The 70,436-nt window shown below is 46.9% G+C and overlaps 3 protein-coding genes and 1 pseudogene across 5 annotated transcripts; 1 reads left to right on the plus strand and 3 right to left on the minus strand.

Moving 5' to 3' along the window:
* Positions 1-6,420: 6,420 nt before the first annotated feature.
* CHURC1 (churchill domain containing 1) lies at positions 6,421-25,250 on the plus strand. Of its 2 annotated transcripts, none has more exons than XM_036254990.1 (4): positions 6,421-6,519; positions 13,644-13,779; positions 16,164-16,234; positions 22,888-25,250. In XM_036254990.1, the coding sequence occupies exons 1-4, from the start codon at positions 6,481-6,483 to the stop codon at positions 22,978-22,980; spliced, it is 339 nt and encodes a 112-aa protein (XP_036110883.1). In that variant the 5' UTR covers positions 6,421-6,480; the 3' UTR covers positions 22,981-25,250. The 2 variants fall into 2 exon arrangements, with proteins under 2 accessions (XP_036110883.1, XP_036110873.1); XM_036254980.1 differs by lacking the exon at positions 6,421-6,519 and adding an exon at positions 11,740-11,939.
* A 4,767-nt stretch (positions 25,251-30,017) lies between these two features.
* On the minus strand, positions 30,018-34,068 carry GPX2 (glutathione peroxidase 2). Its single transcript, XM_036254970.1, has 2 exons — positions 33,756-34,068; positions 30,018-30,703 (listed from the first exon to the last, which is right to left on the minus strand). Exons 1-2 carry the CDS (start codon positions 33,975-33,977, stop codon positions 30,353-30,355), a joined length of 573 nt encoding a protein of 190 aa, XP_036110863.1. The 5' UTR covers positions 33,978-34,068; the 3' UTR covers positions 30,018-30,352.
* Positions 34,069-36,947: 2,879 nt separating this feature from the next.
* On the minus strand, positions 36,948-38,492 carry LOC118623490 (annotated as a pseudogene).
* RAB15 (RAB15, member RAS oncogene family) lies at positions 38,033-59,532 on the minus strand. 2 transcript variants are annotated; one of them, XM_036254961.1, is made up of 7 exons: positions 59,334-59,516; positions 43,896-43,956; positions 43,066-43,126; positions 42,531-42,608; positions 41,823-41,912; positions 40,591-40,656; positions 38,033-40,416 (listed from the first exon to the last, which is right to left on the minus strand). In XM_036254961.1, the coding sequence occupies exons 1-7, from the start codon at positions 59,455-59,457 to the stop codon at positions 40,258-40,260; spliced, it is 639 nt and encodes a 212-aa protein (XP_036110854.1). In that variant the 5' UTR covers positions 59,458-59,516; the 3' UTR covers positions 38,033-40,257. The 2 variants fall into 2 exon arrangements, with proteins under 2 accessions (XP_036110854.1, XP_036110848.1); XM_036254955.1 differs by having other exon boundaries at positions 40,340-40,416; positions 42,379-42,608; positions 59,334-59,532.
* Positions 59,533-70,436: the final 10,904 nt, after the last annotated feature.

Here is a 70,436-nt window from a genome sequence, read left to right on the forward strand (position 1 = left end):
AGCGTGGCATAGTAAGATTTATTATAACTGTTACATTCCTAGCTCTGCCTTTTGTAGGTGTTTAATAACATACCTCAGTTCTCTCAAACTGTAGTATGTACTTTTGTATTAGGAGCCTGGTTTGTTACTCTCTCTCTATCTTCTGTGGTTTCCCTCCCTGGAACACGCTTCCCCCACAGTGTCCTCTCTAACAACATGCTCGCTCAGTCTTTTCAAGTGCACACAAACCACCTTGTACAAATTAAAGTACACAGTCTCATATTACCCAATTCAGCTAGACACAGATCCACAATTGGGCTGGCTGTTAGTCATTACCAATCCCCTCTTCCTAATTTATTACCTTCCCTTCTACCTTAGACCGTATGCTTATGACCGGAGTTATTTTTCTTAGCACCCTTGAGTCATGTGTATAACTCATGTATGTAAAACATTGTGTATCATTTTATAAAACAACCTTGTGAAATAGATATATTTAGTATTGTCATTATTTTACAGATCAGAAAATTGAAGTCCAGCCAATAAGTAACTTGCTTAAGGTACTACTGTTATTAAGATACAACTAGGACCAGAATAAAAAATCTTAGCTTTCAACTACGATGTTATTTCCCAAATGTTCCTTGTCGCTTCTATGTACCCCTTCTCCATTCCAAGTCAAAATTACTCTTCAAAATTACCCAACCTCCTTGATTCCTATGGATTTTGTGCCTGAACTATTGTGAAGTAAACCCTCTATCTGCTGATCATTCTCCAGGACAAAGGAGGAGCCTCTTGACTTCCTTTTCCTCATTTCCTTGGCTTCTCAAAAAAAATCCAGATTCCTTCACCTCTTTGGGTCATTACAGGTGGCAAAGAACAAAAGTCTGCTCTGAGGCTTCCTATATCCTTTGGGCACACATTAGAAATGGAATAAAATAAAATCATATTTAAAACCCAGTTGCATTTTGATTATTAAATCCATCCCAACCTATGCAAGATTTGAAAGCTATTTCTCTGAAGGCCACCACGTCAGAGATTTTGACATATATCACGCATGTTGTATATGGAAGTGATCATCTGTATGTGAAAGAAAGTGAGGATTGAAGAAAACAAAGAGAAACTGTAGCTATTCCCTTGCTTTTAAATGCCATGTGCTTGAACTGGAGTTTATAATCTGAATAGCTATGAGAACCACAAAGGGAAGAAAGTCTAATTTGGCTACTGAACTAAAAAAAAAAAAAAGCTGTTTCTGACCCTTTTGGCCAGGTTCACTAATGCGGAATTGCTGCTAATTCATTCATGCCAGGCAGGTGATACCAGATAAGACAACTGCTCCTATTTCACTCTTCCCTTGAGACAATGGAAAGAATGACACATACCTTCACCAAGCAGTTGAACTCCTGCTTGGAGATGAGCTTCCTTCCATCTGTGTACTTGGTCTGACAGTGGTACCATAAAAGCTCTGGGGTGCTTCCTCACCTCTTTAAATGAAGGGTAAAGAGGATAGGTATGCTCAGCACTGCATCCTTTTAGCCTCTAGGCTTCAGGCATCATAAAAGGGAAAAGGGAAAACTTTAATCTTGTCCCAGGGATGTAGTTTAGCATACATAATTGAACCATTCAGGGGCAGGGAAACTTTTTTCAACCAAGGACCATTTGGATATTTATAACATCATTCAAAGGCCATACAAAATAATCATCTTAAAAATTAGCCTGCTATATTTGGTCAGGCTAATTTGGGGAGGCATATGATGTTAGCTGGTATTGATTTCAAGGGCCTTATATGGCCCGAGGGCCAGATGTTCCCCATCCCCGACGAGCTAGCTTCCTAAATGGATTCCTTTACCAAGAAATAATTTCATGCATAAACTGAAATATATGAGTATATTTGATGTACATTATTGAATCACAAGTTTATTAAAGAAAACATTCTATTAGAAGGTAATCCTTAAATGGTTCCTATAAACCATTTGTTTTACATAATTACCTAGAAAATAGATTTTTGTTAGTAACTTTCTAAAACTTATTTTTATACCACGACTTGATCATTCCTTTCTGGTGCTAATGTCCTTCTGTTCTGCAGCCTTTATTTTCCTTTTTTCCACCTGTCAACCTCCAAGACTTTCATATGCCTATTACTGTAATCTCACTTTAATTTCTGGTCCTGTCCACCTCCTCCTGCCAGTCTCATTTGCTGACTCTCTTTCCTGAAAATGGCTATATTTAAATAGGGAATTTTGTTGGGGGGATAGCCATTAGCTCTTGAAATGTTGTGCTTATGAATAAGATGACCTTTTCATTCACTTGCTCATTTTAATAATAAGATCACTCGGGAAAGGTAAAAAGATGTTGGTAAATAAGTAGATTGTTTTTCATGCCTCAGAACATAAAATCAGTTCATACCAAAGAACTTAGTCATTGAGATCTTTGCAGTGTAATTAAAAACCTTTTTTTTTTTTTATATGAATTTATTTATTTATTTTTTTGTTACAGATATTTTACCTTTTTACCCCATTGGCACCCCCCACCCCACCCCACCTCCGCCCCGTCCCCGGCTTAGTTGTCCATGTCCATTGGTCATGCATATATGCATATAAGTTCTGTGGTTTATCTCTTCCCACCCCCCCCCCCCCCCCCCACCCCCTCTTCTGAGGGATGAGAGTCTGTGCCCTACTTCCATGTTTCTTTTTTTTTTTTTTTAAATCATGAATGTTCTATATTAGGGATGAGGCAGAAAGCTATACATCTCCCCCTTGTGGTCCATGTTCATGTTTGCCTTTTGCATATCCAATTTCTTCCCGTTTCTATCAGTCCCAATAAAATGCTGCTAAAATAATCTTCCTAAACCACATCTCTGATATCCTTCTCTTGCTCAGTCTTTCAGTGGCTTCCTATCACCTGCAGGATAACTTCCAAACTCTTGGTTATGGTCCACCTGAAATTCCTATACTAAACTCTCTGCTTTTTGAAATCCTATACATTCTCCAAGGCCCAATTTCCAAATTCCTCGTTTGCAATCCTCCATATGCCAGAAGTCTCTCCATTCTGTGGTCTAAAAATCACAAGCTTCCAGTAATTACTATAGGCATTTGTGCTCATTTTCTCTCTCAGACTCTATTGTGAATATCTGGAGACTAGGAAAGGACAATGTCTTATTTTGTTTTGTTAATCTTCACCCAAGGATATTTTTTCATTGATTTTTGGATGAAGTGGAAGGAAGGGAGGGAGGAAGAGGGAGAGAGAAAGAGAAAGAGAGAGAGAGAGAGAAACATCCATGTGAGAAAAACACATCAATTGGTTGCCTCTGAGTATCAGAACCTGCAATCCAGCTACGTACCCTTTACCAGGAATCGAACCTGTAACCTTTTGATCCATGGACCAACGCTCTAACCGCTAAGCCAAACCAGCCAGGGCAAGGACAATGTCTTTTTTATCTTCCTGTTGTTCATACAGTTCCTTGTACAGCAATGGCACTCAACAAATATCTATAGAATTGATTAAAATAGATACAGAGGTTAGTAATGTTAAAAGTTACCATCAGGATTTAAAATCAGAGGATGCATTTAAAAATCAATCAAGAAAGGGAATTGCATAGACCTGCCTTGTGCAGTAGAAATCTAATTCAAACTACATTTGTAATTTTAAATTTTCTAGTAGCCAGGTTAAAAAAGAAACAGGTGAAATTAATTTTTAAAATTATTTTTCTTTATTGATTTTTAGAGAGAGAGGAAGGGAGAGGGAGAGAGAGGCAGAAACATTGATGAGAGAGAACATCAACAGGCCACCTCTTGCATGCCTCTCACTGGTGGTTGGGCCCACAACCTGGGCATGTGCCCTGACTGGGAATCGAATCATCAGCCTCTTGGTGCATGGGTCGATGCTCAACCACTGAGCCAGCTGGGCCCGGTGAAATTAATTTTAATAATTTATTTGTATTTAGTCCAATTATTTCAATGTTATCAATATAAAAATTATTAATGATTGCCTGGCTGGTGTGGCTCAGTGGTTGAGCGTCAACCCATACACCAAGAGGTCACTGGTTCAATTCCCAGTCAGGTTACATGCCCAAGGCTGTGGGCCAAATGCCCAGTTGGAGGGCATGCATGAAGCAACCAATCGATGTTCTTTCTCATCGGTGCTTCTCTCTCTCTCTCCTTCTCCCTTCTTCTCTCTCTAAAATCAATAAAGAAAAAAAAATTTTTTAATTACTAATGAAATATTTTACTTTATTTTCATACTAAGTTTTCTAAATCTAGTGTCCAAGATGTACTTACAAGACATTTCAGTTCAAATTTGCCACATTAAAAATGCTTTATAGCCACATGTGGCTACTAGCTACTGTATTTAAAAGAAGTTGAGTCCTGGCCAGTTTTGCTCAGTGGTTAGAGCGACGGCCTGGGGTCCAGAGAGACCTGGGTTTAGTTCCCGCTAAAGGCACGTGCCTCGGTTGCAGTTTTCCCCAGCCCTGGTTGGTCGTGCGGGTGGCAGCCACTCGATGTGTCCCTTTCACATCCATGTTTCTCTCTCTCTCTCTCTCTCTCTCTCTCTCTCTTCCTCTCTCCCCCTCCCACTCTATCTGAACAAATAATGGAAAAATGTCCTCGGGTGAGGATAAAAAAAAAAAAAAGAAGTTGAGCCCTGGCCCATGTGGCTCAGTTGGTTGGAGTGTGGACCCATATGCCAAAAAGTTGTGGGTTTGATTCCTGGTCAGGGCACATACCTAGGTTGTGGGTTCGATCCCTCTCAGGGCACATACTGAAGGCAACCAATCAATATTCTGATGTTTCTCTCTCTATCTAAAGTCAATAAGCATATCCTCAGGTGAGGATTGAAAAAAAAAAAAAGTTGAGCCCAGGGTAGGAACTGTGTCCTAGTCCTGACAGACTACTGAGTAGTTTTGTTACTGTAGACAAGACCTTTAACCACTTATTTTCTTGGTTTCCTCATCTGAAAAGGGAAGACATACTTTTCTCATTGTCATCAAAAGTTCCCAGTTTGACCGCAGAAAAGGAGAAGCTTTATTTCTGTGAACAGTTTGCAATTGGGAAAACATAGTTTCCCCTGGAAACCAAAAGTGTGCTCCACTTAGAATAAGGGCAGGCCACCTTTTATAGAGAAAGTTCTGGCCCTGGTTCCTGATTGGTCCATTTTCATGCAAACAGGAATCCAGGTTTACAGTTCTGATTGATCCAAATGGCACTGTCCTGATTGGTTGGAATTCTGCATTCTGATTGGTCTTGTCATAGAACAGCTCTGATTGGTCAGCATAGATACAAATGAGGATATAGCGGTACATTTCCAATTGGTCAGGGTCCTGCCTATTGATTAAAAGAGGATACCAGGAACTCCCTTATCAGGTGGCAGGAGCACAGTGCAGGAGGCTGACGGCTCAGAGTCTGTGGCTTTTTCCTGGAACGCAGTGTGTGAGAGGCCTCTGTCAGCAATGGCTGCTAGATTCTAGTTATGAATTTGGGCCAAGCTAACCATGAGGAATCCTTCTTGGCAGATGTATTTCTTCCGGGAGTTCACATTACTAACCTTATAGGGTTGTAAAAGCATAAAATTAGAAACTGAAATGTTGAAAATGTCGTACAAATGGAAGGCATTATAATTATTCCAATAATAGGGTGAACTCCATTGCACTAGTTCCTGCAATGCTTCTTAGCACACAGACTTTTAGTAACTGTTGCAGATCCTTACCAGAAGCTGAAATACCAAAGTTAAAATTTCAACACTTCAGTGGATACAGAATTCCCATATTAGCAAAACCAATTAAACTGGCTTGTTTGGAAATGGTTATTAAAAAAGAACCAGGGCAGCAATCACAAGCATTTGAGCTCCACAGAATTGGGAAATAATTGCCTGCCACTGAGGTGCTTCTGTGATACAGAGAGAAACAAGTTTCCCATCACTATGTTCTCCAGAGGATTCTGGGATGGTCATTTATTAACATTTTACATGTTATTTTTTTTAGGAGATTTTCTGCAAAGCTTTAAATGCCTCTTCCCAAACACTGCAGTTATCGCTTATTCACCTGCCAAGATCTGATTTATCATTCTCACTGCCCCAAGAAATGCTTAAGGAAAACTAAATTATAATTTCAGCTTTATATATGGAGTAAACCATGGCAGCTGAAAGGTTGAAAGAAAGCTGAACGTGAAAACAATTACCTTTCTTGTGCATTGTGACTTGCCTTTCTGTCAGCCTAGACTTAGGAAGGCGCCTATTAGAACTTTGCTCAGTCCAAGATCCCTTTCCCGTTCCGCCACAAGGCGCTCTTTCTCTGGCAGGTTCAGAATTCCTACCGGTTGCTCACCGTTGTTACATAAGAGCCTTGGACGTTACCTAACAACAGTTGCTAAGGGACGGAGACTTTGATTCGGTGCCAAGACTAAAGACTACAGGGTCGAGTACTTAGGGCGCATGCGTCAACCTTCTGTTGGCTCTCGCGAGGTTTCGCCTTCCCGGAAGTACTGGAGTACCTTCTCTGCTCACGGCGTCGCAATGTGTGGGGACTGTGTGGAGAAGGAATATCCCAATCGGGTGAGCGAAGTGAACGCCGAGAACTTCCCGTTCCTGTGGCCCTTGCCAGGCCCCTGAGGCTTCTCATAGTCCCGGCCGGTCTTCCCCGTGGGACCGGGCGCGAGCCGGACTCAGCGGCTCTGCCCGTTCCAATGACATGGTAGCTGTATTTAGGCACTTGACAGCTGTGGCGGCCTGTAGCGGTCCTTTCCCTCCGGACCCCGCCCTCATGGCTGACACCAGCCGTCACCCCGCTTCTCTTTAGCTCTAGGGTTGTTATAACCCAGGAGATCGACCAAACTCAGACGCCGAGATGGGCTTTAATAAAAGGAGTTTATTAAGCTAAGTCCGCAGGCACCAGCAGTATGTCCCACACAGGAGTAACCGCGCCTGGGAGAGCTAAAATGGCTCCTTTTTATAGGATTTTGTAAGGGGGTTGCTACGTGTAACATGTTACAGAAGCGGAATTTAGCAGTTAGTTAATTACCTGTTACTCAGTTTCCCAGACATCTCAAAGGTCAAGATGTTTTCAATAGATTATCCCTGGTGCCGCCCAGGATTACTCAAAGGTTAGTTATTACCCCAGGGTTAGCAATTACTTAGGGATTAGTTAGTGAAGAATGTTCTTCAGTAAAAGGGTAAACTGACAACCCCTTTGGTTGTCGTGAAGGCCTCTGGGAATTTAGGTCAATGGCACTGAGTTATAACAGGGTCAGCAAAGGAAACCCCACCACCATCAACCCAGTCGACAACAGACACCCCCACCCCTACCTCTGGTCTCATCCTCGAGCTTGATTGGATGAAATTCCATTTTTCTTACTGAGTTCTAGATCTCGAATGGACCTCTGAGGTCATCTGTTTTAACCCAGTTTTGCAGATGAAGAAACTAATGCCCAGAAAGGGGAAATCATTTGTCCAAGTTCACACTGTAGTTAGTATGAGAGTCAACGCTAGAATTTAGGTTTCCTGGCAGTTACTTTCTTTCTTTTTTTTTAATCCTCACCCGAGGACATTTTTGCATTTTTTGTTCAGACAGAGCGGGAGAGAGAGAGAGAGAAACATCGACGTGAAGGGACACATCGAGTGGTTGCCACCCGCACGACCAACCAGGGCCGGGGACAAACTGCAACCGAGGTACACGCCCTTAGCGGGAACCGAACCCAGGTCTCTCTGTACCGCAGGTCGACGCTCTAACCGCTGAGCCAAACTGGCCAGGGCGGCAGTTACTTTCTTTTACATCTGTTCCTGTCAAGCTCAGGAGGTTGCAAAGCTTGTTTACTCTTATTAACTATTCAAGGTATACTTACTGAGCATTTATATATGTGTGGCTAGATTACAAAACGATGCCTGAGAATAAGAGACAGCTTAATTGTTGCCTAAGATCTTGCATTTTAGGGGAGTATGTGATTAACAAGAAATGAGTAGTACGGTCCATTAATGCTATTCGAGTTTAGAGAAAGGGGAGAGCAACAGGGGATAGTGCTGTTCTCCCCAAAGAAAGGGCTTAAGTTGGGACTTGAAAGTTGGTTGTGTCTGGGGTAGAAAAGAAGGAAAGGAGGAGCTGAGTGCTGGAGGAAAATCAAAAGAACAGTGATTCTTGTATTGGGTGGGAGGTAAAAATCTGTATAGTTTCTTCTGTCTCTTAGTCTTTTGGGAAGGATATATAACAACATGAAAACTCATATGGGACAACCTCTTTGAAAAGAGGTTTAGCATTATCAAGTAAAGTTAAAGATGTGCATACTGAATGACCCAGCAATTCCCATTCTAGAGAAAGAAATGCATGTGCATATGTTCCTGGAGACCTGTATAAGAATGTTTATAACAGCATTGTTTGTACTAGTGGACTGAAAAAGAATGACACAGTCATAGAATGGAACACCGTGAATGAATGAGTAATGAAAGTGAATGAATTGGAGCAGTGGTTCTGAACTAGGAGCAGTTTTGCCTCCCAGGGGGATATTTGGCAATATCTGGAGATGTTTTTGGTTGTCATATCTGGGAGTACTACTGCACCTAGTAGGTAGAGGCATTATGCTATACATTTACATTTCCCATACTTGACTGTGTTCTAGTTCATATATATCTATATGTAGATATAGATATATATTAAAGCTTAAAAAGAGACTTTTATGAATCCAGTAACAAACACTGCACATTACAGGGACCAAGAGGGAGATATATTGAAGAGATTAGGTTGGATTCTTAAGATTTGAGCTAATCACAAGACTTAAAAATTATATTGAGAAGTTCAGATTTTATACTTTAGGCATTGGGCAATCATTGAACAAAATTGAATAGGGAAATTCTTCTGAAATCTGTTATTTAGGAAAAGGAATCTTATGGCTTTATATTGAAATGATGGGATGGGGGAAATGTAAAAGGAGAGTCCCACAGAGCATTTGGGGAGCCATGACAACATTAGTGTAGGCATGAAATAATGAAGACCTCAATTCAAAAAAAGGATTAACAGGACAAACTATTTAACGTAGGATGGAAGAAGGAAAGAGCTATAGATGATGTCTGGGTTTTCAGTCTAGGCAACTGTGAAAATTAGAATTATCATTATCAAAATTGAGGATCAGATGGTCAGATTGTTTTTATCATTCAAGGTTGAGAATGTAAAATCCAAGCAGTCTAGTGAAAAAAGGGAAAGAATTGAAGTGATTACACCCTGACCAATTTGGCTAAGCCGTTAGAGCGTCAGCCCGCGGACCAAAGGGTCACAGATTCGATTCCCAGTCAAGGGCCCATATATAGGTTGTAGGTTCTATCTCAGGCCTCTGTAGGAGTCATGTGAAAGGTAACCAATTATGTGTCTCTCTCACATCGATGTTTCTTTCTCTCTCTCCCTCCCTTCTATTCTACCAAAAACTCAATGGAAAAATATCCTCGAGTGAGGATTAACAAAAAACAAAACAAAGAATTGAGGTGATTGGAAAACTAGGAAAGTGCCTTTTATAAGCATTTTTCTCCAATTTTATTATACTCTAAAATAAATAAAGGGCTGTTGTGAGGAAGAATTACACTTTTCTGTCGAAATTTCAGAAGGCAGATTTAGAAATAATTGATGGGTGGTGTTATGGGATTATAGGCTTTGAATCAGAATAAAAAACTTTAACAGACTTTCAGAAATGGACTAAGTAACCCTTAGAAGAATTGAACTGTCTTCTTGTTAAGTAGAGACTGACTATTTTTTGTTTTTCATCCTCACCCAAGGACATTTTTGCATTTATCTTCAGATAGAGTGGGAGGGAGAGAGGGAGGAAGAGAGAGAGAGAAACATTGATGTAGACACACATCGACTGGTTGCCACCCACACGACCCCAACCGGGGCCAGGGACAAACTGCAACCAAGGTACATGCCCTTAGCGGGAATCAAACCCGGGACTCTCTGGTCCACAGGCCAATGCTCTAACTGTTGAGCCAAACCAACCAGGGCCTAACTGACTATTTGAAATCTCAAGGATCCTTCCTTGAGATTTTATTGAATTGAGATTTATTTATGTATTTATTTATTTTGGTATGTGCCCCTAGTGGGAACCGAACCCAGGACTCTCTGGTTCGCAGGCAGACGCTCCAGCTGCTGAGCCAAACTGGCCAAGGCAAGTTGAGATATTTTTAAGGGCAGTAAGAGCAGCCACTGCTTGAGCTTAGCAAAGGAAAGAGCAATAAGATGGTGGTAGTAAGTATAGTCCACTCATTCAAATAATTTGGCAGAGAAAAATAATAGATTAGTATGCTGGGAAGTTCTAAGTGTAGAGTGGGTAGGTAATATCTAATTATCCTAAAAAAATTTTTCTTTATTGATTTTAGAGAGAGAGGAAAGAAGAGGGGGAGAGAGAGAGAGAAACATTGATGAGAGAGAACATCGATTGACCGCCTTCTGCATGACTCCCACTGGGGATTTGGCCCACAGCCTGGGCATATGCCCTGACCAGGAATCGAACCAGCGACCTCTTGGTGCATGGATTGACGCTCAACCACTGAGCCACACCGGCTGGACTAACTATTTACCTTTGTTTTCGTGAAGTTTTCTGGAGTTTTTTGATAGGTGTTTTTAACAGAGCTCTGGCCTACTTGCTTGTTGTGTTACACTGTGAACTTGAACTTAAGTCAGTGTTTCCTTAAGAGTTTACATTCTGCATACTTATAAGGTCCAATTACAGAAGTTAGGCCATATTGTATATAAGATGCCTGTGTTTATGGGTGCAATACTGTTCAGAGCTCTGTTTACTTGAAACTGGTATTTAGAGCTTTATTCTCTTAAGACTGTTTCTCATTCCTTAATTTCTTGGAGTCCTTGGCAGTTAGCTTTTATATATTCAAAGTAATCCTGATTCATATTCAATCAGGACTACCTGATTTAAAGACTTACCATAAAGCTGCAGTAATCAAGAGAGTGTGATATTAGTGTAAAGATACACATGGAAATCAAGGGAACAGAACAGTCAGAAGTAGCCCCACATATATGTGGTCATTTCAGTTTTCCACAAAGGTGCCAATGTTGTTCAATGTGGAAAGGATAGTCTTTTTAATGGATGTTGCTGGAACAACTGAATATCCATATGGAAATAAATGAAACTTGATTATTACTTCATATCATATAAAATTACTTCAATATGGATCATAAACCTAAACCAACAAGCTGAAACTATAAAATTTCTGGAAGAAAACAGGAAAGCCCTGGCCGGTTGCTCAGTGGTTGGAGCCTTGGCTTGTGGATCAAAGGGTTGAAGGTTTGATTCCTGGTGAAGGGTACTACCTGGGTTGCAGGTCTGATCCCTGGCCTCTGTCAGGGTCATGTGGGAGGCAACCAATCGGTGTGTCTCTCTCACAGTAATGTTTTTTTCTCTCTCTCTCTCCTCCTCCCCCTTCTCTTCCTCCTTTCCACTCTATCTAAAAATCAATGGAAAAAATATATCCTTGGGTGAAGATTAACTAAAAAAGGGGGGACACAAGACTTGAATAGATAGGTCACAAAAGAAGACATGAATAGGCGCCATGAAAAGATGTTCATCTTCATTAGTCATCAGGGAAATACAAATTACAGCTATAGTGAGATCCATTTTACATCATTAGAATGGCTAAAAAAAAAAAACCCTCACTTTTAATATCTAGTGTTGGTGAGAATGTGGAGCAACTGGAACTCACGCATTGCTGGTGGGAATAGAAAATGGAAAACGAAAACCATGTGGCAGTTTCTCATAATGTTTACATATATTATGTTTTTACTGTATGACAGCAATTCCACTTTTGTAATTCACCCAAGAGAAAGGTATGTGTCCACAGAAGACTTATACATGAATCTTCGCTGCTGCTTTATTCATAATAGCCGAAACCTGAAAAGAACCCAAATGTCTATCAACGGACAAATCCATGCAATGGTATACCACTTGGCAATAAAAAGCAACAGACTACCAATCCATATAACAGCAGAGGTGATTAACATGGACAGTATGCTGAGCCAAAGGAGTCGAATGCAAATGAGTATACTGTATGATTCTGTTCATATAAAATTTTCGGGCAGGCAAAACTAATCTTTAGAGATAACAAATGAGATTAGTGGGTGCCTGAGGTGAGAGAAGGGTTAGAGATAAACTGCAAAGCTTTAAGGAACTTCCTGGGAAGACAGAAATGTTTATATCTCGATTGGGGTAGTGTTTGCATTGGCATATATGTTTATTAGAAGTCATTTACCAATACCCTTACAATATGTAGATTTTATTATATGTAAGATACACCTTGTCATTTTTTCTTTAATCAAAGCAAAACACTTGTTCTTAATAACTGGAAATTTATACTTTAATCTCAAGGCTTCCCCACCCCCCTTTAGTAGTTAAGTCCATGTGTCTATAATTTAGTATCTTCAAACAATACTGATTTCCCCTTCATCAGAATTAATCTCTTCCTTAGTAAATAATACTGAGCCACTCAGAAGGGAGAGGTTAGTTGCAGGGAATCCAGGAAAGCTTCACTGTGACACCACTTCAGCTGGGCCTTAATTCCCCTGATGCTTCACTAGCTCTTTGAAGGCAAAAACATGTGACGTTCTCAAATTCTTCACTGTGTTTTGCACAGTATAAGGCACATAGCTACACTGGAGAAATGTTTATTTGAATGTTTTTAGTCACGTTAACTATTAAAAATGTTGATCAGAGTTGAAATTAAAGTAGATTATTTATCAAAAGACTTTTAGTTATGAACAATTATTAGTAAGCCTTTAGCAAAGACCTCGCTTGAGCCAGGAGCATGTATTGTTTAATTTCTTAGTGATGAAGCAAAACCCTTTCTTTTTGGATGCCATGGTGTCAGTCTGATGAATTGCAGAGTTCACCTTCTCTGCATGAATCACACATATCCTTAAGGACCGACAGCTATAGAGCTGAGAGTCTTCTTTGTTCATTTTATGGTATTTTTAAGGCTTCAGAAAATGCTCTTTCAACAATCAACTGAGCATAGCACTGTATAAGATTATTTTTATCGTTAGCTCAGTGTTTACATTTTGATTAAATTTTAATTCTAGTTTTATGAGATGATACCTCATCTAATATTGTTGGCTATTAGGTTTTTAAATTTTTTTCTTTTCGTATATTATGAAAGTTTCATTAAATTGTTTCTAAATATCGCCCTGGCCGGTTTGGCTCAGCGGTTAGAGCGTCCGCCTGCGGTCCGGAGAGACCCGGGTTTGGTTCCCGCTAAGGGCATGTACCTCAGTTGCAGTTTGTCCCCAGCCCTGGTTGGTCGTGCGGGTGGCAGCCACTCGATGTGTCCCTTTCACATCGATGTTTCCCTCTCTCTCTTTCTCTCCCTCCCACTCTGTCTGTACAAAAAATGGAAAAATGTCCTCGGATGAGGATTAAAAAAAAAAAAAAAAATTGTTTCTAAATATTCATTTGCATTTAGTTCTCTGAACCGTAGTTGCAGACCTCAGAGACTTACAGTTCTAACACCATTTCAGTTTTATTTGCCATGAATAGCACATCTAGAGGAAAGATAATTCATTTAAAAAATTGGTGTTGCCTTCAAGCAAGTAAATTTTGCCATGTTCTTTTTTTTGCCTTTAGATATTTTAAATCTATTGATCAGTTTCACCAAGGATTTTGAAATATACAAACATTAAATTACTATTTTTAATATTTTAGGGTAACATCTGCCTGGAGAATGGATCTTTCTTGCTGAACTTTACAGGCTGTGCAGTGTGCGGTAAGCGGGATTTTATGCTGATCACAAACAAATCTTTGAAAGAGGAAGATGGAGAAGAAATAGTTACCTATGATCGTAAGTAGACCTTTTCTTTTCACACAGGTCTGTTAGCAGGTATTGAATTTTGGAAGTTAATATGTTATGCAAAGTATGATGAGGCCTGTTTTAATATCGTATTATTGCACATAGTTACTAGTTAGGTTTTTTTTTTTATCCTCACCCAAGGACATTTTTCCACTTTTTGTTCAGATAGAGTGGCAGGGAGAGAGAGGAAGAGAGAGAGAGAGAAACATCGATGTGAAAGGAACACATCGAGTGGCTGCCACCCGTACGACCAGCCAGGGCCGGGGACAAACCACAACCGAGGTACGCGCCCTTAGTGGGAACCGCACCCGGGTCTCTCTGGACCACAGGCCGACGCTCTAACTGCTGAGCCAAACTGACCAGGACTAGTTAGTTAAGTTTTTAAGAGAAGATTATAAAACCTCATTTATCTAGCATCAGATAGTCTACTTAAATGACTTTTGGAGATAACTGAAGTTTATGATTCAGGCACCATTTTTGGTTTTGTTTCTATTTATTTATTTATTTTTGTTGTTGTTCATCTTCACCTGAGGATATTTTTCTCCACTGATTTTAGATAGAGTGGAAGGGAGGGAGGAAAAGAGAGAGAGAGGAATGTTGATGTGAGAGAGACACATCGATTGGTTGCCTCCCACATGACCCTGACCTGGGCTGGGGAATCAAATCTGCAACTGAGGTACGTGCCCTTGCTCAGGAATCAACTCCAAGACCCTTTGGTCTAAGGGCTGATGCTCTAACCGCTGAGCAAAACTGGCCAGGGCTGTTTTTGTTTATTTTTAAAGCCTTTATGCCTTCTGAAACAAGACATAGAGACTTTTTTTAACCTTAGGGTCATCCATGTGAGTTTTCATTTTCTACTATAATATAATACAGTGATGTCCTCCCACAGCTATTACATTGTATAGGACTGTTTGCCCCTACTTTTTTTTTTTTTTATCCTACTCGACATTTTTCCATTTTTTGTTCAGGTAGAGTGGGAGGGAGATAGAGGAAGAGAGAGAGAGAGAGAGAGAGAGAGAGAGAGAGAGAAACATCGATGTGAAAGGGACACACAGAGTGGCTGCCACCCGCACGACCAACCAGGGCCAGGGACAAACTGCAACCGAGGTACTCGCCCTTAGAGGGAACTGAACCTGGGTCTCTCTGGACAGCAGGCCGACGCTCTAACCGCTGAGCCAAACCGGCCAGAGCTGTTTGCCCCTACTTTTAATGTCCCTGAGTGCTATGCTTTTTTTTCAGTCTTGTTTCTGGTTTCATAGCTTTTTTTTTTGTCTTCTATCTCACTGGTGTTCCTTTTGCTGCTGTAAATATGCTACCTTTATATGCTGTTCCACCTCCTCAATACTGGGAAGCCAAACAAATACACTGTGTGTAATAAAATAAATCAATTCTGAGATTGGCACTATGAAGTTCTATGAATAAATTAAGTATATGTACACTTTTGTGCCCAGATATTGTGACAAGTAGTTAAACTGTTCACATATCCTTTTGGCTTATCTCTTGGTTCTTTGATATGTTCTGAACATGTAAGGAGTAAGTGCATAAATAATAATATTTTGCAAGAGGGGTATGAAAAACACTAAGCCTTTAGAATAGAGTCAGACTATCAAAAAAAAAAAAAACGTTCTATATTAGAAGAATCTTTTTCTTTCTTTTAAATATAACCCTTGAAACTCAATTTCATTCCAGGTAGTAAGTCATAGTGGTTGAGAGCAAGGGTTCTGGAGCCAGAATGCCTGGGTTTCAATTCTGATTCCAACACTTCCTAACTCGTAGTCTTCCTAGTTACGTAACCACAGTACGCATTTGTTTCCTTGTCCCTAAAAATTGTATCTACCTCTTTGGGTTTTTGAGAAGATTAAGTGAATAAACAGATTAAAAAAATATTTTTAAAAGTATCTGACACACTGTAAACACTCAATAAATCATAGTTATTATTATCATATTGTTTTTACTAAAGTGTTTTGTTACCATTAAATTCACTTTAATGTCTAGCATTGGTTGTTTATTTATGATTGGTTGTAGTAGCATAGTTTCTATCGTTCCTGAGAATCGAAACTTTTACATAGTTAGATAGGTCTAGCTAGTTTAAAAAACACCGTTACATACCTGTTAATTGATTACCTTAGAGAGCGCTCGGTGGGGATTAACATATGCACATTGAGTGTCTGAATTTAGGCCTTTAATTATGTGGTGTTGCTATGTCACAGATTCTGGATTTCTTATCAAGGTAGATGTTATAATGGGTTTCCTCTGTGTTAAATATGGCAGTTAAGATTCTTTTGAAGCAATATCATTGCTGAGACTAAAAATTTTACTGTCTTAAAACACCTTCCATGACTTAATTATTTAAATCTCTCTCTTTGTTTCGGCAGATCTGTGTAAGAATTGTCATCACGTAGTAGCCAGGCATGAATATACATTCAGTATCATGGATGAATTTCAGGTAAATTAAAATAAATATGAGTATGTTATTGGTGGGGGGGAATAATAAAAGTACCCTTGAAAATCTAGATACAGTTTTCATAAATGAAGTACTAGCGAATTTTTGTTTGTTTGTTTTTACCCCCCTTAGGGTATTTTTTCCATTGATTTTTAGAGAGAGTAGAGGGAGGAAGGGAGAGGGGGAGAGGAAAGAGAAAAAGAGAGAGAGACATCAGTGTGAGAGAGACATAGCAATTGGTTGCTTCCCGCACGACCCTGACTTGGGCCTGGGATAGAACCTGTAATCCAGGTACTTGCCCTTGACCGAGAATCGAACCTGTGACCCTTCGGTGCAAGGGCTGACCCTCTAACCACTGAGCCACACTGGCCAGAGCAAAGCACTAGTAAATATTAAAGGAGACCATCCCTCTCTTCTACCTGTATAAGTTGAGAGAGAAACTTTTTATGTGGGTGAATCTGCTCAAATCTGTCTTCACAAGAATCAGAAATCAAGAGTGTGCCTTACAAGTGATTTCTCAGTCCTGTCACTTTTGTTTATGAAGAGCAGCACATAACTTCTTATGAGATTACTATTGTTCCTCCTTTTCCTCGATCTATTTATTTGATTGCACAATTATTGGCTTTAAGTGATGGCTTATCTACTGCCATCATACTTGTTGGGCATGGAAATTGTGATGAGGAGGTTATCTTTTGTTTTCCCTAATAACATGTAGAGTTGAACAATTCTTTAGTCTCAATTGCAGAAAGACATTCGAATATTATTTGTTAAGTAAAATAACAAAATGGATGTATCAAGGTTAGAGGAGAGAGGCTGAACCACTATAAGGATAGAGAATAGGGATTTATTATAAGGATTAGTCCTTAGACAATTGTGAGAGCATATGAAGAACACAACAGTCTCGTGTAGGCCTGAAGAAGGTCTAATGGTCGGGAAGAAAAGCTGGATAAGGTGGGAGAGCCAAGGACACACCTTAATCACGAGGACACATTGCAGCCTGAGTCTGCCCCTCCCAACCTCCATTCTCTGTCTTTTTAAAAAATACATGTTTTTATTGATTTTTTAGAGAGAGAGGAAGGGAGAGAGAAAAACATTAATATGAGAGAGAAATATCAATTGGCTGCCTCCTGCACATCCCCTACTGGGGATTGAGCCTACAACCCAGGCATGTGTCCTGACCAGGAATCGAACGAGGACCTCTCAGTCCACGGGAGGATGCTCAATCCACTTAGCCACACTGGCCAGGCTCCCTGCCTCCATTTTCAAGCCTTCAGCTTGAGTTACTTATTTAGTTTGAACTAAATGTTCATCCATGGTATATAAATATTAGGTTAGAGCTTTTGATAGGCAAAGCATTTTTTTTTAAGTCCTTCAGATTTGTATAGTACTATAATTAGGCAAAATAAAGTCGTTCATAACAGAATCTTATAAAATAGCATAACCACTCTTGCTCATTCTTATTTTAGTGTGGAAGAAAGCACTTAGTTACCTATCATAATCTTTTCTAATATGTTGTGCTTAATCAAAATAGCATCTTGACCATATCTCCTCAGTGTCCAGAGATTATGCCTCAAAAAGAAATTTTTTTTAAAAATCCTCACATGAGGATATATTTTTTCCATTTATCTTCAGGTAGAGTGGGAGAAAGAGAGGGAGAGAGGAGAGAGAAACATTGATGTGAGAGAGACACATCAACTGGTTGTCTGCTGGACAACTCCAGCCATGGCTGCAGTTCGAACAGCAACCAAGGTTTGTACCCGTGACTGGAATTGAACCCATGGCTCTTTGGCCTTCAAGTCGATGCTCTAACCCCTGAGCAAAACTGGCCAGGGCTCAAAAAATATTTATATGATATATGTAACCTAGGCCAAAATCTTGATCTCGGTGAAATGAGTAGTGGCTAAATAGGGTAATGAGCATGTCACGGGCTTAAAGGAGCAGCTCTGTCCTTTCATGGGAGGAAAGGAATGCTTATAGCTAGTTTCCAGAAGCTCCTGAAGGTCCTGTGAGCTTTAAAGTCCCTAAATGGATATTGAGATTGCTTGTTTATGCCCTAATTGAGCCATTGTATAATACTGCCATGACATCAAAGTCTAGCTGATTTTCCTTTATGACTGACCACAACTATTTTCAGAGCTGCCTCAGAAATGACTGTGATGGGAAGAAGACTGTAAAGGAAGGTGGTTTGTATGTCCAGATAGTGTGAAATTCTCTTGAAAACAAATCTCTTAAACTGGGCTCTCTACTTCGGTGTTCTCTCTCCCAGCATTCACTTTCCCTCTCTCATATGATGAATTCTGCCATCAGATTATTTTTCTTAAAATGATGCTTTCAGACTACCTCATTGGCCTTTCCATAGCACACCTTTAGGTAATATCCAAAGTCCTCATTCCAGAATTCTCATGGGCTGCCGCTCCACTCTCCCTTGTTCCCACTCCCCATGTACTCCCCATGTAGCACTGGCCTCACACTTCCCTCCTTCCCTCCTGCTTCAGAGGGAGTTTCACTTCTCCTGGATGCTTACCGCTGCTGCGTTTCCTCTGAATCTCCAGCTCCCTGCTCTCTGTCATCCTTTCTCTCTCCATGGGAGTTAAAATTTTACATTCAATATACTCTGTTCTTCTTCATTTGTGAAAAATGAATTAAACTCTTTATTTCACTTATCTACCTCTTTGATTCAGCCTCTCATCATCTCTGTCCTTCCTTTTGCTTTTTTACTTGAATAGCTTTTTATCCTGTTTCTCTTATTTCTCTATGTTCCTTTTAACCACTTACAAACTGGTTTTCATTTTTACTTTTCTAAAATTATTCTCTCATAGGTTTTCTATAATGGTTCTTACCTCTTTTAACATCTCTTCTGAATCTGGTTTTGTTAACCAATGTTGTCTTTTTAATGCATTTTTTTCCCCTTGTGGTCTGTAGTACTAGACGTTTTTTCTTTTTAAGTCATTTGACTGCTCATTTGCTTTTTGTCTGGTTTTCTTTCCTATTTTCCCCTAAGCTTTGGTGTCTGGCCTAGAACTTTTGGTATACTCCCTCGAATAGTGAGCACATGCACACTCAGCCTCAGTTAAAGCCTATCAGGAATCTTCCAGCTCTCCTCGAAGCCTAGCATCCCGCCTGCCCTCTTTTCTTCCTTTGTTTCTCTTGCTTATTTTTGGCTCCATTGCACACCTGTGTCAAGGACCATGCCCCCTCACTCTGAGTCACTGCAGCAGCCCCAGAATGTAGTTCTGCACTAGGCCCTCAGTTAATCTTCCTTAAGCACATCACCCCGTCTCTCCTCTGCTGCTCCACAGGCATTCACCTGCTCTTTTCCACATCCCTGTCCTCGTTCAGGCTTTTTCCTTGACTTGTCGCTTTCTCTACCTGCCATCTTACCTCTTTCAAGCTGAGCTTAATTTTTATCTCCTTGATAGTTTAGCCCATACTCCCTTCTCCCTTTTCTGAGCATATCTTGTACCTCCAGCAGGCCCTGGCTTCTGTGAAGAGCTACTTGGGAACATCTGTCTCAGCCTGATGACCACAGGAAGTCTTCATTCTCAGCTGCTGTGACTTACTTTCTCTTCCCCACCCTATTCCAGCCTCATCTTATTCTAGCAGTAGTTCAGGTTCAAAGTGGAATTTCCACCATTGATAATGTTGTGTTTTAAATGTCTTATGGGAATTTTAAACATAATTAAAAATAGGCAGACTAGTGTATTAACCTCCACTACCCAGCCTCAGTTTATTTGTACCTCACCATTCCGTGTCTCCCCACAGGATTGTTTTGAAACAAATTCCAAACATATCACTACTTCTGTAAATATTTCAGTATGTATTCCTAAAAGATAAGGATTCTTTTTATAAACTACCTCTGTTAAGTAAGATTTTCTGATGGCAAGAATAGAGGGGAAAGTAGAGACAGTACAGTGTTTAAATGGAAACTACATTATAAATGATTACAGATATTCTTTATTTTTTATATCACCCTAAAGGCCTTTAAAATGACTATGTGTTTGCCCCAGGAAACAAGAGGGGATCTCTGAGACTGCTTTCTGTCCCTCTGTGGACAGAGACGGAGAGGACTTGGGGTCAGAATGAACAGACAGTGATGGAGGAAGAGGGCCACGGTTCTCTCAGAATAAAACAAAGGATCTGGTCTTACCCAAAGGAGATTCTACCCACTCCGCCCTTCCTTCTAAATCTGTGCCATGTGGAGCCTTTGAGGGTCTCCATGAGCGACTGGTAGGGGGCTGGGGGCATAGTTTTGGTAAAAGGTTTCCTAACCCACCATATTCCTGGCAGCACACGGAGATATGTTTCTGGCATTCCAAGGTAGAATTCTAGACATTTTTCCCACAGAAGTGCTGCTGTATGTGGTTAGATTCTATAGAACTTGTATGATAAAAATTAAAAAAAGACTCCCTGGATGGTTTGGCTCAGCAGTTAGAGTGTCGGCCTGTGGACCAGAGTCACGGGTTTGATTCCAGTCAAGGGCACCTACCCCGGTGCTGTACGATTCCCCAGGCCTGGTCAGGGACGTGCAGGAGGCACCAGTCAGTGTGTCTCTCTCACATCAATGTTTTTTTTTTTTCTCTCTCTCCCTCCCTCCTTCCCACTCTGTCTGGAAATCAATGGAAAAATATCCTTGGTTGTTTATTTAAAAAAAAAAAAAAGGCTCCCTGGATTTTCCTGGGAACGTAACTGTCGGGTACAACTACTTCTGTGGGAAACTGCTTTTGAATTCCTAGCGGTTGACCTTCAATGAAATTTGAAATACAGACTACCTGTAAATTAAAGATTACAGGTGTAATCAGTCTTACTGATTTAATAATCTTTCCAGATTATACTACATGTTAGGTTTTTCTTCTCCCAAGTTAGGTTGTAAGTGTAAGGGTCAGACCTTGTCCTGGCCTTCTCCCCAGTCGGCCAGTGTACCTAGCACGGTGCAGAGTATTTAGACACTTAATAAAAACTTGTCAATGGACAGATTGGTTAAAAACTCAGATATTGGCCTAGCTTCACACATTTTCCCATTTTGACTTTATTTCTTTTTTCTTCTTCATTTCCAGTGATTGATTGACATCCTACTAGTAATGCCTGATGGGTAAAAGCAGAAGTGTTTGAGAATAGTAAAAGACCTCGGAGAGAGCGGATTTTTTTTTAAATTCATGAGACTTGCATTTGTTTGCCAAAGTGTAGCCTCTCTTTATTTCTACTGTGTGTGTACCTGTAGACTTTAAAATTAAATGTGGTCTTTAAGAAACAATCTTTCCACTGCCACAACTAAGCTCCCCTGTTGAACTCACTAGAAGAAAATGGAAAGGCAGTTGCCTGGTTCCTAGTCTTTGTACTGTAGTCATTGTTGATCTCTCTGAGCCTCTCTCTAGTGACTCATTAAACACAAACTGCTTTGACTTGTCAATTTCCAGACAGCTAGCAATCTCAATGTCAGGTGCAGAAATACTAATAGATTTGACATACATGTTTGTTTTCCTAAAGAAGGTAAAAGGGCCCGCCCAGTGTGCCTTAGTGGTTGAGTGTCGACCCATGCACCAAGAGGTCTCCAGTTTGAATCCTGGTCAGGGCACATGCCCAGGTTGTGGGCCCAATCCCTGGTGGGAGGCGTATAGGAGGAGGCGGCCAATCGATGTTCTCTCTCATTGATGTTTCTGTCTCTCTCCCTCTCTCTAAAAGCAATAAAAAAATAAAAATAAAAATAAGGTAAAAGATTTTTAAGAAAAAGGTTTAAAATAAATGTTTTTATAGTTTATGACCAAGTTAAATATTCTAGAAAGGAACCTCTATAAGAACAGGACTTTGCCCTAAGGATTTTTACTTAAAATAAAATCCCTTCTGTTACCCGTTTGAACAGTGGCTAAAAGAAATATAAAACTCCTTAAATAGATCAAATTTCAGACAACTAGCTATCTAAATATGAGGCATGCTTGACATACTAGTGTATTTAACATAATTTTTTTATTTTCTTGGGGTAGGTAAAATAGCCTTTTTGGGTTTGGAAATGTTCTCTCCTTTTTGTTGTTTCAAAAAATCATTTCTGTTGCATATTAGTGCTAAATATCCTAGAAAGGAATAGCTCTAAGATCAGGAATTTGTCCTTAGGGACTTACACTCAAATTGGTCTCAAAAAAAAAATTTTTTTTAAATTGATTTTAGAGACCGAGGAAGGGAGAGGGAGAAAGATAGAAACATCGATGAGAGAGAACATCAATCGGCCACCTCCTGCATGCCCCCCACTGGGGATTTGGCCCACAACCTGGGCATGTGCCCTGACTGGGAACCGAACCAGTGACTTCCTGAGGCATGAGTCAGTGCTCAACCACTGAGCCACACTGGCTGGGCTCAAGTTGCTTTTATTACTTCAGATAGCACTAAGTCCATTATGTGTGTTTTTTAAGTCCAAGAAATGGCCATGCATTCCCAAGATGATATTTTTGTATACTTAGTAAATAGAGCATCAGCATATATTCAGTTTATATAAACAAAAGGCTCTGGAATACACAGAATAAATCTTTGGCATTGCTATAGGTATTGAAATTGTTCTAATATACAGAAAGAATGTCCATGACAATGTGAACAGTTTTACCTCAGTAAGTTAGGAAGCCTCTTCCTCCCTGTTCCACACGGTAATTATGAACTTTCTCTTGTTCTAGGAGTACACCATGCTGTGTTTGTTATGTGGCAAAGCTGAAGATACTATCAGTATTCTTCCTGATGACCCTCGACAGATGACTCTGTTATTCTAAGGATCCTTCTACAGGTCTATTGTAACTAGGTTGTGTTGGTTTACAATCCTGCAAGCCTGATGATTTGTCTAACTTAGTTTATAATGGAAATTATTTGCTTATTTTTTTCTGCTTAGACTTACCTATTCTTTGAAAGAAAAGAAGTAATCTGGGGGATCACTGTTCTCTAGAGCTGAGCTTTTCTGCTAGAGTTCCTGGTTCACATTGGTGCAGCCGGAATGAAGCATCCTTGTTAGTATTATGTGGCTAAAAAATAACTAGGATAGGAGCTCCTAGTGCCCAGATCTTGGTTCTAGTAAAAGGAACCAGGACTCCTTGGAGTAATGACTTACTCTAGAACTGGGGCTATAAATGTACAAGATGGGCTTGGAGCATCTTGTGCCACAAAAAAGAAAGTGCTCAGAAAAAAACCACAGTGGTTGGGTATGTCAGAAGGACCGAAGAGCCGACTGAAGGAGCTCCCAGTGACCAAAGCTGGAACAGTTTGAATAAAAAATTAAGTAGTATTGGATTATAACCCAAACTATAAAATGAGTATTCATGAGTCCATCCTGATATAAATAAATGATTGAATAAATAAATACATAAATTAGAATAGGCAAATCTCCCATGCAAAAGATTTGTAAATAATGTATGTAGATACTCCCCACTCCTTAAATGTCAGTGTGGTGGTGACTTCCTTCCAGAGTATGGTTTAGAAAGGGGGTACAGACGCTAGTCAGGATCAAGTTAACATCATCGGTGATAGGCCATGTGATAACATGTGTCCTTGATAGGATGTGATGAAAGTGGCACTTGACCTTTATAGTGTTCTTTCAGTCTAGTCATGAAAAATACATCAGACAAATCCCAATTAAGGGACATTCTACAAAATACCTGACCAGTTCTCCTTAGAACTGACAGGTCATCAAAGACAAGGAAGTCTTACAGCCAAAAAGAACCTAAGGAGACATGACTACTCAATATAATGTGGTATTCGGAATGGGATCTTGCACCAGAAAAAGGACATTTGGTGAAAACTGGGGAAACATGGATAAAGTGTGAACTTTAGTCAATATAAATAAATAGAGTGGTTTCAGTTCTCCAAAGGGATCATAGACTGTCTTACCTTGCACAGTGAAATAACACTGACTGGGTGTCATAAACCCTGGCATTTAGGCCTCTCTGCCATTTGGTAGCAGTATAACCATTAAACAAAGTATTACTCTGGACTTTATTGTCCTCTTTTTAAAAATTGGGTGAATGAGAATTGATATTATACTTCCTTTGTAGTACTGTTGAGAGATCCAAATGAATAATGAATGTAAAATGCTTTGGAAGACATAGAAAGTACTAGATACAATGAAATGACTTCAGTTAGTTCTTCTCATTGTGAGACCAAACTTATAACAGTCAGGCATTAGAAACAAAATCATTTCCTCTTCAGATCTAAGAGACTTGGGCATTCTGAAGTAAGGCTTTGCTTATAAGAAAAAAAGGTGAGCAAAATGTTCATTATTGATACCAGGGAAGAGCTTTGTTGTATAACAGGAATAATAATGACTGAGGTTTATTGTGTACTTACTTTGTGCCAGGGTCTTTTTAAGCATTATTTAATCTTCATTCACAACTGCATGAGTTAGGCACTATTATTATTATTCTGATTTTAGAGCCAAAGAAACTAAGGCACTAGAAGTTAAGTAGCTTACTTAGGGTCACAAGTTAGTACAGTGACTCCCTCTCAACGAGAGTGTTCAGCACACACGACGAATAGTGTCTGGCTAGGTCAGGAAGAAGTTGAGAGCATCAGTGACTGCCCTTTGAGAAATCCAGCCATGTCAGACCAAGACTTACTATTTGGAAAAGTTAAATCAGCTGCTCCTTAGGAATCAGTTGTTTTATTCCTGGAAAATGTTTCCCACTTATTGCAAATCTATATCTGACCTGCTAAGGAAATCATTTGGTGAAATGAATCCAGAAAGCCAAGAAAATGCTTCATCACTTTAAATAGCAGCACTAAGCCCGTTATAGCCTCTAAATTGTCCCTTCTTGGAGTTTGAATGCTTCCAACTTAGTCATTTGGATCAAGAGTACAGTTTCATATGCCCCTACTAATATCTTCATCTACTGCAGAATGTATAATTATTATCTATTTTGAACTATTTATACTACAAAAATTTAAAACAAGTTCCTATCCATATATGTTGTTATTATTTTACCAACATTGTGCTATGTTTTATGATACTTTCTTTTTTCATCTTCTAGAGTTTTTCTCAATTAAAACCTTTTGAACCCAGTTCTCCTGAGTCTATTTTTCTGTTTAAATATAGAGGAACTAGACAAAAAGCATCAGTCGTTTTTACCTTCCTACCCTGAGATACAAGAAGGAGAAGACTTCACCTATGGGTATAATTGGGGACCTGGGCTTGTCCTGCCATCTCATCCTTTCTCTACTTGCTCCACGAGGTGCAGATCTGGGTCTACCTACTTCAGATCTTGAGTTCAAAGCCCAAGCATGTTTGTTGTGTTTTAGCTAACTCAGTCTTTCTCAAATGGTTCTGGGCTCTCCCGGTACTAATTAATTAACATATGATATAGTCTGGGCATAACCAGATATGGATTGTTACTTGTAAGTTATCACTAAAAAGTACACGTGCTCTATTGCCTTGGCCGGTGGGGCTCAGTTAGTTGGTGTTGCCCTGTGCACCAAGAGGTTGCTGGTTTGATTCAAGTCAGGGCACAAGCCCAGGTTGTGGGCCCGATCCCCAGTGTGGGGTATGCAGGAGGTGGCCAGTCAATGTTCTTTCTCATCAATGTTTTTTTATCTCTCCCTCCTTCTCCCTTCCTCTCTCTCTAAAATCAATAACGAAAAAAAAACTGTTTTTTAAAAGTAGATGTTCACTGTTCTTTATTTCAGTGTATCAAGAATCCTTTCAGTTTTGTTCTTTTGTGGACAAGGTTAAGTTATTAACCTTACTTTGAGGCTCTAAGTTTTCAAATGTGTATTTCTTGACTGTGGTACAAGTCTCTATTGCGAGACACACCATGGCTGGGAGAAAGGAACTCGAGGGACCTGGGTCTAGAAATAGCTTTGCCACCTGCTCATGGTGGGAAGGAATCAAGCAAGTCGCTTGTTTTATCTGTACCTCAATTTCCTCAATGGAAAAATAGAAGTAATCATGCCTCCTTTGTGGAGTTTTTAAATCAAACGATGTAAGTGAAAGGTTTTAGGTTGTACAGTGTGGTGCATAGGCAGCTGTCAATTGTGTTTTTGAAGAAAGTGAGAGAGAAGGAGGCAGTGTGATCATGGGTAAGAGTAGGGGCTTTGGAGTCAGGCCGACCTGGGTTTAATGTTCAGTTCTGCTACTCATAGCCCTTTGTCCTGGGCAGGTGTCTTACTCAATTACCTTCTCTATATTTATTTATTGTACTTACTTTATTTTTATTGTTGACACCATTAATTACCTTCTCTTTAAACAGAGATAAAAATTCTTCACAGGGTCAGTATGAAGATTAACTAAACCTATTTAAAGTACCTAGCGTAACCCTGGATGCGTGGCTCAGTTGAGCATCATCCTGTGCATCAGAAGGTCGGGAGTTCCATTCCTGGTCAGGGCACTATCCGAGTTGCAGGTTAAATCCCCTGATCAGGATGTCAGTAGTAAGGAACTGATCAATGTATGTCTCTCACATCAGTGTTTCTCTTTCTCTCCCTTTATTTATTTGTTTGTTTGTTTGTTTGTTTATTTATTTATTTATTTATTTATTTATTTATTTATTTTTATCCTCACCTGAGGACATTTTTGCATTTATCTTCAGATGAGTGGGAGGGAGAGAGGAAGGAAGAGAGAGAGAAACATCGATGTGAGAGAGACACATCGACTGGCTGCCACCCACACAACCCCAACTGGGCCGGGAACAAACTGCAACCCAGGTACGTGCCCTTAGCGGGAACCAAACCCAGGACTCTCTTGTCCACGGGCCGACGCTCTAACCGCTGAGCCAAACCAGCCAGGGCTCCCTTCCTCGCTTTTTTAAAAAAAGAAAAATTGCCCTGGCCGGTTTGGCTCAGTGATTAGAGCGTTGGCCCATGGATCAAAGAGTTGCGGGTTCGATATTCTGGTCAAGGACACGTACCTCTGTTGCAGTTTGGTCCCTGGCCCTCCCTGGTCAGGGTCCTGCGGGAGGCAATCAATGTTTTTTTCTCATATCGATGTTCTCTCACTCCCTCTCTCTCTCTTTCCACCCATTCTCTCTGAAGATAAATGGGGGGGGGGGTCAATAAATAAAGTACTTAGCACAGTATATGAGTATACTAAATGGCAGTTTGGATGATGGTTGTGATGGTAATTATAAGAAATCACCAAATGAGCCCTGGCTGGTTTGGCTCAGTGGTTGGAGCATCGGCCTGTGGACCTCAGGGTCTCAGGTTCGATTCCTGGTCAAGGGCACATACCTGGGTTGCTGTTCGCTCCCCAGCCCTGGTCAGGGCGGTGCAGGAGGCAATCAGTCAATGTATCTCTCTCACATTGATGTTTTTCTCATTCTCTCCCGTCACCCACCCTCCCTCCAACTCTCTCTAAAAAGAAATCAGTGGAGAAAAATATCCTTGGGTGAGGATTAATAAAAAAGAGAGAGAGAGAGAGAGAGAGAAATCACCAGATATGAAATCACCAGTTCAAGTTTGGCTGTTTCTTAAACTAAGGACAAATAGCTGTAGGAACATAGTCATGGAAATAACCACCAGTTTCAGTCTGTATCTTGGTCCTCAAAAATCACTTTTTCCATGTTATATTAATATTTTTTAATAGCTCTCAGAGAAGTAATTGTCTCTGTCCCTCCTCTAAATCAAGTAGCATTACCTCAACACTTCTGGGAAAGCTTATTTATGAGACTTCTCCCTACTTCCTGAGCGCCCCTAGGGAAATTTGATTAAAATATTTTGTTGATCTAGGAAAATGGGTGATTATATAGTAAGCTTCGCTTTGTGTGTTTATGACCATGAACTGATACTTCTGAGTATGTAAAGGGTGACAAACAAGATGAGGAATTAAGGGGGGAAAACAACAATGTCTCATTTCTCTTCATTTTAACAAGAGTGCAACTAAAGATTTCGTAAAACAAAGTGTCCTTGGCCCTGGCCGGTTTGGCTCAGCGGTTAGAGCGTCGGCCTGCGGTCCGGAGAGACCCGGGTTCGGTTCCCGCTAAGGGCACGTACCTCGGTTGCAGTTTGTCCCCGGCCCTGGTTGGTCGTGCGGGTGGCAGCCACTCGATGTGTTCCTTTCACATCGATGTTTCTCTCTCTCTCTCTCTTCCTCTCTCTCCCTCCCACTCTATCTGTACAAAAAAAATGGAAAGGTATCCTCGGGTGAGGATAAAAAAAAACAAAGTGTCCTTGTAAAAACAAGTTCCTCTAGTCCTGCCTTCCCTGTTCCTTCCTGAGCCAAACTGGTCAGATCCCTTCTGAAGCAAACAGCCTTTCCCCTGCAAAAATGAGGAGCCCTCTTCGCACCATTAGGGTCCTTTCTGACTCTGCAAAATCCCAATTCCCATTCCTTTGGGATCTCTCATTCTTTCAGCGTGAGCCTCGTGGGCCAGACCCAGCACATCGTGCTGTCATGTCAGGCCCCAAATTGCCTGTGGATAATGCCAACATCCAGGAGAGCTGACTCTTACTGGATGTAACTATAGGCTTTAGCACTATCAAGATGATGAACAAATCATTCTAGCATCCAACATAAATTCTATATTTCATTTCTTCAGGGAAGCAATTTGTCTCTCCAGTTATTGCTCTAAAATCAGTGCTGCCCCCAGAACCCACACCCCCATGTTGGCTTTATGAGCGTGAATCTTGAAAGGCTTGAGTTTTCAAGAGTCAAGGGCAACCTTAATGTAGCAGGAGACCCCACAGAAGGGTGCCTGGGGATTCCTGTTATAATGCTCAGTTACCCTTTTGAAATAAAGCACCATCGCTGACATCACTTTAGTTGAAGGTCAGACAGTGAGGGTCCTTAACCTCTGTTCCACACTTGCTTTTCAGATGATACAAGTGCTTAGAAAATCGGTATGGGAACATCACAGGAGAAGTATTCCCCCTCAGCTTTGGGGTTCTCAAGCAGTGTTCAGTTTGGAGAACTGTCCCTTCAGAGCTTCAATAAACAGAAGTGAAATACTCCATCTTAGCAGTCAAAGAAGGAAAGGTGAAATGAGAAGTTTCCAGGGAGAGGTTTGTGGGGCAAAGTGACAGGGCATTGGCCTTTCGGCAGGTGTCTTTGCCAGAACATGCCGGGACCTGGCGGCGGCGGCGGTGTTCTTGGAGCATGCCTGGACTAGAGGAGGAATCGGCACCGTCCTCACAAAGCCATTTCAGCAGAACTCCGGTCACAGAGAACAGCTCTCACGCTGGCAGGCTGGCAGTCAGACAGTGGAGAGAGGCCCTCGCCCATCCCCACCCTCGGAAGAAAAAAAGTGAAACCAATTGTTCGTGTCTAAACCAGTTCGTCTTGTGCCCAACTTGGTAAATATGTGAGCCTGAGAAAGACAAAGGTGCCATGTGAACTTTATAAAGGAGGCAGAGTCAGCCCAGCAAAGGATCAAAAACAAGTGCTGCTCAGCCAGGTGACCAGGAAACAGACAAAGTGCCCTTTGCGTACCAGTAACTGTACCCTCCACGCCCTTGCTGTAGTGAGTGTTCACGGGATTGGCTTCCCAGGAAATTCATGGGGTGGGTAATATTTAATTGCCCAGTATCCACAGTGATAGTGACGTCTTCCTGCCGGGAATCATTACCTACCTTCCTAGTACTCCCAACCAAATGGCCCATTGTGTCCCTTCTCTTTACCCCCTGTTATCGCCTCCTTTCCACAGTTCTGGAGAAGAGCAATAGAATAATAACACAATTTACTTTCCTGCAACTCCACTGACTCCACAGACCTTGACCCGAGCCTGTCCCCTCAGTCAGAGCCTCCTTCTCCTAAGCCTTTGTGTGTCACCAGCTCCTCAGACCCACCTGCAGTTTGCACCATCCCTGCCCCCGTCAAGGAAGGAGACACAGAGCCTGGCCGTTTCACACCTGCCCTTTATTGGACTCAGCTAGCAGGCTGGCTCGGAGCTCTTCACACGTCTCAGACACCGCCCGTCCAGGTTTAGGGAGGTGCCGTCATTCTGTGAAGGCCCAGAGCCCACCCAGGAGTTGGAGGCCCAAGTTGAATCACCAACCAGAAGGTTGGGAGAGAAAAAGGAGCAGGCAGATAGGAAAGGCAAGGCTCTTCAAAAAGGAGACAGGTCTCAAGGGAAAGCTTGGGTTCAGCAGCATTTCCTGAGGACACACTGCATCCGAAGGAAAGATGCTCGGGGCTTTATGGAGCAGAGATCTGAGCGGAGCAGCCCATAGCTATATGGCAACTTTGAGAAGGCGCTTGATGTCGGGCTCAATGTTGGCCGTGGGGAAGGTGCGGCTGTAGCGGCGGAAGGGCTCCCCCTCCGGCCCGATGAGGAACTTCTCAAAGTTCCAGGCCACATCTGAGCGGCGCACAGGGCTCCAAATGATGAACTTGGGATCGGTCATGAGAGAAAATGGGTCATCGTAAGGGTAGGGGAGCTTGTCCTTCAGGTAGGCGAAGACCGGATGCTCGTTCTGACCATTCACCTCACACTTCTGGACAAGGGTAAAGGTGGGCTGGAATCCACCCCCGGGGCGGACATGCTTGAGACTGTTGAGGATCTCCTCATTCTGACAGTTCTCCTGGGGGAGGAAGAACACAAAGAGCATGGGAAAAGGAAGGAGGAAACGCAGGGTCACAACATGCAGCCCTTTCACTGTCCACACTGTTCCCAGGGCCATCCTTTTCCATGTATCTTCCCCCTCTGGTCCTTTTCTCCCTTCTTCGTTTGTTTTGTCCTGCTCTCGACTCGGACTGTCCCCGCTCAGCCATGGATGTTTTGCTGGGCCTTTCCTGAAGGTTTTTGCAGTTTCGAGCTGTGCTGTTCTTATGCTGACAGATTTCACATTTTTGAACTGTTGCTTCTGTCTCCAGTCTACCCTGAGCAGTTCTTAGGGCATCGGTCTGAAGCTTCAAGGAAACAGGTTCCGGGCAGTAGGAAGGGGAAGGAGGCTGGGGTCCTACTGCCTAGGTCCCTCCTCCCACCTGCCTCCCACACATGGCTACACACATCCTGCCACCACCTCGCCCTGCCTCTGCCCTGGTTTTGCCTCTGTTGCTTCTAATTATATGTGAGTGTTGAGGCCTTTTCTGCCCTACTCAGCTCCTCAAGCTAAGGGTGACATTGAGGACTAGGGGAATGGGACTCACAGCTTCTCGCTTTCTTTCTTTTTTTTCTTTTTTTTAAATCCTCACCCGAGGACATTTTTCCATTTTTTGTTCAGATAGAGCGGGAGGGAGAGAGAGGAAGAGAGAGAGAGAGAAACATCGACGTGAAGGGACACATCGAGTGGCTGCTACCCGCACGACCAACCAGGGCCGGGGACAAACTGCAACCGAGGTACGTGCCCTTAACGGGAACCGAACCTGGGGCTCTCCGGACCACAGGCCGACGCTCCAACCACTGAGCCAAACCGGCCAGGGCAACTTCTCGCTTTCATCTTGCCCCGTCCTGTATCTGAAGTGTCAGTAGGAGGAAGCTTTGATGAAGGAAGATGCCACCCAAGGAAGTCTAGTTTTCAGGTGCCACAAAGGCAGAGTGAGTTACAGACATCAGTGAATGTATTCTAAATGTAATTACTCCGTGACTAACAGGGATGAATGAAATGGGATGGAGGGTTTAGGGTTCTGGAGTAGGCCGGGGAATGGCGGCGTTAAGTGCTTGAGGGCTAAAGGTTGGCAATGTGTGATTATCATTCCTTTCGCTTCTTGACTGCTCTCCCAAGACTCCTGCCCCTTGCACTCACGCACTCTGCTCAGCTATGAATGCTGTAGTCTGAACCCGTTACCCGTCTTCTCTCCCTGCTGCCATCACTGTTCTGTCCCCACTCCTCATTCCCCACCCGTGAGCCCCCAAAGGCCCATGGAAACCCGTATTTTCCACTCCCTCCAAGTCTAAGAGTCAGATATCTCCCTCTGGGAGAAAGTCCCTGCTTCTGACCTACTAGAACCAATTAGTCCAGTCAGTTCTAGGCCGTCATGACACCGTGAGCCGGAGTTGATCTCTATTAGACTTCTTATCTCTAATGCAAATGGCTGTCTGGCTCCAGGTAGGTTATGGACTCCCTCCAGCAACTAGCTGGCCTGAAGTGATGGTATGAGGCTGGAGGCACCTCTAGGGCCAGACAGACACCTCCAAAGAGGCTTTGTTTTGTCCTTTCTATCTCTCCTGCTTTGGCCAAGCCTAAAAACAGACTGAAATGGGGAAGGAACAGTCAGAGCAGTAATGGTTTGGGCTCAGATTTGTCACAGCCAATGGCATTTCAGCCTTCCTGCATATAGTCTGCTAATCTCTTCCTTATCTTCGTGCCACTAGGAATTGATTTAAGGGGATTATAATGAGAGGGTTCAGTTGAAGATATTCTGCCTGCTTGTACTGTTAAAATAATGTATGAAATAGAAGAATCCCTAAAAGATAGTGTGGGCTGAGGAGTGTGGGCTGCAGATCTATAACAACTTGGCCTATTAATCAGAGACAGAGAGGTGTGTGTGACACCCAGAGGAGACACATGCATGCTGCACACCCTTAGCTTCCCCCCAGATTCACTCTCCACTGGTTGCTTTCTTTCTAAATAATTTTTCTTTATTGATTTTAGAGAGAGAAGAAGGGGGAGGGAGAGAGAGATCGATGAGTGAGAACATCGATTGGCTACCTTCTGCATGCCCCCCACTGGGGATTGGGCCCACAACCTGGGCATGTGCCCTGACTAGGAATCAAACCAGCAATCTCTTGGTGCATGGATTGACACTCTACCATTGAGTCACACCAGTTGGGCTCCACTTGGCTGCTTTCAAACAAACAAAAGTCTTTAATCTAAATAGTAGAGTTGCTTGCATTTGCATATTATTTTATATCTTTCAAGTTACTTTTGTATATCTATTTTTTTTTAATCCTCACCTGAGGATATTTTTCCATTTATTTTCAGACAGAGTGGGAGGGAGAGAGAGATAGAGAGAGAAACATCGATGTGAGAGAGATACATTGATTGGTTGCCTCCCGCCTGACCCTGACCAGGGCCAGGGACCGGGCTGCAACCAAGATACATGCCCTTGATCGGAATCGAACCCGTGACTCTTTGGTTTTTGGGCTGATGCTCTAGCCACTGAGCCAAACTGGCCAGGCCTACTTTTGTATATCTTATCCTCAGAGCCTCACAATAATCCTATAAAATAATTGGTATTATCCCAAATTTACAGATGAGGAAACTAAAACAAAAAAAATTGAGTGACTCTTCCTAGGGCACAGAGACATTAAATAGCAGAACCAATACTAGCTAGAATTAAGGTCTCCTGAGCAGTTCAATCCTCATTTGATTCTTGATCTATCTCCTCCTTGCTTTCAACCAGCAAATATTTAATGATTACCTTCTATACCGTAAGTGCTGATGATACAATGGAGAGCAAACCAGACCTGGTACCAGCCCTCAAGGACTATAGTGGAAAGACAATAAACAATAAAAATCCACACCCTCAGCCTTTAATCACAGACAGAATCATATATACTTTCCCTTGGTAGTCACAGTACTAACAAAACATACCCCACGATTCCAGACACTCCAACACACACAGTCTTTCCCCTCCCCTTAGCCTGCTAGACAACCCAACTCCCTGAGTGCAATACAAGGGCCCTCTCACCTGATGTCCAAATTGGTTGCAAGGGAAGCCAAGCACCACCAGGCGCCTGGGAAAGCGGCATTGCAACTCGTTGAGCTGGGTGAAGTCCCGGGTGGTTGTGCCTCAGAGCGATGCTACATTCTCAATCAGCACAGCCCTGCCTCGGAATGTATTAAAATCTACCTTCTCCCCATCCAGGCTGATAGCAGTGAGGTCATAGAACGACTTGGCAATGTAAGCCATGGTGGAAGTTCAGGGTGAGCCTGGCAGAGTGGTGTGACCCCACTTTAGGACCTATTAAAGGAGTGGGGAGAGAGGAGGAGCCTGGAAGGACAGGAAGGATCTCACAATGGGGCTTTGAGCATCCCCAGGATGACTAAGCAAAAACACTCACCCACCTGCGAGGGCTGTTTGAAGGAGGAGGTTGCCTCCTATTTACAGACTAAACAAAGCCACCTTCCTGCCCCACCCTGCTGGCAACCTGGGAAGGGCCAATTTGATATCTATGAACAGACTTGAATAATTCACTGCGTGCAGGAAACCAGAGCCCCAAAGGTTGCCAAGGAGGAAAAAAGGGAGGGAGGGACTCAGAATTGACTCCTACTCGCTCTAGCAAGTTGTTTTCGCATGGCGCAGACATTTATTGATTGAGCCCCTGCTGAGTGCCAAGTTCCGAATCTGTGCAATGGAGAAGTCAGGGTCTGCTGAGACCTGAAAGGGGAGGAAGAGAATTGGGGCATGTGTCCCCTTGACTGAGACTACAACTGAAATCTACATATTACTGTTACAGTTTTCTCTTTGGCTGCTGCTTTCCACAAAATCCAAGGGATCCTTAGGGCACAGTGCATGCTCTTTATAAAATAATGGCTCTCGGTGCCTCAGCTTGCACCAGACTAAAGAGATGAAGCTGTGTTTGTCTTGCAAAGTCTTCCAGTGAGTGAGGTTACTGGGGCTCAGAGCACATCTGCCCCTGCCCCTACCCCTGCATTGTGCCACCTCCTCTTCTATAGCCCTGACGAGCCAACTCAGAAAGAGTCTGGAGGCCTTGCTAGAAATAAATAATAGAGATTTATCCAAGGGACTTGGAGTTTACAAACTGGGAACACAGCTAGGCAAAACCCCAGGAGTGTTCTGAAGAAGAAAGAAAAGTTCAAAATTCTTGTAGAAAAAAGTACATTATTGAGAAATATCAGTCCTGCATTCTTAGCCCCAGGATTGGTCCAGAATGTTATCAGTCAGATGCCAGGCAGTCAGGATGATGGATGCCGGGTGGTCAGGAAGATGGGACCCAGAGGTCCAGTCCTGGTGATCTGGATAAGGGATGTCAGGTGGATGTATAGGTAGGTCTTTCAGGGGATAATAAGAGGGTCACCTGGAGGTCCAGATGTATAGAGTGAGATTAAAAAAAAAAAAAAAAAAGTTTAAGTTCCCAGGCTTGTTAGAACAAGAATGGAGTATTTCCTCATGCCACAACTTTCATAACATTAATGGTTTTAGCAGGTTGGTTAAAATGACTTCATTTTATATATTCCTTATCTTGACTCTTTCTTCACTCCACACCCGCCCTCATGGGGTGGTGAGGATGCAGTCAGTTGTGTCCAGGTAAGGATGACAGAAGTCACACAGCAGCTGGGAATCTCCGAGGGGATGTCTACACCTACCTCTTCTCAGACAAAGGCTCAGTCCCACAGGCTTTCCAGAAGGGTTGTGCTGGTCATGCCCCCACAGAACATATGCAGGGGGTCAAGCTGCTAGGGTTCTAGATGCAGCGACGCCTCCCATGATGTTTTCAACACCAGCCATGCAGTGTATTGCAGGCCACTGGGGACCTGCTAAGGATTCTCATGGTGCGAGCCCACCCCTGGAAGCCATAGAAACCGGAAACACCTAATGCTTCTCTTCATTCCTCCAAGCACTCACCAACTCAACAAGTCACTTGCTTTTTTAATACCTGGATTTCTCCATCAGTAGAACTGGCAATTAGGCTTTATCTGGCTTTGGGATTTTAGAGTGAGATTTCAATAACAATGCAAATGTTTACGCGAAACTGTTTCCACAGGTCCAGGTCCATTGGGAGCTGTCTCCCAGAACAAAGAATGGGCAGGGCTGGCAGCAGCTGGGCTCGAGAAGCTGCTCTGTTGAGAAAGTGGAGAATCACTCGCCAGCGAGTGCCCAGCTTTTCGTCTTCTCTAGCCTGGCCCGTGGCTGCTTACAGCACGTGGGAACCCACGCGTCTCAAATGGCTGCTTCCTAAAAACAAGCCCCCACTGCCTAAGTGGGAATGGAACTTTTGGCCAGGGGAAGAGGTAGCAGGAAATCCAGGATGAAGTGTGTCCCCTGCTGACGCTGGAGTTCCCAGAAGCAGCCCATAAATGTCCCTACCAAGCCACTGAGTCAGAAGGACTTGGCCTTGACAGAGGGCTAAACTTTAACACAGACTTTCCGGACTTCCGTGCAAGCCTAGAGCTTCCCCAGTACTCTCTGGGCTTTAGACACCTTTTATCGGCTGCCCTTCTATGACCTCTCTCCAGGAGGGCCATGGAAGTTCCTGAGCTGAGGGGTGGGGGTTCCCCCTCCCTTAGGTATAAGCCATTCGTTTTCTCCAGGTACAGCCCAGGACCCTTTGAGTGACCCAGGTTCTCACCTTTCACAACTGAATTAAATTGATAAGCTTCTCCTAAAATTCCTCAGTCCAACCTCGCTCAAACCAGCCCACCTTCCAGAAGCTTGTAACTGGTGACATGCACCAAGTGCAGGATTCCCACGGCTTCCCACATGGACAGCTGTGTTCTGGAAACCGCACGGGCTTAGCAGGCAGAAAGCTTAGGGCGGTGGTTCTCAACTCGGGCTGTACGTGGGCTTTGCTTTTAGAGATTTCTGTAAATAGAGACAGCAAAGCTTCCCCAGATTTCGATGTGGTTGTCTCTAGCCACGATTCTGCCAGTTACTTGGGGCCCCTAGGCACCTGTTTCTTTATCTGTTGAACCAGGGTAAAGATAATCACCCCTCTTATCTCACAGACGTGATCGATGGGATTGAGGAAATAAAGTTTTCCAAGTGCTCTGTAAACTGGAAAGTGCTGGTTAAGATCTTAGACTATGACCTTGCCTTGTTGCCCTTCCCCTCCCTCCTCCTCCTTTTTTTTTTCAAACAAAAACTCTTTATTTTTAAGAAAAGAGTGTGTTATCCCATTTTCTATTCTTGGCATAAATTTTAATTCTTTCCAGAGGAACCAAAACCTCCTGAACCCCCATTAGTGTGGTCCAAAGCTTGAACCTCCTCTCTTTCTGGATAAAAAATCCATTCACACATGAGCTGTGCAATTCGGTCACCCTTTTTCACTTCAAACTTTTTTTTGCCAACATTAAGCAGCACAACACCAGTATTTCCTCTGTAATCTGCATCTATGACACCAGCCCCTACGTCCGTGAAGTTTCGCAGCCAAGCCAGGACGTGGAGCTCCTCTTCCGTGGCACCCAGGACGAGCGGTCCGAGCGTCGGTTTTCACGAGGGTTTTCTGCGTGCGTGGTGCTGTGTAATCACAGGCTCGGTGCAGGTCCTAGGCCGCGGCCCCCGACCCCTGGTAGGGCAGTGGCCTGTTCCGAGCTGAGAGCGGATGCAATGGAGCCTCGTGCCACCCTGCTCCGCAGGCCGGGCCACTTGTCGCTTGCCAGGGAGACGGGGAGTGTCTCCTCGGAGCACCCCACGGTGAGCAGAACAGGCGGAGGTGGCAGCGGGGGAGACAAAGGGGCGCAGAATCTCACTGCTTCCTTCTTCAATTGATCCTTCTCTCCAAACACTCTTTGCCTCTCCCATTAACTGTACAGTACTCAACAGCCACCACCACCTAGACCGCCACCATCCAGTCCGCCTTGCTCCCCTGGACTCGTCAGTCACTGGGCTGGGTTGAACTTCTGAAAGATGACTTACTCCCTCCTCATGCCTTCAGGAAGGCCTGTTCCTGTTCCATCTGACAGGGGAGAATCCTCTTAGCTTTCAAGACTCCCTCAGACACAGACCTTCATCATCCCAATGATTCTGCTGGGTCTCTCCTGCAGTATAAGCCCATCGCAGAGCAAAGGGGGCTTTGCTTGGGGCTGCCCTGCAGCGGCATTGGGGAGACCCGGGATGGAAGACGTCTGCCCCTGCGTTTGGGTCCTGGAGCCTCTCCCCTTAACTGCCAGGGTCCGAGTGAGACCCACTCCCAGGGACTCATACAGGCATCCACACCTGTGGTTTGAAGTATTCTTTATTTTGTAAACATCTGTGTTTAAAATAGATGAACCCTGCACACAATTCATAAACTGGACCCGAGACACAGTACACAGAGTTCACCCGTCACAGGGAGATGGTGGGGCTCAGGAGCAGGTGGGGGCCTGGGGCTGGGCAGAGTCTAGGACAGCAGGTACGGAGGTGTGAGGAGTAAACAGGCAGGAGCACCTGCTCAACAGTCTGGGCCCAATGCCCGACCTCAGGCCACCTCCTGGACTGAGTTCAGGGGTGAGAGGCCGACTCTGGGACCTGGGGAGTGTAACTGCACCCTTACATCCCAACCCTCCTCTGGCTCCCACACCTTCCCCAGCTGCGGCGCTGGAAGGGGGCTAATCGAGCCGTAGAATCTGGACTCCTTGTTTTCCCTCCCAGAACTGCTGGGGCAGTTAGAACAGAGTCCCCCAGCCCTGAGGGTTAGGAGGAAGGCAGGGGTGCTCCGCCTGATCTCCAGGGACCTGCAATACTGACCCACAGGTCGGAGCCCATGCGAACAGGACTCCCCTCTGAAGTCTGGGCTGAGGGCTGGCACTATGCCCTCCCCACCACCAGGGGGATGCTGTGTCCTGACACCCGAGGACTCAGTCCTCAAGGAGCATCCCTAGCCATGATCATAACTACATCCTAGAGTCAGCTACATTTCTCATTAGCCAAGGACTTAAATGTATCCCTGTTCTCCTTTTCCTTCCTCTGTGCTAACCTGCCCCCATTCCTGCATCCCGAGCCTCCCTCTTCTGCTGCCTCCTGTTCGGAGAAGAGTCTGGTGGTCAGGTTCGGTGATTTCATCCACCCACCCTTTTTGGACTCAGGAGGTGGGGCTCCTAATCCTTCACATGGGTGTGCCCTGGATTTTGGCCCTCAGTCAGGGAATGTTCAACGCCCAGTTGTTCATTGCAGCTCCAGGCCCAGCCATGCAATGTGGCAAATATGTAGCTTAAGAACATCCTCCTACTGAGGATGGTGGGGAGCAGCCCTACTAGGGCTGGAAACTGACTTGTCTCGTCCTTAAACGGCCTTCTTCAAGCTACTCTTGGGCCCTTTATGGTTAAAACGCTTCCTGAACAAAGCGCTGGAGCCCTCGTCCACCGGAGGCCACGGTTCCTTCCTTCCCCCAGATACTGCTCTCTACCCACAACTCTGGGTCTCAGGACAGCTCGAGCGAAGGCTGGTTCAGTGAAGGCCCAGCTCACCTGCCAGGGAGTCGTGGGGAAGTGCTCTTCTCATAAAGGACTGGAAGATGGGGCCCAGGGAGCCCGTGTTCCCCTTTGGTTTGCACACTGCCGTCCCCGGCCTGCTCTTAACCTGACATCTAGGAACTAGTCCTTCATCTCCAAATCCTCCTTTCTGGAGGGCGCAGCTGGCTCGTCCGGCACTCCCTGGGGCTCACCTCGCCCCGGCAGCCTCAGGCTTTGGTTCCTTTCATTCAGGAGCCCAGGTGGGGAGAAATCATGTACATGCTGCATGGGAGGTAGAGAATCGAGGTGACGTTTTAATCCCTGCCACCCCTTGTCGTTTGTTTTCTTCTCTGAATCACCTGCCTCCAAGCCCAGTTCCCCAAGAGGCAGGTGGCAGGTAGCCAGGCAAAGCCAAAGCTGGAGGCGGGCAGGGAGAGGTCGGCAGCCCCAGGCTGAGGGCCACGTCTGGCGTTTCCAGCTTGATGTTCCACTTCCCAGATCACTGGCGAGGTGGGCTCATGGCACAAGGACCATGGGGAGGAGAGATGAGAAGCACCCCGTCGCCTCTGGCCCACCCACCGAGCAGGGTGGGGGTTCTCCCAGGAGCAGAGATGGAACGTCCCCGTGGCCTGAGTCCTCCCCATGGACAGGGTTAGGGAGAAAGGAAAGAAAGAAGCTGCCCCAGCAGCCACAACACAGGACGCACAGGGAAAAGGGTCTGAGGGAAAGGGAAGTGGGAAGAAGAGAGAAAAAGCAGACGGGAGGCAAGACGCACTGAGAAGGAGCCTTAAGGTGGCCTTGACCCCGGACGCCGCTGTCTGGGGTGCTCTCGGCACACCTGGGGCTCCTAGCAGGCCTGCGGCTGGGGAAACGGCTGACGGATACCACTCGGGGTGAGGGCTGGGGGCAGAGGCTGCTCAGAGATGACGGCAGAGCCCCGCAGGGCCAGGCAGGGGTCGCAGCTGCTGATGTTCCACAGGGTCACCCAATGAGAGAAGCAGGGCAAAGCCCAGACGCCCCGTCTGCCCACAGGCCTCCTGAGGGGTGGGGGGGATTTGTGGGTGCTCCATGCAGGACCCTCAGCACCAGCAAGTTTTTGAAGAGTTCACTGGGCCCTCAGGTTTGCTCTCATCCTCCTCGAGCTCTGCCAGCGCCAACTCTTTGCTGGCACGTGTCCGGAGACCATCCAGCTCCTTCCTGTGGGCCTGCAGCACCAGCTCTGTCAGACGCGTGAAAGACTGGGGAAGACCAAGCGCACCGGTTAGCCCAGTGTTTCCTCCTCTTGCTCATGCAACCCTGCAACTGCCCACGGGCGAGGTCGTCTTATCTCGGCTCTATCTGCCACCTTCTCCTCTTGCTTCCCCGCTCGGCCTGGCCAGAGGCACAGGGCACCTGGGCTTCAGAGTCCTCACCTCTTTAATGTTGAGGTTGGTGCAGGCACTTGTTTCATAGAAGTCCATGCCGTACTCCTTGGCCAACTGCAAGAAAAGAACATTCCTGAGAGGGAGGCCGCGAGGGAAGGGTGGTGCCCAGAGCACCTGGCACATACTTCTGCCATGGCCCTCAGCCCATGCTGTGCTGGGACAACTTCTCAGAGCAGGTACCTTCTCAGATGAGGCTAAGAGCTCCTCTAAGACAGGCTAGTACAGACATGCATACACATCCAACATACGTCACACGTCAGGAGACAAAGACACCAAAATGTTGTGGTAATACTGCAAATTAATGAAAAACATGGCTTTGGAGGTCAAGAGACCCAGACTTGGACATCAGTGCTGGCACAGAACAGCTGCATGACCTTGGACAAGGTGCTTATGCTAAGCCCCAGCTCCATGATCTGTTAACAGGGGATGCAGATGACAGCCCCTATCACCAAGGCCGTGGAAGGACTAAATGAGCTCATGATCACAGAGCACTTGCTTAGCACATACCATGCTCAATAAGCACTATTATTTCAGTCGGGTCTGCTTCTACTTTCAGATTCTTCAATGACTTTTTATTACTTTTTTAATACCAAAACAAAATAATAATACATTTTATCTTAAGTCTGAGGAATGCTGCTGACTGACAAGGTAGGAAAAAGCTCCCGAGGCCCTTGGAGCAGATGGATGACTTGTCTCGGTGGTGTCTGTCTTTCTTTCTGTCCTCTGGGAGGATGGTCTCCCTTATGCTTGGACATCCCCTCAGCGCCAGCCTCCTACCCTCGCTGCCCCCATGGCTTCTCCGACTATGGGCCCTTCATTCCTCCCTCACCTTCCTACCTCTTTCCAGGTATGAGGAGGACGGGGTGGGTGTGGAGGGGGAGGACTGTGAGAGGAGGCGATGCCTGGATGATGTTAGAGAGGAAGTCTGCAACCTGAGGTCCTTCCTCGTCACTAACACGGATGAGCTCTTAAGCAGAGACAATCTTGCTCTGAGGGACTTGGAGCTGGGAGAGTTGCTTTCCGAGAGGTCTTTGCGTCAGGATGGACCCCAAATCACTGTCCCGAAGGACAGACAGCCAACCCTCAAGGATGGCAGCACAGCCGGGCCTGAGCCTACCGCAGGAGTGAGTGCCTGATGTGGCGATGGAGTCCTGGGCCCCGCTCTCATGACGGGAGCAGAACACCCCAGGGCTGGACTCGGCCAGCTCCCTCCCACTTACCTGCTGCCCTTGCTCTCTCCCCACCTGCCGTTTCTGCTCTTCATCGGCCTTATTCCCGATAAGGATCTTCTGGACCCCTTCTGGTGCATACTAGGGACAAAGGACAGGCAGAAACACCAGTGAGCACTGCCTTTCCCTCCCATCTCCCCACCGCACAGTCTCCACAACAGCACCTAACGAAGGGCCCTAGGGACAGGGTGGGCTGACCGGGTGCAGGTGCCAGGGAAGCCACGGGAGCAGCTTAGGGTAGGAAACACTCTATCTAATTCTGAGGAACTCTCCACCCTAAATGATGGATAACTGGTATCTGAGCTCGATAGGTCACTGGACTTAAGTCCAACTCCTCATTCCACAGATAAGGAACTGTGGATGCAAGAGAGTTCCAACGGCTTGCCCAAGGCCCCACGGCCACCACGGCAGAGGCAGGACTAGAATCCCACCAGTCCTGACACTTCGGGGTAGAAGCTGTTCACAGGGTAGGAACAGCCATGGGCGCCTGAGGGTACAGAGCACGGAGGGCATGGCAGCTCGGGCTTCTTCTCCATGTCGTACTTACCCAGAGGTCTTCATCCGGGGCTGTGGAAGGCAAGCTTTCCTGGTAGCGTTTGCTCGCCAACCCAAGAGCTTCGGCCTTTCCCATCGGGCCCCCCTTCGCCCTCCCCTCTGAGGTGCCCTCCCCCACCCCAACAGTGAGGCGGCATCTCCTACCTCGTCCACATCACTGACCCACTTCATGATGTGCTGGTAAGAGCGCTCGCTGCTAATGTCGTAGACTAAAAATATTCCCTGAGAGAGAGCAGGAGAGAGAGTTGGGGCAGGTGGCGCACACAGGGACTGCACAGGCATGGGGCCAGAAGCGGGGTGGTGCCTTACATGCTGGGTCCCATTCTCCCTGCTCTCTGCTTAGCTAATGAGGACCCCTCGGCATCCAGAAATATATTCTGCCTCAGACCCCAAAGCTATTGCTTCCTAGCTCCACCACAGAGCTCTCTGAGGCAGGAGGCACCAAATACTTGGACCTGGGTCTGTGGCCCAGGGTGAAGGAGGGTGAGGGTGGGGGACCTGCCTGCAATGGGTGTTCAGAGAACAAACTGATGAATGAATGGTTGAGGAACAGCTCAGACTGCCCAGCAGGCAATCCGAGGGCCCTGTTTTGGGGGTGAGTGACAGATATCTCAAACACCCAGAGCCGGGAGTGTGGGTGGCAGCATCCCACCTCTGAACCCTGAAAATGGCGGCTCACCTGGGCCCGTCGATAGTACTGCTTTGTGATGGTCTGATATCTCTCCTGCCCCGCTGTGTCCCTGCAGTAGAAAGCCAGTCCCTCAGAAGAGCAGGGACCACAGAAGCAGGTGAGAAGGGAGGAGCAGGAGCTGAGAGACCCTGTGCCCATGCAGGAAAAACTGGGGAGCTGTAGGGTGAAAAATCAGTGGTGCTTTGGTCCCTCAGGGGATCTGAACATGCTGAGTCTGCAGGAGAGATGCCTGGTCACATGGTGCTGACAGGGCTCTTGGGGCCTTGTCCACTACATCTGCGCCCGAAGCCACAACCATAATGGGGCCTTGACAGCTCTCTCTAGAATTCGCCCACTGTGGCCAGAATGGTTGGACTGCTCCACCGCCAGACCCCGGGGACCTCTGAAGGCAATGCCCATACTACTCTGCAATGGGAAAGCAGCGCCACACGCTGGCCGAGGCAGTGAGTGCGTCCCGGGGCGGCAGGCCGGAGCCACAGCGGCCCCCTGTGGCTACTTGTGAGAACTGCATCGTGCTGCCCTTCCTCCTTCCAATCCTGCTGGGAGGCGGCACAGCCCAAAGAAAAAGCGTTATTCTATGACAAACCCACAGTGTTTAGTCTGCCAATTCCTCTAAGTCCTGCCTTTTGGTGACTTGTGGTCAATCCCATAACGTTTCTTCAGGACGAGATCAGATATTAAGGGAGCAGGAGATGGGCGTTGAGACTTCCATTTCTCTCCATCCAACAGGTAGCTGGTCGTCCCAGAGGAAGCCTCGGGATTTTACACGACAGTGGCAGCTGGAGGCAGCCCGAGTCCTCCCCTCCCACCCAACTCACCAAATCTGTATGCGCACTTTGATGCCATCAACCTCTATGGTCTTCATCTTAAAATCAACACCTGGGAAAGGAAGAGAGCAAGAAAGTTGGGAACTGAGAACCCGCCGGGAACTGAACAGGAAGCCTGGGGCACTGGCTCTTGAAGGGTTCTCCTCTGCTCCTTTCTCCTCGAGCTGAAAGGTGCCAGCAGTAAAGGGCTTGGAAGTGAATATGGGGGAATCCACTCCATCACTGCCTCAACCCCAAATGTGTCTCACTCACTCACACGTGACGTCTTCCCAGTTATACTTCCAGAGAGAACCGCTGTTTTTCCCTCCTGGGAGTCTAGTTCCTAGGAACCGCATCTACCCCGTGGGCCTGGGGTTTTCTCTCTCTGCCTTATTTAGCCTGGAGGGGCTATAGCACTGTCATGAATGTGGGGAAGGCACATGGACCCTGGAGAGAGGAGGACTGGTTCCCAAGGAGACGGCCTGGTGGGTCTGTTGTTGACTAACTGGTTTACTGTGGGAGGCACTGTTTGCTGGGAGCCTGGGCTTTGAAGTCAGGCCTGAGCTTGAATTCGGATTCTGGCCACTTAACTCACAGCTATGACTCTGGGCATCTTGCTTCTCTGAGGCTCCATTTCCTCATCTGTACAGTGGAGACATTACCCGTTGTTTCTGAGGGTCGGGGAGAAGACCAGTGACATACAGTGCCAGGCACCTGTTGGCTCGTCAGTCAAGTGCAGCCATCATTATGCCCTCGTACTGTCCTGGTCACAGTGGGAGCCGGGGAATGATGCCAAGCACCAGATGAAGAGGCAGTGGCCCAGCGTGGGGTTGGGGAGGGGCGAGGAAGACACGGGTCTCAGGCTTGAGGAGCTGAGCTGCCAGAGGGGACAGGACACACAAGGATTTGGCAAACCAGCCCAGGGCAGAAACACATTTGGGGAAATTTACAGCAAGAGAAGTCAGCAGCAGCAGCAGCACCAGGCTTGAATCGGAGTGATGACAGAGGTTTTTATCACTGCACCTCTCCCCAGCTCTGACTGTGCCCAGTGATTCAGGAGCTGTGTCTAGTAGGTTAATTAAGCTTAAGTCTCCATGTTCTCCTTGGAGACAAGTCAGGAATGGACACCATTAACGAGTCTGCAGGTGGAAAACGTGGGAAAGGCAGAGTTCTGGACCGCAGCCCCCAAGCTACACAGCACGGCCCCGAAGACCCCAAAGGTGCCAGGATTCCTCACTCGGCTGCCACGCTACCTGCGCATTACTTCTTTGCCAACGGGATCACTTCTGCCCTTATCCTGTCCCCAGCTTCCCACAAATTCCGACAGATTAAGTTCAGGCTCTTCCCTCTCACCATCGAGACCAATCATCATTTAATTAGAGGGAGAAAAGGTTCAGAACCGACCACCTGAACTGAATTGAGTTGGTCAGACGTGAATCATTTCTCCTTCCCACGCGGATTCCTATCTGTGGAGCTGTACTTTTCCAGGTGGACAATGCCTGGCAGCCATGCTTCCAAGTGCACTGAGAGGGGAAGAGAAGGGCGAGGCGGGAGGGGGCGCCTGGCCTTGGGGGGCACTAGCATGCCCGTGCCCATGCCCTCCCTAGACAAACAGTGGTGGAGAATTTGCCTCTCCCCAGTGCCTCGCATAGAAAGGAATCAAGAAATTCTTGTTTTTTCACAGTACAGTGCCTTCTTCCCAGGAGAACTAGCAAATTTGTTCATTTTATCATAAACCTAGCTCACCCCCAGACTAGCCAGCAAACCTGGCCAAGACGGTCCCTTGTGCAAAGTGGTCACAAGGCCTAGGGGTGAGGGTGGAGACAGAAGGCTCTACTTCCTTCATTCCACAAACTTCTGTGGAACTTCCCTTGTGACCTGCACAATGCCAGGTGCAGAGAGTAGCCAAAATGACATATGTCCCCTGCCCCTACAGACCTGCGAGGGAGGGGAACAGAGGCCCAGGGAGAGAGATAACTAGCCCAAGGTCAGCACAGCCACAGCAGAGGCCTGCGTGGGACCACAGCCCATGCCACGGCCCCTTGCACTGTTTCTTGAGAGAAGGGTGGATAGTTGTGTGCTAACTAGGCACAGAGGCCTTGGCGATGGTTGGTATCCCGTACCTCTGCAGGTCCTGAGAAGGAGTGAGCTGGGCGAGGAGGTCCCGGCACTGCGGGAACCCTCCCTGGAATGCAGGAGGTAGGACAGGCAAGAAGATATGCAACTACCCTGGGAGCAAGAGCTCAGCTTGGATTCCCTCTCCCCTCCTCCCTCACTTCTTAGCTGTGTGGCCAGGGATCAAGGCTGAGGAATTTTGGGGGCTCACAGCACCCCCACCATCTTGTCACCTAGGCCCTCATGACGACCCAATAAAATTTGTTTTAACATCTTTGAGAAGTCAAATGCTTCCATTTTGTCTTTTCATAAACACTAAGGAAGAAACAGAGTCTATGCTTTCAGAGGGATTTCCTCTCCCACCTGCTCTCCGCCCCCCCACCCCCCCTTTTAAATTTAAAGATGACAGCCCAAGGATCTTCAGTGGAATCTATTCCTTCTACTCGACTCACACACACCCTGCACCTTCCACGGGGTTCACCCTGCTGGTCAAACCCGGGCCCACTGCCTGTGCCCATCCACAGCCCCTTCTGTCTCCCTGCGTGGCTGATGGTTTTTTCCACTGCTGAGCACTGCAGGACAGTCAGAACACTGGCCTTGTTTAGTTGCCTGCAGACTCATGCTTTGTCACCTCAGCTGGGCCCTCGCGGCTGCTCAGCAAACTGTTTATTCAATGTGTGTTCACCCCTCACATCCTCACAGCTACTGTTCTCCCCGCTGAAGGCCTGTCTCGGGGCGCCCCCCTCCCCACAGCTGAAGGCATTCAAGTGAATACCACGTCTCCAGTCTGAGGGGCAAAATGAAGGCTGCCCGCTGAAGCCTTTACTCCGAGGCCCACCTCATTTCCTCAGTTTTCTGTTTTCTCCACCTTCCCTGGGGAAGAGTCTTCTCTGCTTCCCAAGTCTCCCCCTCGGCCCTGTCTGGGCGCACCTCCTAACAGGTTCAACCTTCTCTGTTGCATCCTCGAAATCTATAGGAAGAGAGATTCTTCACCCACCTCCACCCCGGTGTGTTCTCATCCTGGCTCCCCTAAGGCAGCACTTGTGCAGATCGTGGGATTGTGTTGAGATGCAGATTCTGGTCCAGTAGGTGGTAGGTCAGACTGAGATGCTGCATTAAGCCTCCAGGTGAGGCTGATGCTACTGGTCCATGGGTCACACTTCTAACAGAAGCTTCCAGGACAGTGGTTCTCAAAGTGTGATCCCCGGACTTGCAGCCTCGGCATCAGCCAAAACTTGTTAGAAATGCAAACCCTCCAGGCCCACCCAGCCCCACTAAATTTCAGTCACACAAAGTTTGAGAACCACTGTCTAGCCCATCTCTAGGCAGAAGCAAATCCAACCCTCATTCCCATAGTTACAGTGACACTAGGGGATCCAGACCCTCATTTCTTACACCAGCCCTGTGAAGCAGGTAGGAGCGGAGGTTACCCTCGTGCGACACGGAGAGGCCAAGTAACTAACGGCGGAGCCGGAACTGGTCACCAGTCTCTTTAAAGCCTACCCAGGGTACCCCTCACCCGACCAGTGGCTTCCCAACTCGCCGAGGCTGCGGAGACTTTCTGCCACGCCCCAGTGAACCCCACACCTGTTCTGGTATTATGAGGCGTCTCAAAGTGAAGCAGTGGGCACATGCAGGGCAAGCCTGCCATAGCCTATTTTTAGGGAACCCCTTGGTCCTTGAGAGTTTATGATTCCACTAAGCCCAGAAGTGCCACCCTGGACAGGGCCACCTCAGTGTCCTTGCAGAGAGCCTGCTCCCTTTCCCAGGCACAGGGACTGCTCAGGTGGGAAGAAACAAGCAAACCACCTCCACTCAGCTCCGACAGAGGTTCCTAGAGACCGTGGAGCCCAGGAGGAGGGTCAGGAAGGTGGGGCCCTTTCCCAACCGAGTGCCGAGAACACGGGGAGCAGCTCTTCGTTGCCCCAGCACCCCAGCTATGTTGATCATGATGTCTGTCACCCAGTGTCCTTTGCTGGCTGGAACTGCCCAGCCCAAGGCCTCTGCTCAGTGTGTTCTTTGCAGAGAAGCAACTCCTGACTGGACCAGGGTGGATATCTGACCAAAAGGAGGCCCACCAATGGGTTTAGCTGGTGACCCACAAAGTGACCTGTCAGACAGGACCAGGAGCTCGCCGGGCTGATCAAACCAGCTCCCCCCAGACGGTGCAGAGGACTGGCCAGCTGGCAGCGAGAGGCGCGTGAGGCAGACAGATGGGCAGAGAAGCGGGGTGCCTAAGACGGGAACGTGCCTGCTGGAGTGAGGTTCAGGGCACTACAGCCCAAGCACAGCCCCTCGCCCACACCAGACCTCACCTTCCAGCCTCACTGCACACCCCATTTTCTTACAGAGCACCTCAGGATGCCTGCAGAGTCACAGCCCGTGACTGCCCACTGATACCTAATGGCTCCCCACTGGCTGGCAGGCAAAGCATTTCAAGTAGGGGGTGGGAGGAAGACTTCTAAAATGAGGAGCCCCGCTCTTGGCTGCCTCCATTCTTTTGTCTTCTAGCCCCAACCAGATGGGGTACCTAGTGCCCCAACTAGTACCTACGGGGCAGATAATATACTTTGTATGTGACAAAGTTTTTAAAAAATATGTTTTCATTGGTTTTAGAGAGAGAGGAAGGGAGAGGGAGGCAGAGATAGAAACATCGATGAGAAACAGATCGATTGGTCGCCGCCTGCATGACCCAGATCAGGGCCGGGGATTGAAGCTGTAACCCAGGCACATGTTCCCAACTGGAACTGAGCCCTTGACCCTTCGGTCCGCAGGCTGGTGCTCTGACTGCGGAGTCAGTCCGGCCAGGGCTGGCTGTTTGTTTTTCACACCTCTGCCTCCGTGCAGTGCTGGCACAAAGCAGCGGTTCTGGTTCCGGTTCCCCCGTCCCAGAGGGTAAGGGGGGCCGGGCGCACATGGCTCAAGAGCAGGGACGTGCACCCTGCCGTCTGGGCGCTTCAAGGCACCAGCAAGAGACACTCCTCAGTCAGGCAGCAGTGCCAGGTCCTCCTGTCCCCGGCTGTGTGGCCTCTGCCCCTCCAGAGGCCTGGGGCAGTGACTGCTGCTGCCAGAGAACTTGGGGGACAGGTGAGGCCCTCCTCGGGGGTCAGGTCAGACGGACAGGGCAGGGGGCAGGCACCGGCACTCGCCTGGCTCCTGGCTCCTGAGATGCGCGCCTGGGGCAGTAAAACAGAGCTGAGCCTCCTGCAGCAGAGGGGCCGAGAAGACTGTGGACAGAAGGGGACAGGGCACGCGCGGGGAAAGAACACTCCTCACCACCGCCGCCTGCCTCCAGAGAAGGCAGGGACCGTGGAGGAGGGGCTCGCAGTGCAGCGCGGCGTGGCCGGGTTCCCATCCTGCCTTTACTGCGAATGGCCTGCGTGGTCTTGGGAAAGCTATTCAGCCTCTGATTCCCTTTCCTCGCCTCTAAGCGGGGGTGCCGGTCCTGCTGCCGAGAGTTTTTGTGAGGATTATGAGATAAGGTGTAAAACCCGTCCCATGGGGCCCGGCACACCGAGCTGAAGAAGCTGTCAGTCCCCTCGGTGATGAGATGCAGGAGCCCAGGGTCACAGCCTGGGGCGTGGAAAGAGCCCTGGGAAGCAGGAGGGCGCTCGCGCTGGGCGGAGGCAGGGGCGAGGCAGAGCTGGCGCTGAGCTGGCGGGTTTCACAGAACAGAAAATGCCGCCCTCCGTGGGCCCCAGCGCCCCCAGTCTGACTACAGCCTAAATTCCGGAGGAGCGAGGGTGCGCCTTACTGGTGGGCCAGCGCCTCGTGGGTTCAAGCCAGGTGCCAGCTTGCCTGCCCACCAGGTGCCACGTGCTTCGAGTGGAAACAGGGCCCCTCTGGGTGCCAAATGCTATCACCATGATCAACCACAGCCCAAAGGACCAGAGCGTGACCTGAGCCTTTCAGTAGCAATGAGACGCCACGACAGGAACAACTTAATACACCTGAAACCCAAGGCAGACACCCAATCCCTGGAGCCATGTTGGCTCCAGTTACCAAGCCCAGGTCCCAGGAAGGCCCCTGCCCCTCCCCCCAGGACACCAGCATGTGCTGGACACTGGAGTTCATGTGGGTTGTGGCAGGAGGTCACCTCCAAAGAGGTCACCCTGAGCAACCCGAAGACAAGTGTAGGGATAGGTAGACCCTGAGGGCAGGTGGCTGCCTGACTCTGCCACCCCAGACAAGGCATCAGAGTAGTCCCATTTCACAGTCCCCTTCTCTCAGCAAGAGAGAAGACCAATAGCACTAGGAGACCCACGATGCCATTTCCCCAACGGAGGGACGTGTGAGGGAAGAACAGGGAGGGGACGAGAGGAAGGGCTGAGACAAGGCTCAAGGGAAGGCTCAGGACAAGGGCCCCTGGCACACAAACGTCTCTACCAGTTAGGTGGGGGGCGAGGGAGAGCGTCTTTGCCCGGACCTGCCACTTGCTGTATCCCCTCTGTCCATCTGGGGACTACGTGCCCACTGACTTCCTCCTCTTACCCAGCTGCATACTGACTGCCCCTCATGCTGGCCTCAGCCAGCCTCACACCATCTTGCTCTGGGAGCGACAGGAAGCAGAAACAAAGAGGAGGCCCTGGACTTTGGCAGACAGAATCCTGATCTAACACCAAGGCCATGTTTTAACCTCAGGGCACTGGGGTCTAAGATGTGATTAGGACACCCACCCATAAGGAAGACTGGAGATTTCAGAATGGTTCTCCATCCCTCTTCTTTTTTTCCAACACAAACACACACACATAACCTCAACATGGAAGGACAGTGGTGATACGGAGACCAGGACAACTCCAGAGGCTACTACCTTCACATAAAATCTTCAAGGGTCAGTCTTCAGAATCCCAGGAACCTGGGGGCTTTTATCATGTAGAAGGTTTCCCAGTCACACCCGGACTCCCATGAGGCAGGGAGGAATGTATATCCCCAGGACCTGAGCCCTAGGAGTACCCCATTCCAGACCCCCGGCCATGCTCTGGTCCTGGAAGACCACTCCAGCAGCCTGGCTGAGCTGATGGGCATTGTCTGACACCAGTGTGACCCCGAGCGACTGGCAATACTGACCTTAGTCTAAGATACCAACCCCTTGTCTCTTCATTCACCAAAGAGGACCCGCTCACACAGGGATCGTCTGAGCTTCTCCTATGACATGTATCTGAGCAGAAGAGCTACAAGCTACTGGAAACAGTTCACCCATACAGGACTCTCCCCTCTCCTCACAGGCCCAAGCACGTGTAGCACAGTGAGCCTCTCATTGTCTTAAGTGTCCCAAGAAACCAATACTGTTTGAGACATCCCTCAGGGAAGAGCCAAAGTCCTCTAGGAACATTCATTCATTCATTCATTCAAACTGTTATTGAGTGCCTACTCTGTGCGAGGAACTAAGCTTAGAAGACACAGCAGTGAATCATACAGAAAGATCCTTGTCCTCAGAGAGCTTCTATTCGAGTGGGGAAGACAGAGAATAGTTGGGTAAACAAATAATTTCAGAGTGATGGGTTAAGAGGCAAAGCAGAATCACGGAGCAGACAGTGAGGAGACGTGTGCAGCTTCTTCAGATCAGCTGGCCAGAGACCTTTTAAAGCAGGTGGCATTTGAGCTAAGACCTAAATAACAGGAAGGTATCAGCAGGGAGAAGATCTGAAGGATCAGGGTCCCAGGCAGGGGAAGCAGCAAATATCCCGCAGACACGAACACATTTCTGGCAAACATACAGTTCCTCAGAGAAAGGGAAAAGGGACCCACATTCTTCCTTCATTGTTATAAAGAAAAAAAGCACAGCAAGGCCCTTCCCTTCCCTCAGATCTCATGGGGACCCGCCCTCGCATGTGCACACATGTGCACGCACACACATACACATGTGAACTTGTGTGCAGGCTCTAATCTCAAAACTGTACCAAGAAATATCTCAAACACTAGCCAGGTAAAGTTGAGGCTCTGTGCCCCCACTTTGTATCCCTACATTGAATGTTCACATGTGTAAAGCACACTATTTCTGTGTACATAGTAGGTACACAAAGTACGCGTTCAGGACACATCAGTTCCTGGACCCTTCCCCTTTCTCTGCTGCCTGTGTGCGCAGACCTCCACGGGGCCTCTGACCTGTGCCGTTGCTCCAGCTAATCCTGTCCTACTCCCCTCGGCTAGACCCTGACCTGGGCCTTGCCTTCCTGAGCCTGCCGCTGGGTGGTCAGTGGGCCCTGACCCCTCACTCCCCCCGTGTTGACAGGAGGAAGATACCAAGGCCAGGAGCCACAGGAGCAAACATCTTGGAGGGGACATGGCCTCCAGAGGCATCTACCCTCACACACAGCCTAGCAAGGACTGAATTGAACTTAAACTGGTGTGACCAGGACCCGGCCACTATCTGCTGGCCCAGCCAGACAGAAGACAGCACCTCCTCCCCCACCCTTGTCCCCTGGGGAAGCCTTCTTAGTCTTCAAGGCCCCACTCAAATGTCACTTCCTCTGTGAAGCTTTCTCCAACCTCCCCGGGAGGTATTTGTCACTCCTCTGTGATTCCAAAGCATTTTGACATTGCTTTTGCATAATATTTTGGTGTCCGTCTGGAAGCCTGACTCCCCAGCTGCACGGTAAGCTCCCAGAGAGCAAAACAGCATCCTACTCATGTCATGTTCTCATCGCCTAGTAGAAGGTAGACAGTCATTACATATTATTCAACAAATTAAATAAATGAAAGAAAAAAATGAACAAGTGAGGAAGTGAGTGAATAAGTGAAGTCAGTACATGCTAGGAGAAAAGATGAGTAGACGGAAAACTTTAATCAGGAAGAGCGATCAGGAATGACCCACATCTCAAACCAACTGTCCTCTCTGTAGTCCACGGTGCCCGGGTCACAGACTTCTCAATAAATATATTATCAAAATAGTGAAACGAGGGCAACTGAGATGTCATCCTCAAAGCTCCCCCCGCCAGGCTCCTCAATCACACTCCAAGTGTCCTCCAGAGGGAGGTCTCAAGGCCAGCAGCAGAGGGACAACTGTCCCTCCATCCCAGGGCGGGGGAGGCACGCGTGCTCTCCTCCTTGGCTCACAGGACGTTTTGCTTGGCAACCTGTGGAAGGACCCTCCGGGATGAGCGAGGGCATGCACAAAGCCAGCTTGGAGAAACTGGAGGAAGGGAGAAGGTTCAAGTTTGGGCCACCTGCAAGCAAGATGTGAGTCATCACTTATCTCAGGACCTCACATTTCCCAGTTATAAAATAGGGCTGATGATTAGCCCTTTCCTTGTCAGTGGGAGGAATTAAATGTCCAGGAAGCTCTGTGGTCCCTTGACAAAGCACGCTGTCCTGGCAGAATAGCCAAGGAGAGGTCAGAGGCCTGTGCAGAAAATTGGCAGTTTTTCAGGGAAACGGGCACAAATATTAGATTACAGAAGAAGGCACTCTGAGAAGAGCTGGCAATCGGGGTAGAAGGGTAATGGCCAAATATTGACTTTCATGTTCTCAAGCTCATCACCAAGATGTCTGGGGAGCAGGAGGAGGCTGGGAGGAGGAGGAAGGAGCAGGAACCAGGGTGCTCAAGGCCGTGGGTGAATCTGCAGAGCTGTGAAGGAGGCACAGGGGCACGGAGCAGCGGAAATGAAATCCTCGGAGAGTTTCAGAGCTATTATCGGGGATCATGACCTTGGGGAAGGGGGTGGGCAGAACATGGCCTGAGGCAAACTGACACCTGGCAGAGCCACCCCCAACCCCTCGATCACCTCTCTCCCTACTCCTCCTCACCTTCTCACCAACTCTTCCTTCTCAGCCCTGGGCACTGCCAGGGCAAGGGGGAAACTGGCACAGGTGCGGAAATGAAACCCAGAGCCTGCTCCTGTGCTCCCTGGCCAGTGACACGATGGCACCCTGACTGCTGTCTCTGCTGACATTGCTCCCCCGCTCCTCACTCAGTACCTGGCACACAGTAGGTGCTCAGTGCACACCGCCCAAACGACTGAATGTGTGAGGGACGGAGAGTTTATTAATCTCTACAACTCTCTTATGAGCTAGGAAAACTAATAATAATACACCATGACGGCAGCTACCCTCTTTTTGAGGGCCCTGCAAGTGCCCCGTATTCATCAGCCTCTGGAATCTTCACAGTGACCTCTAAGAAAGATTCTGCTATTTTCTGCCATTTACAGAGGGCGGACCTAAGCAGAGATGTTGCATAAATGTCCGAGGGCATGGCCAGGAAGGCCATGGGAACTCCATGCAGACTGCCTGCGCTCTTTCCCGTCTTTAACTTGTTTTGTATTGACATAGTTGAAATTTACAAATATCAGAAAACACTATAAACAGAGAAAAGAGTGAATTTAAATATTTTGACCAGATTAAAGCATGCAGAAGACCCAATGAAAAACACATTACATAATAATATGCTACTGGTATCTCATTTACCCACTTTATAGTCGGTCACAAAAATAGGAGTAAACATCAATTTGAAATTTGGTGAATGGACTTGATTCCTGGTTAACGTACAGGATATAATATACCCTTTGCATATATGGTTAATTTTACTGGTTGTGTTACAGTACATTTAGAGAAGTTTGGTATTGGTATATATTTACTACCCATGGTGCAGTACATAATGGTTAGAAATACATTCTCCTAATTTTCTCTATGAACTTAGAAAACACTACTGAATTAATAGCACCAGCCACTAAGGGACCCGAATTCCTTACTATTCACATTTACATCTGTGCTCTTTTCACGCTACTCACGGCGTCTCACCTTCCATTCTTTTCTGGGGGGACTTTGGGAACAGGGTGGGGAGAGACCTGTCTCAGGCTGCCCAAGTGCTGGGGCACAGACCCAACCCGGACTCTCCCGCGTGTCACCCGGCATAGGCACACAGCACCTCATGGTCTGGGTCCCACAGACCCAGTGCCCAGGCATCGGCCTGATGTTGGCTAGGCTGGATTCCGGAACCAGATCTCTCTCCCCTGGCCCTCCTCCAGCCCTTTCCCTCCCCTTCAGTCACCACAAGTCCTTGCCCCAGGCGGCCAGACTCCGTTCAAACAGAACTTCCTGAGAAAGGTGATACTACAGCACAAACCCAGCCTAAGAAAGCAGCCCTGAAGCCACAGCGGTTCAACCAGCCAAACTGGAAAATCACAGGCTGCAGCTTCCTCAGAACCCAGAGGGGTGCTGCTGAACAGTAGCCTTTAAAACAAAAGGTCTAGAGACCAGGGACAGGTATACTCAGGGAAGACCAAGGATAAGCAGGAGAAAATCAACCCATGGGTGGCCCCTTGGTGGCATATGTGTCACCCCTAGCTGCCATGCAGAATGGAAACCAAAAGTCCCTGCGTGCAGATGTCTATGTAGGACAGAACATGGTCTCCTTGCCTGGGCAGGCAGCACAGGTCACATGAGGCCCTTTCAGAAGTTGCCAAGTTGATCAGTAGGAACTGAGAACAGGTGATGGTGTGGAGTTTGATGTTGGTGCCACCGGAGGGTGGAGGTGGGGGGAGGAGGGGAAGAGAGAGAATGGGCTGAGGTTCCTTCCTGCCCAGACACTACCATAGCCATTGACTGGTCTCCTGCTGCAAGTCTTAACCCTTCTTCCAGCCAACACCCTAAGTGCCATTTTTACCACGTCATTCCCCTGCTCAGAAACTTCTTATACTATTGTAAAGGCTCAAATTCCACCCCCTCAGCCAGGCCCTCAATGCGTCTGCCTTATTCACTCAACATTTAATTGAGGTTGTGCCTGACCCTGTACTAGGACTATGAAAACAAAGAGGAATCAGATTTGGTCTCACCCTCAAGACACTAAAAGTATAGTTTGGGAGACAGAGGTAAACAGAGGAATGTTCTCATTCTTCTCCTAAAAACCCCTTTGTGTTCCAGCCAGACTGCCCAGAGTTCCAGGAACACCCACTGAATTCCCACCTCTGTCGTCTCCATCTGCTCCTTCCCTACAGGAACTGAAAAGCAGCTCACATTGCAAGGCCTGGCTTCCCCTCCGCCTTGAGCCTTCCCTGCAGCTTCTGGTCCACAGGACTCCTCCCCTTCTGCGACCTCCTCCAGCACCTGCTTGTAGCAATGGTACTCAAACGGTCCTCTCACCACTCACTGGCTGCCTCTTACATCATGGTTTAGCTGCTGATAATGACTGTAAGACCTTCATTAATAGTAACGATCCCAATCATCATGGATCCCCTATCTTCGAAGAACGCCTCACAAAGTGCTCACAGATACATTATCTTGTGGCCAAGGCTCTTTGGGCCTCCCCAAGCAGATTACAGGCTTCTGTGGGCAGGAAAAGGTAGACTGCAACCCATCTCTAAATGCCAGGCACAGTGCTTTGTAGAGAACATTAAGGCACTGGCTGCCCATCTCTGCACCACATCTGGGTCAGCACAGCTGCATGGGAAAGGCATGCCAGTGGCACAGGTCCAGCTGCAGGGCCACCTGCCCACCTACTGACTAGAAAGAAGAGAGGTGGTCAGTGCCTCACTGCTCCCTGGCAGGCCAGTCTCTGGAATGTTACAGGCTCTTACAGGAAGTGGCATAAATAGTAAATCACAAAAGTGCCAGCCTACGTGATATCAACATGGTCCAAGTGTCTGAACTCTGTCTTAGCACTACTCGGTGAGTTGCCTCATTGTCCCCATTCACAAAAGAAGCTCCGAGAAAGGTGCCCAGATCAATGCCCAGCAAGGAAAAAGAATGTACCTTAAACAGGGAGCAGTTCGATAGAGGTGGCTACGTGTATTGTGTGTCTTGGAATCTCTAGGTCTCAGCACCGACCCTACCTACAGGACACGTGCAGATCTTTAACTGGATAAATTCATGAATATGACTTGGTAGCACCCATCTTCTCGGCTCCTTGATTTGTCCCCTGGCTGCCCCTTCCACCTCCGTGGAAAACTTTCTATATCCAGAAAAGGAGAAAGCTTTTCCTGATCATCCCCCTCCTTCCCCAAGTCTTAGTTAATACTGAAAAACACGCCCAAGATGAGGTAGAATAAGCATTCAACAAGAATGCATTTAAGAAACCCAGTGGGCAGATTTTAAAAGGCTGATGTGAAGAAAGAGGGTTTTTTCTTTCCCACAGAATCCAAAATCCTCAACAGCCCTCTGCATCCTGGGGAACGGGGGACCCAGCCAGCAGACACAGAGAAAGACTAGGAGAGCTGTCTTCAGGCTTTAAGTCAACACACCAAGGGCTTTGTGGGGACGGGAAGGCTAGGGTGCTGCAGAGGCGACCCTACCCAGTTCTGTTTCACCTCTACCCACAAAGCGGTTGGCCCCAGAGGGATTCTGAGGAAGTCCCCGTGACCTGTGAGGGAAAACTATGAATTTACTGATCTAGCTGGAAGAAATGTCTAAGATAGGAGAAGACAAGGTAGAAGAGACATTAAGGAGAAGGGCTGGTAAATAGCAATACGAGGGTCAGGGACTTAAGGAAAGCTTCTCACAAGCCTCAGAAGGGTTGTTTTGGTATTTCAGAAACAGCAGTTCCCTCATGTGTCTGTGGGAAAGGGGGACACATCTCCTAGGGCAGCTAACTCCCCCATAACACGGAGCAGGAGCCCAAGAGCTTCTGAAGTGAGGAGGCAGAGCAAAGCTCTCCAAGGAAAAACCTGGGTCACTCCTGGGACTTGAAATGTGGTCAGGATGCCAGGGTGAAAACTACTGGTCTTCAGGCAAAAGCCAGGGGTCCCCAGACAGCCCACCATCCACTGTGATAGCTCAGCAGCTCCTGGTACCAGGCCCATCCCAAAAATAACCACTGCAAGTTTCTTTAAGTGCTAAGCTGCTGCCCTTTGTCCCCACATCCGCACCTGTCCTCATGTCCCATCTGGTTCCTCAGCCTCTCCCTTGCTCACTCCCAGGCCTTTTCTACGGCCTCCGCTTTCCTTGGAGCCTTCCCCAGGGGCACGCAGCCCTCTCCAGGCCTCTGCGCTCTACCCATCCCTCTGAGATGTCTCTCCTCCAAGCTCCTGGACCCCTAGGAGCCTGCCTTACAGCTTCTCTGGGAAAAATGAAAGTGTCTGTTCCCTGACCTTACTAAATCCCTTGAAGATAACAAAGCAAAGAGAGAATGAGCCCTAGGTGGTCAACGATGATAACAGCAAACACCAGCATTATCTAAGTTCCACCATGTGTTTGTGCTCAGTGCTTTTACAAACAGTATCTCATTTATTCCTCACAACACCTTGGCAGGTAGGTACTATTATTATTCCCATTCTACAGGGGAGAAACTAGAGGTCAGAAGCTTAAATGATACTCAAGGTCATGTTGCCCCAAAGTGAGGGCTTCAGGTCTGTCTTGACAACAAAGACCGTGTCTTAAACCCGAGCCCCTTTCCTCCTGGCTCTACCTGCTCCCTCTTCTCTCTTGGCAAGAAGTGTGTGTTGGGAGGGAGGGTGGAAGCTTCAAGTGCTAGGGGCCCTGTCTGGCAGGAGGGGGCACCTGGGCAGTGCTGAGGCTACTCCAGCCATCATTCAGGGAACCTGTCACACGTGGGTGTAATTCCTTCAACTCAGACATCCCAGAGAAGGAGCCCCCTCAGAGGTGAGGCCACCTCCTGCCAGAACAAGTGATCCCATCACAGTGCTGTCTGGGTGCCACCAGGCCTTGTTCCCACAGGCTCCAGCACTGCCAGATCAAAGACATGTATTCTAAGGTGGGTCCTGCCTGCCTTCTGACCCCGTCTGGACAGTCAGTCCTGAGGTCCTCAGCCTCCTTCGAAACGGATGCTTCAGCCAGCTGCTGTTCCGAGCGGCTGTGAGTGTCCCCTCCTCAGACCATTGGGCCTCACCTTACCTGGCCCTCCTCCAGGTGTCCCACCCCGTGGCTTACCTTCACAGCTGTGCCCTGGAAACCCAATCCCTTTGGCCCCTCCCTTCCTCCTTTCTCCCATTCCAGGCTCCACCGTGGGTCACCCCTGAACTGGGGGAACCCCGTGACTCAGTGACTTGGCTCTCCACCCTGAACTCCTCTTCTCGAGCAAAGGCTTTAATTTCCACCCTCTCCACCTGGGGGGGTGAGGGGGTGGGGGGTGTCATTTCAGTGGCTAAGGTCCCCAGGCCTACACCCTGCTCTCGGCTTCCAAGAGAAGGCTCCCCAGCGCGAGCCTGGAGAGCCCACCTCTAGTCACGGACAGCAGCAGGGACCCCTCACCTCCAGGAACGGAGGCTCAAGTCCCCAGCCGGTGGCCCGTCACCCCAGGATTTATGCCCTAGCCCTGGCCTCTCGTATCCCCGCCTTCGGCCAGTGAGGTGAACAATTCCTCCCGGGCTAGGCGGGAAGGGGAAGGGGCCGCCGGGCAGGTGGCGGCGGCGGGGAGGGGGGCGCCCCTCGGCCACCGCCCCTTACCGATGGTGGAGATGTGCGAGGAATGGAACTCGTTGTCGGTGAAGCGGCACAGCAGGCAGGTCTTGCCCACCCCGGAGTCCCCGATGAGCAGCAGCCGGAACAGCACGTCGTACTGCTTCGCCATGGCTGGGCCAGAGGAGCCCGGGGCTGCGGCGGGCGGCGGCGGGCTCAGTCCCGCTCCGCCGCTGCCATCGCGGAGCGCGCCTGCCGGGGACGCCGCGGGCGGCGAGGGGGAAGGCGGGCCGGCCCCCGCGCCAGCCTCCCGCTCGGCGGTGCCGGGAAGCGCGGTGCGGCGGGAGCGCGGTGGGAGGAGAGAGCGGCAGCCCCCGCCCGCCCCTTCCCCTGCGCCGCCGCCCGGAGAGGGGCGGGGAACGCGCCCGAGAGCCGCGACCCCCCGGCGGGGGCGAGGCGGCGCGCGCTCCCCTCCCGCAGGGTGCGCCGCCCGGGAGGGCCCAACTCCCTCTGCACCCCACCCAAGCCCTTTGTGCCGGGAACCAGACCCCGGGGGAAACAGCTGGGTTTTGCTGTGGACCTTCTGAATGGGTGAGTTGGAGTGAGCTCCCATCCAGCCCACCTCTACCAAACTCGGCGTTTAGGGCTCATCTTGGTTCTCCCCAAATCCCATCCCGAACCTGGCGCTGACAACCTGCCAACTCCGCCTCCCTCCCCCGACCCCACCCCCGCGTAAGCCTGTTGGCGGTGGTTTGTGAGGGGCGCCCAGTGGCTGGTCCTCACCTGGGTTCATCCCAGGTCGGAAGGCCTTGATCGGGGTCTGGACTCAAACACTGAAGCCGGGATCTCCAGGAACACTAGAGTGTTGCTAGAATTCTCCCTCTCTGCCATCTGGCTTCCCCATAACCATGTGTGACTGTGTCTGCCCTCTTCCGTCCTCCCCCATCCCAGTTTTTCTTTAAACAGGGAAAATTGGTGACCTCCTTCACCAGGCTGAAAAGATAAATGATCATAAAAACATTTCCAAATGCAAAACCCTTTGGAAGTGTTGTGCAGGCAGAAGTCTCTGTTTTGGGTCTAAGCTGCTTAGGGTAGGTGCTCAGGATGCCAATACATTATTTCAAACCACTAAGTATTTCTGCTAGTGTACATAATGGCACCAAGGAATGAATGGGCCTCTTTCAAGATCTAATTTACTACCGCTGAATGCGTTAGCACTGAAGAGAGGCAAATAAATGTTCTCTGGAGTCTAGAAAATTGCCTATTCCTAAGAATGAGTATTAGGGGAGTCTGGTCCATTAGATCTTTAAAAAGTGATGAAAAAGTGTGTGTGTGTGTGTGTGTGTGTGTGTGTGTGTGTGACTGTTTTCAGGCTGAGTATTGGATGGAGAATGTTTTTCAGGAGTAGGTCAAGGAAAGCAGTAAGTCCATTTACTTGAAGAGTTATATTTCAGGCAATGTGTCAAAATGTTTATAAAGAAGGAAAAAATCCTGAACCTGATAGCTACTTTGATTACATTAAAAGCTAAGGAAACTGATCCTGTGGATTCCATTAAGATTTCCGGGTATTTCTCTTCTCTGGATATGCACTGGGTTTTTGGTTGTGCTGAGGGCTCTGCCATTGGGCATCCTCCACTCACCAGCTATGCAACCTTGAGCATGTTGCTGAACCCCTTCGCCCCAGTTTCCTTATCTGTAAAATTAGGATATCCTCACAGGATTATTGGAAAGATAAATAAATTGTAGAAAGGGCTCAGCCAGTGTGGCTCAGTGGTTGAGCATCGACCCATGCACCAAGAGATCACCAGTTCCATTCCTGGTCAGAGCACATGCCCAGGTTGTGGCCCCAATCCCCAGTGGGGGGGCATGTAGGAGGCAGCCAATCGATGTTCTTTCTCATTGATGTTTCTGTCTCTTCCTCTCCCTTCCTCTCTCTCTAAAAATCAATAAAGAAAAATATATAATAGTAATAAATAATTTGTGGAAAGGACTTAGCATAGTACTTGACACAGTACTCAATAAATGCCAAGGGAAAAAACCACCCTATAATGTTTTCCCTGTGTGTAATGTGGCTGTAAATATATCCCCCAGATGGCCAGGGATGTTTTCCAGGACTCAGGCCTCTCCTGCTGTGATTTTCCTCCACAGGACCGCACCAGTACTGAGTGCAGGTTCAACTGGCCTGACCCCATCTGGGCACTGCAGCGGCCTTCCCATTCATTGGCACTGTCATGTACATGCTCTCCACAGGCCTCCTTATTGGGGCCATTCATGGCCCTCTGCTTGCTTCTGTCTGGGGAAATAGAAAAGAAGTTGCAACTGAAGGTGAGTTCTTAGTTCAGGAAAGAACTTGACTTTGAAGGAAATGGCTTTCCCTGAGCAAGACAGGAAAGTAAGTGAGGTTTCCTGAACAAATCCAGGGAAATAAATGCTCAGACTGATTTAAAAAAAAAAAAAAAGGAGGCTATTTTATCATTCTGGGCTCATTTCAAATTCAGTAGCTTACATTGCTTAAGAAAGAGGTGGGGGGGGGGGGCAGGAGAGAACATGGAAGCTCCACACACTTTCCCTACACTTTGCCCCAATGCATTTCTTTTTTTTAAAAAAAAATATGTCTTGCCCTGGCCGGTTTGGCTCAGCGGTTAGAGTGTCGACCTGCGGTCCTGAGAGACCCGGGTTCGGTTCCCGCTAAGGGCATGTACCTCGGTTGCAGTTTGTCCCCAGCCCTGGTCGGTCGTGCGGGTGGCAGCCACTCGATGTGTTCCTTTCACATCGATGTTTCTCTCTCTCTCTCTGTTTCTCTCTCTCCCTCCCACTCTACCTGAACAAAAAAATGGGAAAATGTCCTCGGGTGAGGATAAAAAAAAACAATATTTAAAAAAAATATGTCTTGCCCTGGCTGGTTTGCGTAGTGGTTAGAGCATTGGTTCGTGGACCAGTGATCTTGGGTTTGATTCTGGTCAAGGGCACATACCTCAGTTGTGGTTTGTCCCCAGCCCTGGTGAGGGTCATGTGGGAGGCAACCAGTCGATGTGTCTCTCTCACAGCCATGTTTCTCTCTCTCTCCCTCCCATTCTATCTGAACACAAATGGAAAAATATCTTTGAGTGAGGATTTAAAAAAATATATATATATATATGTATATTATATAGAGAGAGAGAGCGAGAGAGAGAGAGCACTGTTGATTTTAAAGAGAGAGGGAGAGGGAGATAGAAACATTGATGAGAGAGAAACATCAACATCAATTGGCTGCCTCCTACAACCCCCAACTCCACCCCAGTAGGGACCGAGCCCAAAACCCAGGCATTTGCCCTGACGAGAATCAAACTGGCAACTTTTCGGTGCATGTGACACCCAAACACTGAGCCTCACCAGCCAAGCTGCCCCAGTGCATTCTGTCTGGCTGTTCCTGAGTTATATTCTTTTATAATAAACCAAAGATCTAGTCCATATGTAAGGGAACAGTCTAGAAGTCCAAGCTTCTAGATTTTCCATTATCATCTTGGTTCAGCTACTTGAAAGATAGTTCTGAAGAGCCATCATACAGAGATCTCTTTTTCTCTTTCTCATGTGTGTGCATGTGTGCACATATGAACATACTCTGTGAGATGTTGGAACTGAGATTTTGGGACAATGTTAGCGAAAGAACCACATGAACTACTACTAGAGAAAACAAAGTTTGTTTTAACTAGGGTCTTTGAAAATGAAATACCTAATTCCATCATCCCTTACCTCAGCTACACAGTGAGACATTTTGGCACCCTTTCCAGTTGAGGTCAACTTGGATTGGGGCAGATTTCAGTAGAACTGGGAGACATCTGAGGAATGGTTGCTGGATGTCTCTCCCGCAAGAAGCCTCCAAGCATGTCTCCCAATTACATTGTTCTGATTCTTATACCAGGGAGACAAGTGCCTGCCCAGCTCCCTGCCACCCCCAGCCCGGCCTCCAAGGGCACCACTGTGGGATCTATCATAGCAACCACTGGATAACTGGAGAGATGAACCGATAGGCAGCTCCCTGCCGAAACTCAACACGGTCAGGCTGTGGGACTCCTTAATGGCAAAACCCTGTGCCTCTTCTAGACTCATGCCCATGCTCTCTACTCTGGGTGGCAGTAAGTGATGAAAGGATTTCTACCTTATTGTGGGATTAGAAGAAACAGGACAGGCTCCCAGCACCATCTCAGTGCTGTCCTCAATCCACATCCTTTTTCTTTTCTCTTATATAGAGAGAAGGGAGAAAAGAGACTCTGAAATGATAAGGAAAGAGGGGAGAGGGCACGTTGTCAGAGACTTTTGCATTCTGGGGCTGGGGACAGAAGGAGACAACTCTGATGATAATTTGTGTTAACACAAAATGACCCACAGTACCATTTCAGGTTGTCCTTGGTGTCCGGCCCCCACCTTCATGACTGTATTAGTTTGCTTGGGCTGACATAACAAATGATCATAGACTGGATAGCTTAAACAACAGATTCATTTTCTCACAGTTCTGGAGGCTAGAAGTCCACGACCAATGTGTTGGCAGGGTTGGTTTCTCCTGAGGCCTCTCTTTGGGCTGCAGGTGGCCATCCTGTTGCTGTGCCTTCTCATGCCCGTCCTCTGTGCGTGTGCACCCTGGTGTCTCTTCCGCTTATGGGAACAACAGTTATGTGGGATTAGGGCCCCACTCTTAGGACTCCATTTAACTTGAATCACCTCTGTAATAAAGGTCCTATCTCCAAATAAAGTCACATTGGAGAGTAGGGCTTCAGTATATGAATTTGGGGTCGCATTTTCTTTATATTCAAATGTTATGTGCCTGTTTGTGTCCTAATTTCTTCTTTTTAGAAGGACACCAATCACATTGGATTAGGGCCCACCCATAAGATCTCACTTTGCCTTCATTACTCCTTTAAAGGCCCTAACTCCAAAAATTCATTCAGTCACATTCTGAGGTATGTGACTGAATATATGAATTTGGGGTGGGGTGGGGGGCACAATTCAGCATATGACAAGGAACAAACCCAGGAGCCTCATCACATCTCTCCTGTGCACAGATCTGACATGCAAGAAGGATGGAAGAGAATGCCTGCCAACCAACAACTGGGAAAGACCCACCCCAGGTCCCTCACACATCAAGATTGCAGGCTTTCTCTCTTACCTAAGTAAATCCCTGAGACCTCCTCTAAGATTGGCTTGTAGACAGTGGGGAGGAGAGGCTCTGTAGGGAAGATGAAACTTTGGGACACATGACAGTGGAGGGGGGAGTTGATCCTGTAGCAACAGGTTAGCAAACTTCCAAAAGGCTGTTTAAAAGGAGTGCTAGTAACACACATTTGAAAGAGATTACAATATTTGTCCGGAAAATCATTTGAATCTATAAAGGGATTAAGCCATATGTCCAGTGGAATAAAACCCTGCATGAAGTTCTTCTGAATATGAAGGGTTGCCCTCGGCATTGACCTTTTGCTAGCAGAGAAGAGAGGAAATAGAGGGTGTGTTACCAGGTGAGACTATGAGACCTGGTTCTTGTTTTCTTGAAGAAAAGATATCAGTCCAAGACACAAAGTGAGACAAAGCAAGCAAGAATGCAGTGGCCTTCCCTGGTTGGTTTGGCTCAGCACTTAGAGTGTCGGCCCGAGGACTAAAGTATCTCAGGTTCGATTCTGGGTCAAGGGCACGTGCCTGGGTTGCAGGTTTGATTCCTGGCCCCAGTCAAGGCTCTGTGGGAGGCAGGGAGGCAACCGATTGATGTGTCTCTCTCACATCAATCTTTCTCTCTCTCTCCCCCACCCTATCTAAAAATCAGTGGAAAAATATATTCAGGTGAGGATTAACAACAACAACAACAAAAATGTATTGGCCATAGCAAATGCACACTTAGGACAGTGAAACAAGGAAGGGCATAGAAGAAGCAACAGGAGAACCTAGGCGGGGCTGCTTTGGCTGACTGGGAAGTCAAAAAAGGGGGCCTTGGAGACAGGATCAGAGGATTAGCCCAGGAGGAGCTGCTGCTGCCCATTACTGCACTGGTTGCAAGTCTCTTGGGGTCCCTTAGAGGGAAGAAGGGGGGTAGGGAACAGCACAGACGTGTTCCCCTGGGGGAGAGTGTGTTCTGGGTCCTTTTTGTTGAGGGTATATATATTTTTTTTATCCTCACCCGAGGACATTTTTCGATATTTTTTTCAGATAGAGTGGAAGGGAGAGAGAGAGAGAGAAACATCGATGTGAAAGCGACACGTCGAGTGGTTGCCACCCCCACGACCCAACCAGGGCCGGGGACAAACTGCAACCAAGGTACGTGCCCTTAGCGGGAACCGAACCCGGGTCTCTCCGGACCGCAGGCCGACGCTCTAACCGCTGAGCCAAACCAGCCAGGGCTGTTGAGGGTATTTATCTCTTGCTTGCAAGTGGGAATCTTAGGGGAGGTCTCAGGGGAAGGTCTCAACAGAATATTCATCAGCTTTCCAGGTGTACTCTTTCAGGGTTGTGGTCTCCACTGATTGGTCAGTGCCAGGACAGGGGGTCTTTAGTCAACGCAGCTGGTCTGAGGCAGCCGTGGTGTCACTAGTCTGGTTTTACTGTTTTTCTGGGCCTGGAGCTGAAGTACAACTGAGGCCTAGATGTTATCTTGAGGGAGGAAAAGTCAGGGAGTCTAAACCTCATGACCAGCCCTGGCCGGTTTGGCTCAGCGGTTAGAGCGTCGGCCTGCGGTCTGGAGAGACCCGGGTTCGGTTCCCGCTAAGGGCACGTGCCTCGGTTGCAGTTTGTCCCCGGCCCTGGTTGGTCGTGCAGGTGGCAGCCACTCGATGTGTTCCTTTCACATCGATGTTTCTCTCTCTCTCTGTTCCTCTCTCTCCCTCCCACTCTACCTGAACAAAAAATGGAAAAATGTCCTCGGGTGAGGATAAAAAAAATAAATAAATAAATAAAAATAATAATAAATAAACCTCATGACCAGCCATATGAAAGGTCAGAGGTCCAAACTGCATGACCAGCGACATGCTACAGGAGAAAAGGTGACCCTGTGGATGGCCTTTGTTTTCCCAGTTTGCCCCTTGCTAGGCATCCAGGGCCTTCTGCCCTGGTGACCTTCTGTATCTGGCCCATTGTCCTTTTTCTGCTCATGTCTGTCTAAATGCCTATTACAGGTGGACTGGAAGTTTTTAAAGGGCCATGCCTGGATGTGTGGGACATCACTTTTGCACATGTTCCATTGACACAAGGCCCTGCCTAAATGCAAGGGGGACTGCTGGGCAACCACTGCCTCGCTGCAACTCCCCACTATTGAAGGGCGGGGGAACTCTAGTGCACAGCCAGCATCTCTGCCACACAAACAGAAGGTATGTGGTGGTTCCAACGCTCCTTGTGTATCAGCATCACTGGTGCAGTTTTGAATAATATGTGTGTCTGGGCCCCAGCCCCAGAGATTGACTCAGTAGGCTGGGCTAGTGATTGGGGAAAATCTGTATTTTTATTTTATTTTTATCTTTTATCCTCACCCGAGGACATTTTTCCATTTTTTGTTCAGATAGAGTGGGAGGGAGAGAGAGGAAGAGAGAGAGAGAGAGAGAAACATCGATGTGAAAGGGTCACATTGAGTGGCTGCCACCCGCATGACCAACCAGGGCCGGGGACAAACTGCAACTGAGGTACATGCCCTTAGAGGGAACTGAACCCGGGTCTCTCCGGACCACAGGCTGATGCTCTAATCGCTGAGCCAAACCGGCCAGGGCTGTATTTTTATTTTTTTGAAAGATTTTTAAATTGACTTTTAAAGAGAGAGGAAGGGCCCTGGCCGGTTTGGCTCAGAGGTTAGAGCGTCGGCTTGTGGACCAGAGAGTCTTGGGTTCGGTTCCTGCTAAGGGCATGTACCTCGGTTGCAGTTTGTCCCTGGCCCCGGTTGGGGTCGTGTGGGTGGCAACCAGTCGATGTGTCTCTCTGACGTTGATGTTTTTCTCTCTCTTTCTTCCTCCCTCTCTCCCTCCCACTCTGTCTAAAAATAAATGCAAAAAAAATGTCCTGGGTGAGGATAAGAAAAAGAGAGAGAGAGAGAGAGGAAGGGAAAGAGAGAGAAACACACACATCTATGTGAGAGTGAAACACTGATTGGCTGCCTTCTGCACACCCCCTCCACATCCCCTCCTGGAGGATGAACCCAAAAAACTAGCATGTGCCCTGAGTGGGAATCGAACCAGCAAACTCTCCGTGCATTGGATGACCTCCAACCAACTGAGGCACACCGGCCAGGGCAAAATCTGTATTTTTTTTTCTACTTAAAAAAATATATTTTTTTTTCATTAATTTTTTTTTTTTAGAGAGATAGAAACATCAATGTGAGAGAGAATCAACAGTCAGCTGCCTCTTGCATGTCCCCTACTAGGGATCAAGCCTGCAACCCAGGCATGTGCCCTGACTGGGAATTGAACCTGGGCCTCTCAGTCCATGGGATAACACTCAATCCATTGAGCCACACCGACCGGTCGAAAATCTGTATTTTTATTTTTATTTTTTAAAACTTATCTTTATTGTTGAATGTATTATAGATGTCCCCCCTTTTGTCCCCCATTGACCCCTCCTCCCCAATCCCGCCACCCTTCTGCCTTCCCCACACTATTGTTTGTGTCCATTGGTTATGCATATATGCATAGAAGTTCTTCGGTTTATCTCTTCCTGCCCTCCTTCGCCCTTTCCTTTTGAGGTTCATCAGTCTAACAACAAATTTGTACTTCTTATTTTCTTCATATTTTTCACCCAGCCCCCTCCCATTTGGCAAGCAACAAAAAGTTCTCAGTATCAATGAGTCTGTTTCTGTTCTGCTTGCTCATTTTGTTTGTAGATTCAATTGCTGATAGATATGTATTTATTGCCATTTTATTGTTCATATTTTTGTTCTTCTCCTTCAAGAAGACCCTTCAACATTTCATATAATACTGGTTTGGTGGTGATAAACTCCTTTAGCTTTTTCTTCTCTGGGAAACTCTTTATATAGCCATCAATTCTAAATGATAGCTTTTCAGGATAGAGTAATCTTGGTTGTAGGTTCTTGCTTTTCATCACCTTGAATATCTCTTGCCACTACTTTCTGGCCTGCAAAGTTTCTTTTGAGAAATTGGTTGACAGTCTTATGGGAGCTCCTTTGTATGTAACAAACTGCTTTTCTCTTGCTGCTTTTAAGATTCTCTTTTTGTCTTTAACCTTTGGCATTTTGATGATGATGTGTCTTGGTGTGGACCTCTTTGGGTTCATCTTGTTTGGGACTCTCTATGTTTCCTGAACTTTTATATCTGTTTCCTTCACCAAGTTAGGGAAGTTTTCTGTCATTATTTTTTCAAACAGGTTTTCAATTTTTTTGTTCTCTCTCTTCTTCTTCTGGCACCCTAATGATGTAAATGTTGGTATGCTTGAAGTTATCCCAGAGGCTCCTTACACTGTCCTTATTTTTTTGGATTCTTTTTTCTCTTTGCTGTTCTGATTGGGTATTTTTTGCTTCCTTATATTCCAATTCTATGGTTTGCTTCTTGGCTTCACCTACTCTACTATTGATTCCCTGTAAATTATTCTTTATTTCAGTTAGTGCCTCCTTCATTTCTGACTAGTCCTTTTTAATGTTGTTGATGTTCTCACTAAGCTCCTTGGAGTTCCCCTTAAGTTACCTGAAGTCAAACAACAAGTGTTGGCAAGGGTGTGGAGAAAAGGGAACTCTAGTATACTGCTGGTGGGAATGCAGACTGGTGCAGCCACTATGGAAAACAATATGGTGTTACTTCAAAAAATTAAAAATTGAACTTCCATTTGATCCAGTGATCCCACTTCTAGGAATATACCCTAAGAAGCCTGAAACACCAATCAGAAAGAATATATGTACCCTCATGTTCATAGCAACACTATTTACAATAGCTAAGATCTGGAAACAGCCCAAATGTCCATTAATAGACGAATGGATAAAAAAGCAGTGCTACATATACACAATGGAGTACTATACAGCTGTAAGAAAGAAAGATCTCTTATCCTTTGAGACAACATGGAGGGACCTGGAAAGTATTATCCTAAGCAAAACAAGCCAAACGGAGAAAGACAAGTATCATATGATCTTACTTATTTGTGGAATATAATGAACATAACAGTCTGAGGAATGGGGTAGTCCCAGAGACGTGAAAGTGGGGTACAGACTGACAATCCCCAGAAGAGGGAGATAAACCACAGAACTTATATGCATGTATGCATGAACAATGGGCATGGACAACAAAGCTGGGGACAGGGCGGGGAGGGGGGGGGATGAGGGAATCATTTGGGGGAAAAGGAGAAACATCTGTAACAAAATAAATAAATTAATTAAAAATAAATAAATAAATAAAATAAGTTACCTGAAGGTCTCACTAAGTTCCTTCAGCATCCTTATAACCAATGTTTTGAACTCTGCATCTGATTGATTGCTTATCTCTATTTTGTTTAGTTCTTTTCCAGGAATTTTGTTCTGTTTTTTTACTTGGGACGTGTTTCTTTGTCTCCTCATTTTGACTGCTTCCTTGTGTTTGTTTCTATGTATTAGGTAGAGCTTCTATGTCTCCTAGGCTTTGTAGGGTGGCCTATTGCTGTAGGTGTCCTGTAGCATCCAGTGGCACAGCCTTCCTGATCACCCCAGCTGGTCCTTCGAGGTGCACCCCTAAGGTGGACTGTACACCCTTCTGTTGTAATTGAGTCTTGATTGCTGTTGGCACATCAGTGGGAGGGATTTACTCACGCTGATCAGCTACAAGGACTGGCTATGACCACTGATCAGTGGCCTCTGACTCCCTTGGAGGATCAGCTGTGCAGGGCCCACCACACAGAGCAAGACTTACTTCAGCAGGGCTCTGGTACTCACTGAGTCTACCTACACCGCCATCTTGACCAGAAGTCCAAAAATCTGGATTGAGAGTCACCGGTCTGCTCTGGAGTATACACCTCTGGCATCGCCTCTCAACTGTTTTTAAAATCCTTTCTCAGATTTCTCAGTGTGAACAATGCTCTTTAATTGGTTTCAATTTTGTATCTGCTGATAAAATAGTTTTCACCATGATAAACCTCAAACAGGACTAAGTCAGTACTTTTGTACAGGTTTTCAGTAATAGTGTATATGTAATAATTAATAATATCAATGTGATTAATTTTAAAGAAATATATAAC

The sequence above is a fragment of the Molossus molossus genome, unplaced genomic scaffold (genome assembly GCF_014108415.1).
Source record: "Molossus molossus isolate mMolMol1 unplaced genomic scaffold, mMolMol1.p scaffold_m16_p_1, whole genome shotgun sequence".
NCBI lineage: Eukaryota > Metazoa > Chordata > Mammalia > Chiroptera > Molossidae > Molossus > Molossus molossus.

Bases quoted from the DNA above. Each gene is read 5' to 3' on its own strand.
- RAB15 (XM_036254955.1), bottom strand. From the start codon at position 59,457: ATGGCGAAGCAGTACGACGTGCTGTTCCGGCTGCTGCTCATCGGGGAC. The intron at 41,913-42,378 runs GTAAGTACGACA...CTTTGTCCCTAG, and splicing joins CCCCGGATGAAGACCTCTGG to TATGCACCAGAAGGGGTCCA. The intron at 40,657-41,822 runs GTAAGTGGGAGG...CTTTTCTTGCAG, and splicing joins GGAGAGAGCAAGGGCAGCAG to TTGGCCAAGGAGTACGGCAT.
- CHURC1 (XM_036254980.1), top strand. From the start codon at position 11,802: ATGAATCTTCGCTGCTGCTTTATTCATAATAGCCGAAACCTGAAAAGA. The intron at 11,940-13,643 runs GTGATTAACATG...TTAATATTTTAG, and splicing joins CAATCCATATAACAGCAGAG to GGTAACATCTGCCTGGAGAA. The intron at 13,780-16,163 runs GTAAGTAGACCT...TTGTTTCGGCAG, and splicing joins AGAAATAGTTACCTATGATC to ATCTGTGTAAGAATTGTCAT.